The sequence below is a fragment of the Quercus suber genome, unplaced genomic scaffold (assembly GCF_002906115.3).
Source record: "Quercus suber isolate HL8 unplaced genomic scaffold, Cork oak 2.0 scaffold_933, whole genome shotgun sequence".
NCBI lineage: Eukaryota > Viridiplantae > Streptophyta > Magnoliopsida > Fagales > Fagaceae > Quercus > Quercus suber.
Window position 1 is genome coordinate 1 of NW_027070356.1, and position 71,875 is coordinate 71,875.

Genomic DNA, 71,875 nt, shown 5'->3' on the forward strand with positions numbered 1-71,875 from the left:
TAATTACCAAACTGCTGGCGTAAGGACATACGTTCGTTGAGATTTGACAACCTAAGGACATTGGTTGGTTAACAGCAAAAGTAAAACAATAAATTATTTTATTTGTCATACTAAATACTTGGAAATATTTTACATATAAAACTTTTAATATGTAAAATATTTTACTGAAGAACAATAGCAGCGTTAATAACTTAATTACAAAAGTCACTTAAAAGATTTGACCCTAATGCTACAAGTTCTCGTCATCATCATCTTTTATATAATAATAATAATAATAATCATCATCAGGAAATCAAAAACTCATAATCTCAATCACAACTATCTTTAGAGTTGTACACGTGACATTATTTTTATCATTACGTAACTTAGGGTCGATAAGTCTACAATCGAAATCCTATGTTTCTTAATCAGCAAAATAAAAAATAAATAAAAACTTATCCTTGAAGTTAACTTAAAATTCTAATATTTTGAAAATTACCAAAATATATGCACCACTCTATATTTACCAAAAGATTTTTTTTTTTTTTTACATTTTCCCTTTTATTGATGGAAATGTTGAAATTAGATAATTTAAATTTCTTTTATTTTAATTAGACGAGAGTAAGTCGCTTAAGCCTTTGGTCATGTGTAGAGAGAGCAACTAGTACATTGGTAAGAATTAAGAAAGAACTGAGTTTATCTAAGTTGGGGAAACAAAAAAGAGGTAGAGGAAGACCAATAATCATATTAGTAGAAGTAATAAAAGAAATAACATGCCAATTAAGGGAATAACAGAAAATATAACTTTAGATAGAGTAAAATAGAGCAAAATAGAGGTAAATAATATATATGGTTAGCCCTAACTAACATGTTGAGGATCCATAGCTGACTTCAAAATTTTGGGACTAAAACTTTGTATGTTGTTGTTGTTATAACTATTTTTGGGACTAAAATTTTGGGACTAAAAATTTATAATTTTTTTTTTCGTGTAGTAATTTGTTTTTTTTTTAATTGATTGCTTTTAGCATTCTTAAATAGTTTTAGTTCAACTCAATTTCTCTTGAATTCAAACTTAATTTGTGGAGATGTGAAAAATAATCACCTTAACTCAATCATATATCACTTTCTTTCTTTCTTTTTTTCCAAAAGAAGATAAGAAAAAAAAATATCTATCTAAAACAAAAAAAAAACAAAAAAACAAAAAAAAAACAAAAACAAAATCTATAAATATTGCTGCAATTTAAGATGTATTAGACCTCTTTAATTGCAAGTTGAAACCTTATACACTGTTTTTCTGGGAAACAAACATTTCAAAGTCCAATCCATAGGTGCAAGTGTTTGAATTACACTACGTTGCAACCTTAGACAAAAAGTCTAAAGTTAATCTAATTTTATTTCAATTCAAATACATAATCCTTAAATGAAACTGCCTGGAAGCATATTAAGCATAGTAAATGTAATTCAACTGTAATCAAATTAAGATTTGTATCACATGAAGCAACTTTATCTCCAACCTATTCAATTATATCTTTCCCAATTCTAAAATCTCTCACAACTTCACGTTAAAAAAAAAAAAAAAAAAAAAAAAGTAAAAAGTAAAAATTACATCAATTATAAAAGAAGTAGTTGATATGAAAACACAACTGCTACTTTATCCAAAAGAAAAAAAAAAAGAGAAAGTTGATAAGAATGAAATTGAAGATATATTTTATCAACTTAGAAATTATAGGAAAATAAAAATTATATATATTTTTTTAAAATCTAAATTTTTTTTGCAATATAGTAAAACTACTTAGCACAATCACGACGTCTAAGCCCAACTTTTATTATATAGTATATGATATATATATATATATAAGAATTGTTTATATGTTTTAAATCTAATATAATATGATGTAATTTCTAGATCTATGATTATTCTTTTGTTGAGATCTCCTATTTTCTATCTTCTTCTCTCTCTCTCTCTCTCTCTCTCTTTTGTTGTTGTTGTTGTTGTTGTTGAGAAGAATACTATTTTTTATCTATGAAAATGTTTTCCGTTACATTTGAAAATCCAGATCTACTATTTTCTATCATCTAATATGGTTTCTCTACAAGAATTTCCAGATTTGATATTCCGTTATCATTAAAATGTTTACTTTACATTAAAAAATCCGAATATAATATTTTTAGTGGTGGTTCTAGGAATTTTTTTCAGGGTAGTTACTAAGAAATTTAAATTATACAAAATATAATAAAGCGATAACTTGAATATTAGCTACAATTGTAGGTTGAGTCATTAAGGGGAGTAAAATGTTGTGACTACAAAGCTAGAAAGAATATAACTATCGTCAATCCATCAAGGAGAATTGACAACCACAATATTTTTCTTGGTACCATTTTTTAGGAAAAAATGAAATTAAAGATTATTTTTATTGAATAGGTTGAACAAGCTACAAATTTGAATGTTTAGCGATTTTTTTTTTAAATTTTTTGTTTTATAGTAGGCTTTTTGTTGAATAATTAGATCCCTTGTTGTGTTTTGGTATTATCTTGTTTTTGTTTGGTTTATGTTTGTTGTTTTTTGGGCTAATATTTATTGTTGTTATTTAAGTTTTTTTATTTTTTTAAAATTTATAAAAGGGATTAAGGATTATGTTTGGGGGCATAATTAATTTTGGGGTAGTAATGATACGTCCACTATATTTTTACAATAAATTTTATGAAAAAAGCTATTATTAGTGAGTAAAAAAATAATATTAGTATTGAGCTAAAATTAGAATCAGTAACAACTTACCACGTTGGATTTGTTGTAAAATTATTGTAAAAATGTTGTGAATGTAACATTATTCTTATTTTTGTTGAACCTAACTTTTTGTAATTCTCAAGTCAGAGTGTTCAATATTTTTATTAAGGTGGTCACAATAGGTTAGTTTAACATATAATTTTGTTTTGGCAAGTATATATATATGCAATTTTTTACAAGTCAGGGTGCTTCTGTGACCACCCAGACTTGCATCTAGAGCAGTCAGTGAATATTTTTATTATCAAAATATGCTTTCCTTTAAAATAAATTCCAGATCTGATATTCTATTAAAATGTTTTCTTTAAATTCTAAAATCCAGATATGATATTTTTATCATCAAATATGCTTTCCTTGGCATTAAAATCTAGTAGTCTGTCGGCAGGGAGTTATGGCCCATTTGTAGGTCCAATGTAGTGTGTTCAAAAGGATGTTAATAGGGATGGCGATGGGTGCTCAAGACAAAATTGCTAAATGTCCTATTTGGGAAAACTAAGTAGCATTTTGTAATATTTTTTAAACTAATTAGAAAAATGCTTTTCTTTTGAAACTCGATTTTCTCAAAATGAAGTTAAAAAAAAAAAAAAATTATGGAGCCCTATAGCGGCATTTTTAAGGACCTATAGTGACATTTTCAGGATCTATAGTGACATTTTGTAACTTGACATTCATTAAATCAAGTGATAGGCAATTTTTAAAATTTTTTTTGCTTATAACTCGATTTCATATAGGTCGAGTTACAAAAAGCCACTATAGGTCCTAAAAACGTCACTATAAGTCCTTAAAAACACCACTATAGGGCCTAACTCGATTTTTAGAAAATCGATTTTCAAAAGAGAGGCATTTCCCTAATTAGTTTCAAAAATAGGGCAAAATGCTGCTTAGTTTGCCCAAACAAGGCATTTAGCAATTTTGTCCTGGGTACTCAATTTTAGCAAAAGCAAACTCGAAACTATAATTTGTGGTACTAAATTATATATGCAACTGATAATGCAAGATGGAGTTCTAGAGAGAAATTGTTTTTGGGCAAGGAAAAAAAATGTTTTATTGATCATGCACTTCTAAAATACATTAGAATTTGGAGTTTAGGTTGAGGGGCCTAAAATCTTTATACATACACACATACATGCATATATATATATATGGAAAAAAAGTAATACATAGTACAAAAACTTAGGTTGAGAGATTGGGTACATGCCAAGGCCATTGGTGACTTTAATTCCATGACTATGACGATGGATACTATTGTTTTGTTTTGAAATAAATGGTAAGAATTGTGCCAATTGTTTTCATTTTTGTTTTACCTTCACTTTTTTAGCTACATGGTACAATTAAGAGGGATGTGCAAAATTAGGGATGATAATGGGGTAGGACCGAAGGATAAGGTATTCATCCCCGCCCTGCATGGTTTTATCTTGTCCTAACCTAGCTCCGCTTCGCATGATGGGAAAAATTTTCTTGCCTCATCCCCACCCCTCGGGACCCCACAAAGTCCTGTCCCATCACATAAAACTCTACTTCTTGTTAATTTGCCCCCTCAACTATTACAAATTTTTTTAATAAAACCTGTTTCATTAATAAAATTATACTTGAAATTACAACTAAATTTATCCCATCAAATAAAACTAATTTTTGACAAAAACTGAAAACATTATCCAAGTGTTTAACAAGATAATATCACAACAACAAGAAAAATCTCATACTATAACACTTACAAAATAAAAATTGCCTAGTTCTTCAAAAATAATTTCCACTTTCTTCCTTCATGATTCAAAACTATACAAATTTGTTTCTAATAAAGACAAAAGAAAACTTTAAAAAAAAAAAAAAAAAAATCAAAGATTAGTGATGCACAAGAGTCCAAAATTGGCACCTTATTTCTAACATTGCTAGAGAGAAAAAAAAGAGACAAAGAGCCTCGTTGGGTTGAATAAAATAAGCTAATATTGAAATGTTTGTTTAAATAGTAGCGTTTTAGGGTATACAAATTTACAATTATAATTTTTATCAACATAGGGCGGGGTGGGGTGAGTCTAAAAAGTCTAAAATCATCCCAATCCCGCCCTGTGGTGTAGGGTTAAATTCTCGCCCCATTCCCGTTTCACCACCTTTGCAGAGCAGGGAAAACCCGCGCGAGACGAAGCGTGAAGGGGCAAATTAAGCGGAGTGAGGTAAAATTGCCGTCCCTGTGCAGAATACTTATTTTTAACAAGAGTGTGAATCTTGTATGCCACTTCTATACGTTCTTGGACTCGTAGATGCCACACAGATTTCCTTTTTCCTCTTTCTATATGAGATTAATTTTATATAGATATGTATATTATATCACCCCCTTCTAAGTTTGAGGGTTAGACGCCACTATTGATTAGTGAGCCGTTTCCATAATAAACAACTTCATCTATATCATTCAAAAAAAAAAACTCCTTCTATATCTATATGTATATATATATATATATATGTAAAAGTTGAAATTTAACATTTATTGTTGTTATGCTTCTGTTGCACCACATTATTGGACATCATCAACCTATTTCCGACACTTTCTTTCACCTTACAATTATATTTTCTCCAACATATTCCCACCGCTTTTACTTTTTATCTTTCAACTCCTCCATACCTTGATTTTACAATTTATCTTTTCATCTTTTTTTTCTTTTTCTTTTTTTTGTTTTTGTTTTTGTTTTTACTCTTCTTGATCTCTCCATTTTATTTACTATAAAAATTTGTTATTTTCTTTTTCATTCAATATACATTTTGCCCACACAAAAAGGTAAATACTCTCTCTCTCTCTCTCTCTCTGGATTTTTAATTCTTTATTGCATATTTACTTTATAGGTAAATGATTTTTGTGTTGAACTCTATTTTAAAATGATGCAATATGTTTTAATTTGTTATCCTTTTTTTTTTCTTCTTATCTTTAATTTTTTTTTTTTGAGAATTTTCTTATCTTTAATTGATAGGTGTAATCCTATAACGTTATATAGTGTCTAATAATATAATGTTATTTAATTACGTATCATGACTTGAATAATTTGATGTTTATATTTATATATTTTTGAGTTAATTTTTAGATATTTTGGAAGTGGAAATTTAAGTTTATATCAAAATACAATTTACATGTCTATGTATTTATATGTGCCTTTCAATTATATTAGTACTATCAATTCTAAATTTGTGATTAAATCTTGATTATCATGATAATCTTCTTAAGAGAATGAGAAATTTGAACCATTAATTTTACACTTAAAAATTTTTAATTATACCAACAAAAAAAGAAAAAAAAAAGAAAAAAAAAAAAAGAAAGTAAAACATAACACACTATACCAAAAGTTTGAATAATATAGACCACTTTAAAAAAGAATAATATCAATCAAACACACTCTCAAAAAATTAGTTTCTTAAAAAAAAATCCAAAAAAATAGAATGATATATTTGTAGAGAGAAAAATGGAAAATACTTTTAGAAATAGTTCAATTTTTAAAGAGAATAAATTATCTTCAATCATTTTTAGAGAATAAATTATACATTATACCACATTACAAATAATAATAATTATATATTGTCATGCATTTTTTTTTTTAGAATACTAAGTATTTTTAACACACACACGGGAAGAGGAGAGAAGGTTTTTTTAAAGAAACTTATAGTGGTATATATCCAAAATGGTTTAACTCTTAGATACACAGCAGAGACTTTAAACCTCTTTTGGAAAATGAGTGTGAGTTAAAAAAGTTTAAAGCATGTACTGTGTATCCAAGAGTTTACCTCTTTTGGATATACACTACTATAAGTTTCTTAAAAAACTTCTCCCCTCTTTCCGTTTGTATGTGTTAAAAATACTTGGTATTTAAAAAAAAAAAAAAAAAAAACGTTAATCCCATGTTGGAAAAATATTGTCATGCATTAGTTTGTAATAAAAGATCAATATGCTTGCGCAAATTTAGTCATATAGTATTATGGTATGTGTCTACGTTGAGACATTTTAGGTTCTGATATTCACAAGATCAAACATGATAAGATGCCCAGTGGCACACAGCAAAAGACTTGTTGTGTTTATGCCCACCCCCCAGGAGAACGGACTTACTCTTTAAGCTGTCAAGAACTCAACGCAAACTCAAACACACTTCAATTGACAGAACCCCAGCAAAAGAATTGTGTTTATGCAGCTTTCCATGAAGAAAGTGGCGGAGTTTCAGAATCCTTCCAAGTTGGAACATCATTATGATATCTTTCACCCTTCACAACATCCTCAGAAGCAAATGATTCAAGTTCAGCCATTTCTTCTGGCGTCAGTTTCACAGATAAAGCTCCAATATTTTGGTTGAGGTTTTCAATCTTGGTGGTTCCAGGTATGGGACACACATCCTTCCCATGGTGATGAACCCAAGCCAGAGCTAGCTGCGATGGGGTGCAGCCCTTCCTTGCTGCCATTTCATTAACACGCTCAAATATGGTTTTGTTATGCTCCAGATTTTCAGGTTGGAACCTGGGTAGGAACTGCAAGCAGTGACTAAAAATATTAGCATCACGACCGAATTAGTAAACAAAAAAGGATAGTTTCATGAAATTAGGGCCCCTACTCGTTCATAAAGCCAATGATAAACATACATTATAAAATACTTATCAGCATCAAGACTTTATCAATAAAAATAATTTTTAAAAAGTATATAATTTATAAAGGCAATGATGAAAGTACAGTTTAACATAATTTGAAAAGACAGCTATTCAGGTCTGTAGGCATCCGCAAATGCTATTCCCTAGCTTAATTTTCATGATAATAAAAGATACCAGAAGACAGTACAGATTACATAAACTGAGGTAGGAAAATAACAATAGAAATCTAGATATGTCATGCTTTAATCAGTTCAGTTCGTAAGATGTGACATAGAAGTATTGGCTTATATTAAAATCAGCATCTTTCTAATGTTACAGCCTCCAAAAAGTGTATTACTTCTTTCATGGATGAGTTACATAGATTCTAAAAATGATTAATCTTCTTTGGAGCATTAACAAAACAGCTGCTAACAATTAGTCCTTAATCATTACATAAAAACAATTTTCTGAGTTGACGGGAAAATCAACACCTAACATTTTTTTTTCTATTTCAAGAAAACTAATCTAGAAAGAGGTTAAAAAAAACTATAATAGAGAGGAACCAAATATTCTGATTTGGCTATATGAGCAATGATGTAAGCTACACTAACAAATTTGCAATGAACACTTGACATTTGAACCATGAAGATATCAGCAAAATATTTAGGCATTGAAGATATTTGCTTAGATAAATTAGATTACCTGTATACTATAACCATTAAAGAAAATGTTGACCACAAGTCAACTTTTACATGTGTTAGTTCATCAAGAGAATAAGGGAAAGCACATAGGTCTCTGCAAGGTCAATCACCAAGCCAACTAAGGAGATAAAATCTTCAATATTGATTAATGCACTGATGATGCAACAAAACTGTGAATCTAAATGCATGTTTATCTCATTTCAAAGCTCAAAATTTGAGTGGTGGATCTGCTAACCTTTCGGAAGTCATTATTCCTAAACTTTTCAAGAACCTATTGATGAATGCACTGATGATGCAATAAAACAGTGAATCTAAATGCATGTTTATCTCATTTTGAAGCTCAACAATTAAGTGGTGGATCTACAAACCTTTCGGAAGTCATTTTCTGTAGAATTTTCAAGAACCTTACACCCAGACGAAAAGAACCCTCGTCCTAGAGGACTGTATGCCACAATCCCAATGCCTAGTTCCCTGAACAATTAGGAGAACAAAATTAAATTTTGTACCTCAATTATTCTATACCTTAAAATGCAACTGTAATTAACACCTCACCTGCAAGTAGGAATTATTTCTTCCTCCACATCTCTAGACCACAAAGACCACTCTAACTGCACAGCTGTTATGGGATGAACTGCATGTGCCCTTCTGATTGTTGAAGCAGAGGCCTCAGATAGACCAATGTACTTGATTTTACCCTCTTCAACTAATTTCTTGAGTTCTCCAATCTTATAATATAAAGGAGAAAAGAATAAGAGAATGCTCAACAGCAAGATTTCAAAAGATGCATAATGGGACACATGAAGAAACAATAGTGGCAGCAAATGTAACAACTACTCAAATGTAACAGCAAATGTAAGAAAAAGATAGCTTCAAGATAACCAAGCTGCAGCAACAGTATATTGATATGTAATTAGACTACTCAGAACACAAGAAATGCCAAATTACCATATTTGCTAATCATTATCTGACAGTCATGATAGAATAGGTTCCTGGTTACATTATCTTACGTAAATGGTAGTTTCCTTAATTCAATAATCTCATAAATAATGCTCATTTCTCCTTCGTAGGGGGCACAAGTAAAACAAGATGCCTTCGTCTCTCTCTCTCCCCCAAAGGAAAGTGAAGTTGCAAAATATATATTAAATTTAAAAATGAATTTGGAATATTGTTTTTTCGAATTTGCCAAGGATGCAGTTCAAAACCTTAGGCGTCACATTGATAAAAATGGGGGAATGGGGTGAAGTTGTTTGAAAGCTATTTTATAGAAAAGTGAAAATGAGTTCATCAAAACATCCAAGAGTTAGTTGATTCCCCGCATTAATTCGATCCTTTATTCGGTTCAATCAATTAAAACAAATAAAACTCATTAGTTTGATTCTCTCACTCAGTTGAATTGATTGAAGTATAATCAAGGAGAAATGAGGAGTTCATAACTTGGTTTGTATTGTTGTCATCCATATGACAACAAAGTTATTCCTAGAATTTCATCCAATAGTCTAAACTATCATGGAAGAGAAAGAATTTTCTATTTCTTCTGAAACGAAGTTAGCAAAGAGGCTTGTGAGAACAAACTTCTAATTTTTTGGCACAAGTTAGAATGGTGAAGGAAGTCCACACGATGTTCATGTTTAGAAATAAGAAAGTAAAAGGCTTACAGTAGTGTTCTTGAGAGAGTAGACTACAAAAAGGAGAATGTAACAAAGTGTGGCTAAATATCCCACTCTTTTCCTGAAAGATGTTCTTTACAACTTGTATCATTAGTCACATCTTTATATGGCATTTCAATGTAGCACGATATGACTCTAAAGGGGGTTTATTAAAATCAGAAGACAAAATCGACTCTGACTTTAAATGGAATTCAAACATATTCTTCTCACCATGTTCATTAATTATAGGATAATAAACAATATAAAAGATAATAGGCTAAGTTTCATATAAAAATGCATGATAAAAGGCAAATTATCTACATCCAAAAATTTTTGGTTCTATTCCTGAATTGAATGCGTAAACTCTATTTCAACCAACACTTGTCCATTAAAATCCATACAAACAAAATTCACATACCAAAAGAGCAAGTCCAAAAAAAAAAAAAAAAACCACACTCATAATTAATGAAATACATGCTAGTAAAGATCATGAGTTGAATCCAATAAGAGAAACATAAACAGTCTAAAATAAGGATACCGATGGAGACAAGTCATGATATTGCAACTAATAAGCCAAGCCTTATCTGCTGCCATAGACAATTGAATTGGCTCACCTTAGGCTTGAGTCGCTTGACCACATTAACTTATCTTGAAATGGAGTGACCCTCATAAGCTAGAAAGAACCTCAAAAGGAACAACGTACACAAGAATTTGGGAACAAAGATTGAACAATAATGCTTAAAAACAATTAGATAATTTGAACTAAATAGTCCCTCCCCTATTTATAGAAGTGGTTATACAAAATCAATAGCCTAGTCTCTTCTCAAGGTTTTGTGTGGAAGTCACAATACATTAAGATATACATAGTTGTGGGAGTCACTTGTACATTCATGTTATAGCCATCACATATCAGTGATGGGTGAGCCAATGGCAACGCTCCTTGGCATTTCATTTGATGTATGGAATGCGAAGCATTTTAAACATATATACACCATTCTTAATTTCAAGTCAAGAATGCCTAGCACAAGAGCAACTTCATTATAAATAAATAAAGAGCAAGTGATTCTATGCAACCTCAATCAAGTACCTTATAAAATTTATACTTAATAATCATTGGAAATCATCTTAATGGCTTAATCTGATATGATTATCAGTCTGATAACTAATACTTAATAGAAAAGGGGTTTAAGAAAAAAAATTAACTAACCGTGACTTCTATGGGAAGGCTGTTGTCGACACGGTGCTGGTAGTAGAGATCAATACAATCGATATCAAGGCGCTTCAAACTAGCCTCACAAGCTGCTCTCACATACGCTGGATCGCCATGGATTTCCATCTTCCCATCCGCAAAGCTAATACCAAACTTTGTTGCCAATTCCACCTTCTCTCTTACCCCTCCCTTCATAGCCTGCACCACTCAATAAATAAAGTAACGATATCTGACACTATAACAGCAGAGATAGAGAGATAGCCATTAGTCATGAGTCATGAGTCATGATCGAGTAGTACCTTTCCAATGAGGATTTCGTTGGTGAAAGGGCCGTAGACATCGGAAGTATCGAGAAAGGTGACACCACTGTCGATGGCATGATGGATGAGAGGGATCATGTCTTGTTCGGGCTTTGGAGGACCATACAAAGAGGACATGCCCATGCAGCCCAGACCTTGTGCCGAAACCTCCAGTCCCTGTGAACCCAGCTTTATCCTCTCCACTCTTTCACCCATTTTTTTGCTTTGCTTTTTCCTCAACGACTACTACTACTTGACCAGCAATCAAATACAAACTCTCTCAACAATTTCATAATATTTTTTAAAATTAGCATGCTAGCTAATTTAAGAATGTTAGTTGTGACAACAACATTAGTACATTACAATTTACAAATACCTGATCTTAGCCAAATTTAGGACGCTGACCACTGTGGTAATTATCGAGTAGGACGAACGTTAGTTGAAATTTTTAGAGCAAAAAAAAGAAAAAAGAAAAAGTAAAACAATAACTACCACAGTCAAAACTCAAATGGGCCATTCGAGAGTTGATGATTTTGGGTTAGACACACCACACTAGTAGCTAAGAAGTGAACCCAGATTCACTCACTAGTACTTGAATATGGACAGGGACTAAACAGAGGAGTCCAAATCCACAAAATAAATATGCTCCACCCCATCTCCATGCACCACTAAACGCGTCAATTATTTTCTTTCTCAAACAAACTAATAACGGGAAAAGCAAGCCTAACCTTAATCAAAGTTAATGCCTCAAGTCACTGTCACTGACAACTTTCCCTTTGCTCAATTTTTCTCCACAAAGGAGCACTATTCTGTTTAATTAATCAATCTTCACATCCCTAAATTTTTTTTTTTTTTTTTTTTAAGTTGTGGTGTGGGTAATTTCTTCTCGTTTGAGATTTTGGGTTTCGCTGTGGGCAATTTCCCCACAGCAAATATAAGATCTATTAACGGCAATCTGATGAGGCCAAGAAATGAGAGTGACTTTAACCTGTGGTTGCACTTCATCTTTGAAGAAAACGTTGATTTCGTAAACAAGTAGGGTATCTTATCAAATGGGTGGCCCTTTGGGAGTTTGTTGTTTGGTGCTGACTGCTGAGCAACGGTGTGGGATGGCGAGAAATTATTAGCTCCTCCGGGAGGACAGCTGAGCTGGTCCTCCCAAGTAATCACAACCAATAATAAAAGGTCATCTGTTAAAATAATGCTAACTCAGCTTCCTAATTGGCAAAGCAAAAAAAATTAACCTATTTTTAAACCCAAATTATACTGTTTGAAGTTTGAACACTCAAATTCATTTTATTTTTACCGCTCCATCCTTCTTCCCTCTTCTAAACCCATTTTTTTCAAAGACCCAATAACTCCTCTCTACCTTCTCACAATACAAATTCTTCTGAGCTGCATCTTATAGTTTTGATCGTTTTGAACTAAAGTTTCACAAATACAAATCATTCTCATCACAAATCATCTCATTACTTGCTTTGTCGACTGGTTGAGGTGGTTATCCAAACACTACCATTGCAACTAAGCATGACTCATCAAGGTATGATACAAAGGCTTTAAAATCTTTTTCTTCTTGTATTTTCTCTCTATCTAGTTATTCGTGTTAAGTATTTTCTACCATCTAGTTTATATGTTAGTGCCCTCTAGCTATTTGATAAAAGTCCATAATGAAAAATTAGTACAAGAAACTCTTAGATATATGTGTGTGTGTTTTTTTTTTCTCTCTTAATCTGATTTATATATATGGTGCCCTCTAGCTATTTGATAAAAACCCAAAATGTGAAAACAAAAGTAGAGAATGAAATTAACTCATAGATAGTTAGATACGGAGTTTTTGCCTTGCCCTTAGTGTTCTATGACTTCTGTCTAATGCATAGACTGAACCAACAAGAAATCCACCAGAAATAAGTGATCAATTTAAAAAAAAAAAAGAAAAAAAAAAAAAGAAATGACAACCGCGTTGTATTGACCGATCAAATTTACTCATAACCTGTTATGTAACTGAGCACCCAGCCAAAACAAAATTAGAAGAGATGATGGCCATATAAAATCTATACAGCAGAGCATTGCGATTGCCACATGGGTATGAGGTCTTTGACATGATAACTTCCAAGGGTAATATGCCATAAATGTTGAGATGGGAGGTGATGTTTGAAATTGTAAACTAGTTACGTTGTCATTGCCACTGTTGAATTATTAGGCCATCTAGTAGGTCATAAGTTCTAGCATGTCATTTATCTTTATTGTGTATCTCAAATCCCAAATTGCTATTTACTCTCAATTATTATTTTTTGTATGCCTTTCTTCATTATTTTTGTTTGTTTATTTGTATCAATGGTTATTACTTTGTCAATAATAATTGAAAATTTCTTTCTAATTGTGCAGGATTCTAATTCAAATGGTTTTGGACAATTAAATCCTACACAAAAGTGATTCGATATCTAAATTTTTTTGAAAAGTATTCAAGTTAGAAGATTACTCAAGCATGGATTGATGATTGCCTTGAAAGTTACAAGGAATATTATTGTATTTGAAGGCAATGAAATGGAAGATTAATCAAGTTTGGATTGATGATTGGAGGAGTGAAAGTCTTTTTGTATTTTGAAGGCAATGAAAATAGGTCTACTTAGAATTTTGTGAAAGGAAATGTTAGAATACATACATTTTTCCACCTTTTATTTTGTTATGTTTTCTCATACTCTAATAAGATATTGTATTCTTTGACATTTTTACTCTTTCAATTGTACAAAACCAATACTAATGAAAAGTATTTTCTCTTCAAATAATGCTTGCAAACAATTTTTTTGTGAACTTGTATTGTGGTGGTTAATTGGGTAGGGTAAATTAATTTCTTTCACGAGTATTTTAATTTGGATTATGCCCATTGTATAACAGGTTAGTGAAGTGAGTGTAATATTTGTAATGCCAAATCAATTCACTAGCCTTATTCTTTATGTATGACTTTAATGCTTTGGTATTTTCATTGCTATAACAATGTTTTTATTATAGTTTTTTTTTTTTAAGCTAAATTAGCACCTTATTCCATTGAATCCATCACAATAGGATAATTGGCAGGAGCTTATTCATTTACAACACAAACTAGCTTTAATCCCTAGAACCCCTATTCAATACAATCCATTTTGAATATGGCTAAGCATATAACCGGGCACAACAAATTACCCTGTTAAAAGCATTTTACAGGCAACACATACCATTGACAAACTTTTTCCTATTTATTTGGATAAAAGAGAAATTTTATTATTAAAAAAAAAAAAATTACAATGACATCCAAATTCCAAACACCAAAACAAAATCAACCCCTGAAACACAAATCATTTGCAAATACTAACCTACTAAGTACTAACTTCCACAAATACCACTAACCTTCTAATAAACCAAAAACATTACAATTCCAAATTAAAACAAATATTCCAAACCACAGAAATACATCACAATATCACATTAGAACCAATGTTCAAAGTTCACAACAAACCCACAACCGAATATAACAATTACAATCTTCGATTCAAAACTTTGACATCAATCTTTGCTATTAGATGATAGCTGATTCTACACGCACATCAGTTAGTAGCCATTCCTTCAAAACTGTTAATGTAAATAAATTCAAAAGAAAGTCAGCGGATAAATAATTATTTGAAAAAAAAAAAAACCTAAGGAATCAAATCTTGAAGAAGAGAGTACCCCACCTAGCCATTTCGCTCTCGAAGAGTTGTCATTGTATGCGCTTTGTTAAAGAATTTTGAAAATGCAGCCACGGAACTTGTAGTGTTTCTTGTTGGAAAGCCTTTTACTCACGGTGTTGCTTTTTAGACATCATCTCGTAGAACATTTGAGACTGAGAAAACTAATCTAGAGTTTTTGAGAGAGGACCTCTTTCTGTACAGACAAATTTGGTCACTAATGAGTGTGAACTTTTGGATTTCAAATTTATTTGTGTTGGCTGTTTAAAGTTTAAGCCTCAAATTTATTTCAAGTTTTGAATCTTGCCGGTTTAAATTTATTGTGTTTTTCTATATCTAAGAGTTAATTTCAAGTCAAATTTATCATCTCTTTTTTTTTTTTTTCCTAAATTGATCACTTATTTATGGTGGATTTCTTGATAAAGAGAGAAAGAAAAAAAAAAAAACACACGCACACACACATATATCTAAGAGTTTCTTGTACTAATTTTTCATTATGGACTTTTATCAAATAGCTAGAGGGCACTAACATATAAACTAGATGGAGAAAAAAACTTAACGCGAATAACTAGATAGAGAGAAAATACAAGAAGAAAAAAATTTTAAAGCCTTTGTAGCATACCTTGATGAGTCATGCTTAGTTGCAATGGTAGTGTTTGGATAACCACCTCAACCAGTCCGACAAAGCAAGTAATGAGATGATTTGTGATGAGAATGATTTGTATTTGTGAAACTTTAGTTCAAAACGATCAAAACTATAAGATGCAGCTCAGAAGAATTTGTATTGTGAGAAGGTAGAGAGGAGTTACGGGGTCTTTGAAAAAAATGGGTTTAGAAGAGGGAAGAAGGATGGAGGGATTTCTTATAAAATAACTATAAAATTCAAAAAATATTATTAGTTAAGCAACGTTTTAAACATATTTCTTTTCTAACAATTCGACTTCACAGTGGTCGTTTTTTTGGTTACAAAATCGACTGGATTGGACTCAATTTTCCTGTTTTAAACAGTAGATGAGTGGTTAGTGTAGATTAGAAAACGACCCCAGTGGAGTCGTTTTACGAGCGCAAAAAATGACTCCACCGAAGTCGTTTTTACAAGCACAGAAAACGACTTCACTGGAGTCGTTTTCTGTGCTTGTAAAAACGACTCCAGTGGAGTCGTTTTCTAAAGCAATAAACTTAACCCAGAACATGGGTCCCTCATCACGCCCTACAAGAAAAACTTCAAAAACAAAACAAGTTCAAAACACGCCTCTCACTCAGTCTCTCTCACACTCTCAGTCGATCACTCTCACTCTCTCAGTCGATCACTCTCACTCTCAGTCACCTCTCCCATTCAAAAAGAAAAAACTAAGTTTCAAAACACTCTCAGTCGCTCTCACTCTCAGTCGCTCTCACACTCTCTCACTCTCAGTCTCTCGCTCCGTCGCCGTCGATGTTGCTCAGTCCCTCTCTCTCCGTCTCCGTCTCCGTCGCCGTTGCTGCCTCTCGCTCCCGTCGTTCCGTCTCCACCTCGCTCCGTCGCTCCAATTACCTCACAAAAAAGTAAGGACTCTCTTTTTTCTGGGGTTATTGGTAATGCATGCATTGATTGTTCCTTGTCTATAAATTTTTTTTGGCTCTTTTTGTTAATATTCCAAGTTTCCAACTTCTGCATTTTTGATTGGGCCTCTCACAAAGTAGTTTGGCTCTGTGGACTTACTTAAATTAAGGAACCAATTGAGCAAATTTGACTGTTGCGTCCTCTATTGCCACAAAATAGTATCGGCTTTATTCAAAAACAATGATCCTCTTTAATTTTTTTTCTTATTAAATGTATTTATGTAATTGCTATATGGAGTTTGTGTCTTATGTTTCCTTCAATAACACCAGACCAGTTTGGATATGTTAAACCCTTGAAAAATCATTTGGATAAAACTATTAGGATTTATGAGTTTTGGCTAATTTCATGACAAATTTATTTGTATTTGTTTGTTTTATAATTGTAATGTAATTTGTGAAAATAACGGTTGAAGGTTGAAGTTTTCATACTGACATTTGCACAATGGTGTATTTAACTAGACTTCACGGTTAATAGAGTGGCCTGCATGTCCCACACTCATTGAAGAATCTGATTTACAGATTGTAGTAGTAGCAGCAATACCTATAAAAAAAAATTGTAATAATACTATAGTTACCATTTTGATTCCAAAAAATCTAAGTGATTAGTTTCCTATATCATTCAAAACACTTTCGATATTTAGTTTTCATATGGTTACTAAAGAAATTTACCTTTATTATTATATTATTATTTAATTTATGCATACTATATGTTCTATAGTTCCATTGTTCCAAGCAGTGATAAGACCCAGCGACTTAAGTCACAGTGGGACATATTCCATTTTAAAGAGTGTTGAATTTTTGAATTTTTGACACAAGTAATGAAAAAGCAATCAAATTACGTTGCACTTTTCAGAAGTTAGAAAATTGATATGTAAATCCAAATGCACCAAAGGGCCCACAAATTCACTTTGCACAAGTTAGAAAATTGATATGAATCGAAATGGACCTAAAATTATGGGCCATAAATGAAGGGTCCCATCCCATCATTTGTGCGGTAGAAATTTAAAGCATCAAAAAACCAACTAAGCTCAAACAAACAAACTCAAAGTCGTAGCAGGTAGTCAACACAACGCAATACAATAAAGACGGTCCATTTCCTATAAATTAGCATCTCATTATTAGCATTTCGTATTATATAACAAAATCATAAACAAGTTTTTACTTTTATAAAAGCATGATGATGATGAATTGTAATGTAATTTTTAGTTGTTTTTTTTTTATTAATGTTACTTATTATGCTTTTTGTGAATTTTTGTGGGTTTGGAAATATGGGTTATAATTGACTTTGATTTATTGTGTTTTAAGGGTGGTCATGATTTTTAGTTCCAATGTAAATTTTGTGTTTTTACGGTTTGGTTTATGAATACTCGATGAGTAGCAGGTTTGGGTTAGCTCAACTGGTAGAGTTTTTTGACGTGTTTGAATCGCGCCTAGACTAAAAAGAATCTAATTTGGCGTCTTTGTCAATGGTAAAGAACAATCAATCAGAGAACCCAACTCAGTTAAAATCATATGGTATATATAAATGCTTTTGAAAGGAGTGTATACGTTAAGAAAGGGTTTTATGTGTAAGCTAAAGATTTTGCTTGTACATTTTAATTCTTCCATTGCCTTAAATGCCTATCTTCTTACTGTAAAACAAGGAGAATTCAGCTCTTTAGCTGNGTATTAAAATTGATCTTCATATCTATTTCCAAGTTCGCTCTCAATTGTTACTAGTGTCCTTGAAAAGGGGTGTATAGCCTCCCAATGTGGTGCATTGATCATCTAGGACTGCAACTTGTAGAGATGTAGTTGTTTGTACAATTTCTTCCTCTACGCCGACTTCCGCATGCGGCTTCAAAGTGACGTGCAACTCAAAATCTGCTGTTTGTTCCCATTTCTGCATCTTACTAAACATGAATTTCACATGTTTGTCCTTGTTATCTCATATTTCTGTAATTAATGCATTGATTGAGGACTTCATATGGAGAACGGAAAGTAAGATGTATGTCATGCAAGCAGGATTCACTTGCAACTCTTCCATAATTTTTACTTTCAGCTCATTCAGGGTCTTTAGTTTACGGCGTATCATCATATAATAGCACTGCATACCCGGACTTTGAAATGAGGATCCGTCATAAGGGTGGTATTGGTAAAGGGTCCACCGTAATATATATTTATAAGGATCATTGTCAACCTATAGATCATCAAGTGCAATTGTGTTAGTTACAAATTCATAACGCTCAATCAACATTAATCACAAAACTTTGCGTATGAAATGCCAACAATACTAACCTCAACCAAATTTGCATATACTCACCTTTAGTAATCTTACAAAAATAGTCATTACCAAATTCATATTCTTTAAAAATTTCAAATTTCTAGGGGCATGACTTTCAAAACCCATTCAAATAAGTTATGATGAACAAAAAATTATATACAACCAGTTATCTATTGAAATCTTTGTTACAAATACTATCTTAGGTATCAACTCATAATCCATTTCATATCCATGATAAAGACCTAAAAGTACTAAATATACCTAACAATTGATCACAATATTTAGTACTAAATATTCCCAATACATCACAATAGTAATTTTTTAAAAAACTTAGCATATTATCACAATATTTATACTAACAACCAAAACAAATATTCCCATATGTTGTAATAACATAATTAATCACAATTTTTGTACTAAATATTCCCAATAATCACAATATTAAATTTTTTTAAGAAAAACTTAGCAAATAATTTAATCACAATATTTACACTAACAAAAACAAATTCCCAATATGTTGTAATATCACAATATTTAGTTCTAAATATTCCCATAATCATCATAATATAATGTGTGTATATAATGTATTCATGATCTTAAAGTATATAATGGTGTTTTTGTTAGTGTTAAATGTGTGTATATAATGTATTCATGATCTTAAAAGTATATAATGTGTTTTTGTTAGTGTAAATGTGTGTATATAATGTATTCATGATCTTAAGTATATAATGTATTCATGATCTTTTAGTATTCATGATCTTATAAATGTGTGTGTATATAATTGTCAAAAAAAACTAGCAAGTAACAAAAAAAAATTACAATATATTAACAATTTAATCACAATATTTACACTAACAAATAACAAAACAAAACTTTTCCTAATATGTTTTAAAAATTTTTCTTCAAAAAAAAAAAAAACTAGCAAAATAATCACATTACCTGAGATGATGAGTGTGTGTGAGTGCAAGTGAGAGAGAGCAGAAGAAGAGCTGATGAAGAGAGTGTTGTGTGTTTATGAAGAGGAGTATGAAGAGCTGATAATGTTCAAAAGGAGCTGAAGGTGTGACCGGGTAAGAAGGAAAAAGGTCCCAGTTGGGACCATGATGGCAACACGTGGAAGGGATGGGACAATGCTTAGAAGTCGAGTCCAGAGGAGACGATTCCAGCTGTGCACGTGACTCCTTGCCACCCTCTGCCATGGAAGAGACTGGGACAAGACGTCTGAAAGGGGCACAGAAATCGACTCCAGAGGAGACGATTTCTGTACATGGAAATCGTCCCTCTGAAAACAATTTCATGTACAGAAATCGTCTCCTCTGGAGTCGATTTGTGTACATACAAATCGTCTCCAGAGAAGACGATTTCCATACATAGGAGACGATTTCCATGTACAGAAATCGTCTCCTCTGGAGTCGATTTCTGTGCGTACAAAATCCTACTCCTCCGCCTCAGCTCCTGGCGAAACAGTAAATGCACAGGAAAATCGACTCCAGAGGACTCGAATTGTTAAAAATAAATTAGTTTCAAAGTTTGTCTAACTAATGATATTGTTTGGGATTAGTGGTTATTTTCTTAAAAATCCAATAAAAGAAGTCATTGTCAAACAAAAAGTGGTAGAATTATGAAAGAAAAAAAAAATAATTGCAGATTGCCAAAGGACAAAGGTATTCATTCGAAATAAGTTAAATAACAGTTTGTGATGCGCTAGACATGGGTCAACTATCTAGTACGTGAACATGGTCATGCATCACATATTGATTTAAAAATAATAATAAAAAGTGTAAAGTGGAAATAATTTGTGAAAATTCTATCCTAATGTAACTATAATAGCTTGTTTCTTGTTGAAAAATCAATCCCTTAAGGAACTTATGTGGTATGAGGGCTGCAACCTGCAAGTGTTTGTTCACGTGAATTGAGCCATAATCTAACTTCAATACCACTTGAGTTAAGACCATCACACCGTTGTTTCTTAAAGTTTGAATTCATTGTTTAATGATTCTAACCCGTAAGTCATTACCTGACACCAAAAACCTTAACCACAACAATGTCTTATTGATTATTAAACTTCACGTAAAAAAAAGGGCCCTATTTCATAACATTTTTTCTTCCAAAAAAAAATCAACACTTTTAAGAACTAATATAGTAACTAGTAAGAGGGCTAGTAAGAGGGTTGCAAGTGCTCCCTCACACGGAATGAGCCATAATCTAATCTCAATTTTACTTAAAAATCTAGTGATTTTAAGTAGTGCAAAAGTAATCAAAACTATGATTTGACACCAAAATCATTGTCATATTGATTATTTCATGACATTATTATTATTATTATTTTTTTTTTTCAAAAGAAGAATCTAACATCATGGGCAAAACAGTAAAATTTTCTCTACATCATTTAATATGGGTCTGACACTTATATACCTGAACTATGAATTTCCATTTTGGGCTTACCCAAACAATGCCGAAACCCAAAAAGCCCACTGGCCCAAAAAAAAGTTCATTCTTCCAAGTTCCAAGTCCCATTGCATTCTATTCCATTTCCATATGTAAAACCCTCAAAACCCTCCTTTCCCTTATTTCCCTCCATACCCATTTTTTTTTTCCTGGCGGGAAACTGATATACAACTCTCACAGAAAAGAAATGGCGGAACAACAACGAGAAGACGAGCCGAATCTGGGTCAATTGGAGGAAGAGTACACAGTGTGGAAGAAGAACTCGCCGTTCCTCTACGACTTGATCATATCCCACCCTATCGAATGGCCGTCTCTCACTGTCCAATGGGTCCCACAACCGCCCACCCACACCTCGGATTCATCTTTCGCCGTTCAAAAACTCGTCTTCGGGACCCACACTTCCTCGGGCGTCCCTAATTTTCTCATGGTCGCCGATGCTCACCTTCCTAGCAAAGCTTCTGAAGCCAACATCAATGGCGATGCCGAAAACCCCATCACACCTAAGGTCCGTGTTTTTTTTGTGTGTTTTTATGCTTGTTTGTGGAGAGTTATTTTGTGGGTGTTTAGTGTTTTTGTGAATTGTTTTGTGGGTCCTTTTGTATTTTGTTATATTTATGATTTTTGTGTGGCTACCAAGTGTTTGTTAAAATGTCTAGCTGAATGTATTTGTATGAACTGAGTCTTTGGTGGTTTCATGGGCAAAAAATGACTCAAGAGTATTCCTTTCAAGAATTGTTTTGTGGGTACTCAGTGTTGAGAGTTCAAGGTTTGATTGTTTTGTTTGGAATGTTTGTAGGTGGAGGTAATGCAGAAGATACGTGTTTGATGGAGAAGTGAATAGGGCACGGTGTATGCCACAGAACCCAGTAGTTGTGGGTGCAAAAACAAGTGGGTGTGATGTGTATGTATTTGATTGTAGCAAGCAATTGGAGAAGCAACAAGGGGGTGACTGTGAGCCTGATTTGAGGTTAAGGGGCCATGATATGGAAGGGTATGGGTTGTCTTGGAGTCCCTGTAAGGAGGGATACCTTTTGAGTGGCTCACATGACTGTAAGATATGTATGTGGGATGTGTCTGCTGCGGCTCAAGATAAGGTGCTTAATGCATTGCATGTTTATAAGGTAATTTTCCAAGTCAAATTTTACATAATGGTGGTTGATGTTGGTGTGTTAGTCATGCTGCTTTTGATACTTTGTTTATGGAACTTGCGAATGTATCTCACAGGCTCATGAAATGTTGGTGGAAGATGTATCCTGGCATTCAAAGAATGAAAATTTGTTTGGGTCTGTGGGGGACGATTGTCATTTGATGATTTGGGACTTGCGCACAAACCAACCCCAACAATCTGTGAAAGCTCACGAGAGAGAGGTGACAATCTTGAAAGCATATTCATTTTTGTGACAGTGACTCTCCAATTGTTTGTCTTAACTACCATGTGCTCTAAATTTTCTGTGAATTTTTTTTCTGAATTTCCATAATAATAAGTGTGCTGGATGCATTTTGTTTTGTTTTGTCCTCAAAAAAAAAAAAAAAAAAAAAACCTTTAATTATGTTTCATTGATGCAATTAATTATAAGGTCTTGGAAAGCCTGCTGGTTAGTTTATGTATAACATATATACCAGCAAGTTCTGTTTCATAGTGTCAACCAACCTTTGTTACTGATGTTGAATTGAGATGTTTGTTACCCTCTGTCTCTCTCTGCATCTCCATCTCCATCTCTTTGAAATGCAAACATTGTTGGCCTTTTGATTTTCTGCAGTTCTTGGTTCTAGCATGAATATTAAGAGATGATTCTTTTATGGTGATTCCAGGTGAACTATCTTTCTTTCAATCCTTACAATGAATGGATATTAGCTACAGCATCTTCAGATACCACCATTGGTCTCTTTGATACAAGGAAGCTAAGCGTGCCACTGCATGTTTTGAGCAGTCACACGTATGCTCTTCACCTATTGATTGATTTCATATATTGGTATCATGAGTGAATTATCTGTGAATGACCTGCCCTTTGTTTGCCCCAATCCCCACCCCCCCCCCCCCCTCTCTTCCCCCTCTTCCTCTTTTTCTCTTGCAAAGCCAATTCCTTTGCCAATTTTAATGACATTTATTCTCATATGTGTGCTTCTCTTAATGGCTATTGTAGTTGAAACTATCAACTATGCACTGTTTCCATCATGTCAGAATTCTTGCCAACTCCCCAAAATAGACAGACTAAAAAGTTCTTATAAATAATTTTTAATGAATAATGGGCTATGAAAATGAAGTGATGTTTGGCTTTTGGTGCAACTTTAGTCAGTATATTACTTTGAAATCAAATCTGTTGACAAAATTAAACTATTTTACATGTTCAAAGTATGCGTAGTATGTATATCAACAACTAAATTTTAATTGATTCTTGAAGCAGAGGTTCCATTTTTTGCATGGTAGTCAATAAGTTCTTGGTGCAACCCCTCATTTTCTTGTTCTCTTAAGAGCTAATAATGTTGAAATCCTTGATATGTCCTTGAATGCTGGGGGTCTATACTGTCAAGTTTAGACTTCCATGTGCCATTAGATTATAACATTTTTTGACTCATTTTTGTCTAGCAATGGAATAAGGGTTATAGATCATCATTATCTCAAACTTTGTTTCTTGGGAGGGTTCAGTGCAAACTGATACTTTTGCTGCTTGGTCAATTGATTGATTTACTCTTTAACAAACTAATATGGCACAAGAGAATCAATTATTCTTGCTTGACATCTTGGTTGATACTCAAATGTGCTTATATGATTCTCTATTTTATGTTCTTACTGTAGTTTGACATTTTATTCTTTTATGCCAAGAAATTTCTGTGGGTCTTGTCATATTGTTTTGAGATAAATTAGAGTATGAATTATGGAATGGCAATATCTCACCCTGGATTTGTTTCTTACAGGGAGGAAGTCTTCCAGGTAGAATGGGACCCTAATCATGAAACTGTGCTGGCATCATCTGCTGATGATAGAAGGTTGATGGTTTGGGATCTTAACAGGTACTGCACATCAGGACTAGCTGTTAGGAATATCCTCAGTTTTATTTCCTTCTTTAAAAAATAAAAAAATAAAAAAACATTTACAGCCATTATATATTTTTCTGACTTCTATTTATTACTTTATGCAACATTTGGTTGATTTGAGTACAGGACATTAACACCTGCCACTTCAGATATGTCTCATAATTGGACTGACTTGGGAATCGAATATAGTTGACTTACCCAACCATACAGTCACCACTGTTATACTTTGCTCTAGACAAAATGATGGAAGGCATATAATAGGAATACCAGATAAACCTATCAGTAATTATTCTCAGCACAACCTCTTGCTGAACATGTGGTCGATGCATGCATTAATCACAATTGTTTAAATACTTTGTCATGGAATTTACTCGCATATCATCTCTGTCTGGTTGATGTTTGACACTTCCCTTACCACAATTTATGAATCTTGATTAGTATACATTGAATCATGCATAATGATAATTAAGAAGCAATTTTGGCATTTAAATATTAGCTTTTTCTAGCTATTATTAATCTTTTATTTCAATATTGATGTGCTTTCCTCTTTTTACCAAATACAAACTGAATTGTCCTCCAAACTGGTTTGGCCCATTTTGTGGCTGTTCACAAGACCATCCTTATATACTATTGGTCTGTGACTTGTTTAGATTTATTTAATCTCATGTGATTTAATACATGTGGAAGGTCTTATGAATCGCTACATAATGGGTTGGAGGACTCCTCCAACTTGCTTTAGAGAAAACTTTGTCCATTTCCAAAACTTCATTGAAAGTTTGGGAAGCTATTTCTTGGTAGAAATTTTACAGGAAGGAATTAAAGTTATGGTGTCCTCTTATTTTTGAAGTATATTATACTGAGTTTAGATTCATATATTTGTTTGAGTTTTGCACACAATGAATCTTTTGCCTTGTCTAACTGTTATGTAATGCCTTCAGGATTGGAGATGAGCAATTAGAGGGAGATGCTGAAGATGGTCCTCCAGAGCTTCTATTTTCCCATGGGGGTCACAAGGCAAAGATATCAGATTTCTCGTGGAATAAGTATCAACCATGGGTCATTGCAAGTGTAGGTGATGACAACACTGTTCAGGTCTGGCAAATGGCTGAGAGTATATATCGAGAAGACGATGATGACATGCAAGATGCTGATGACTAATTATGAATGTGATCCGTTGCTCTAAAGTTAATCTTTCACTTAGAGGTTTAGGTGGAATAGGCAATCTTTTACTTTCAGTTTCAGTTGTAGTTGTGAGATTTAGGTGGAAACCATATTCAACTTTTTGCTTGAAATGATCACCAAACTTGAAAATTCTGTAGATTCTGGAGTCCTTAATATATTGCCGTGTGGTAACATTGTCATTTTGGAACCATCTTAGGTGTTCTGTCTTTTTGGTCAGGACATCTTGGGGTTCCATACTGCAGTGATAATTCTGTATGTTCTTTTGATTTACATCCTCTTGTTTTGGGTTTTTGCAGAGCCCTAGTGCTCCCACTGGGATCACTTATGGTTTGTTTTTTCTTTTTCCAGCCATTATCAGCATATCCTTGTTAGAAAGACAATAATTATTTCATGCATATTGTACATATATTGTCTCTTTTTCTTACCTGTGGGCTTCACACTTAACACAAGGTTTCTTAAGGTTCTAGTTTGTTATGAGCTTCCTCTCTAGGACACTTAACCATACCAAGGTTCATTTGAAATGGATCACATTAGCCATTACATTCTTTGTTAATGGTGTGCTTGGTTTATGGCATATGCTCCCATGCTTAGTATTATCTTACAGATCATTCTTCGTAATGTTCATGAGAAGTACGATTGCCAAGGGATCCTTCATATTCAATTGATCGATGGAAAACTGAAAACCTGTGTCAAGAAAATACATGATGTATTGGAAAGGACCCAATGATTTATCTTGGAACACAAACAAATACGAAAACATTTGAAAGAGATTTTGGATTTTATTATTTTTATCTCTATTTTAGGTACCTGTTTGATTGAGTTTTTTTTTTTTTAATCATTTTATTAGTGAATGATGATCATATTAACCTACGCTATCAATGGGTCGGTTCTCTAACCTTGTTATCTACTATTCTACTGTGCTATCGATGGATGGTGAATAAAAAAAAACGTACGCTATCTATGGGTTGGTCACTCGGTTCAGTATCTGAGTTTGATTTTGAATTAGATAAAACATTATCATAAAAAATAATATCTGATGATTTGAATTCCAATGCTCCTTCCTGCCTGCCCCATATTAGTTGTGCATCTTTGTAAACTCAAATTTTAAGGGTCATTATTTATTGGTTTGTCTAATTCACATAAAAGCATAATTTATCCAACACTTTTTTAAAAAAATTTCAAAAAGACATTGCTTTTTTAAGGTAAACATTACATTCTTTGTTAATGGTGTGCTTGGTTTATGGCATATGCTCCCATGCTTAGTATTATCTTACAGATCATTCTTCGTAATGTTCATGAGAAGTACGATTGCCAAGGGATCCTTCATATTCAATTGATCGATGGAAAACTGAAAACCTGTGTCAAGAAAATACATGATGTATTGGAAAGGACCCAATGATTTATCTTGGAACACAAACAAATACGAAAACATTTGAAAGAGATTTTGGATTTTATTATTTTTATCTCTATTTTAGGTACCTGTTTGATTGAGTTTTTTTTTTTTTAATCATTTTATTAGTGAATGATGATCATATTAACCTACGCTATCAATGGGTCGGTTCTCTAACCTTGTTATCTACTATTCTACTGTGCTATCGATGGATGGTGAATAAAAAAAAACGTACGCTATCTATGGGTTGGTCACTCGGTTCAGTATCTGAGTTTGATTTTGAATTAGATAAAACATTATCATAAAAAATAATATCTGATGATTTGAATTCCAATGCTCCTTCCTGCCTGCCCCATATTAGTTGTGCATCTTTGTAAACTCAAATTTTAAGGGTCATCATTTATTGGTTTGTCTAATTCACATAAAAGCATAATTTATCCAACACTTTTTTTAAAAAATTTCAAAAAGACATTGCTTTTTTAAGGTAATTTTGAAAAGTACAATTTTAGTTGCGTTTGTTTTGGTGGTAAATGATTTCAGGAAATCATTTACCACCTGACCCATGTGTTTGGCTGGTAAAGGAAAATCAATTTTCCGGAAAATATGCTTAAAGTTTGACCGAATTTTCACCCATGACCCGGAAATGGTTTTACGCTTTTATTTTACCTTCAAACCATTTCCGGGTCTCGCACGAGAATACAGAAAAGAAGAGAGCCTCTGAGAGAGAACGAGTGAGAACGAAAAACACACTCAGCAAGAGCCAAAAACAAAGAAAAAAAGAGAAACCAACGCAGTCCGATCAACCAAAAAAGGAGAGAAACCCAGAAAAACGGACCGATCCACCAAAAAAATAGAGAAACCCAGAACAAACGGATCGATCCACGATCGAACCCAAGCAACGAGCAACCCATCGACTCCAAGCAACGAGCTCCAGATCGACACCAGATCGCCTCCGAGCTCGATCGAACCCATCGCCTTCACCTCGCCTTCACCCAGACCCACGAGCCCATGCCGAGGAACACTGACTATTCAAGACTAAATTGGGGAAAGCCTCTTTTCCCAATCCACGCCGAGAACCTCCTCATCCTCGGCCTGACAAGGGTGATTTTCGGGAAAGACTAAGCCCAAAGTAAGCTGTCACCCTCGCATTTAATGCATTCACCTAACCCCCCTGGCCGCATTAATGGGGATATAACCCCTTAGCAGGACAATGTTGATCAGAGTGAACCACTCGAGTACTGATAAGGCCTCTGATGGGATGGATGGCCAGAAGAGAGGCAAATGAATGATCAACAGATGGAATAAGGAGATAGGAAGATGAAGACTATATAAGGAAAGCAAGTAAAGTAAAAAAGGGGGAGGGGGGAAAAAAAAGAGAAGCAAAAGGCCTCCTCGGCCCATGGCCGAGGAGAATCCTCCCAGTTGTAAAGAAACTCTAAGTATCTTTTTATAAATGAGAGTTCATGCTTGATGAACGACGGCCCGCGCCTAAACCTTTAACCCACTCTCTATAAATTTATTGTTTGGGCTTGTTCGGCTGAAAACCCGTTCATACTCAGGGTCAATCCAAACTGAGTCCCTACATATATCAATTTCACATGATTTTAGAAATAAATCATGGAATTTTATATGTTTACAAATAATAATCTTAACCCGTGAAAATTTAGCCTTTTTAATTAAAAAAATTAATTAAAAATAATTTCTATTATAGTATATTATTTGGTTTCCTATTTGATTTTATATTTTAATTCAGATCAAAACTCATTCACAACTTTGAAAGAGGTATAACCACTATTTGCGTGATAGTCACTCCACAAATATAGGTGTTTGTAGGGTGTGGAGAGTAAGAACCGAAATTCAATTATCTAGAAAAAAACTTCACACATATATACATTTTTTAAACTTTAAATCAGGTATATATTATTATTTATGGGTAAAATCATTCCTTAAAGCAGGTATATGTTATTATTTATGGGTAAAATGACTAAAATCATTCCGTATGGCCAAATCAATCTCAAGGCTTCCGTATGGATTTTCATTTATAGGATAATTACAAGCATTTGAAAAATAAAGAAATTACTACAACAAAAAGAGATAAACTCTAGTTATCTGCTGGGCGACTGTTATCTTCAATAGCTTCAACAAATGGTGTTTTACTAGGACTCATACTCTTAACACTTCTACCCAACAACAACAACAAATGGTGTTATACTAGGACTCGTATCCTATTGCAATGGGAAATAGGATAGCTTAACGTGGCTTTTTATCCATTATTGGTTAGAACTTCCCTGGCTGAAGTGCATGCACCGACCCCAAATTCCTATATATATATATATATATATCGGGAAAGGCCAGTCCTCAATCTATTTTTATCTCTCTAGCTCAGCTCTCTTAGATAAAATTTTCCATTGGAGCAGTTTCTGGAGATGGAGATGGAGAAGAAAGAAGGTGTTTGGGCAGATGAAGAAGAACGCTATAAGATCGCATTCTGTGGGTTTGTTGGCTTAGAATCTGCAGGCTTATCTTATGAGGAAGAGGAAGCAGGTCACCCCGTAGGATGGTTTGTCATCAACGTCCCAGATACAGACTGTCTTCCTCTCTATCCTTCTTCTTATCTGTCAAAGTTGAAGATGAGAGAAAAGGGAAACGAAGCAAAGGAAAAGAAGAAAGTTTTGAGCACGGACCAGCCTCTGAAACCAATTTCGGCAAGCATTAGTAACATCTACAACCACAATGCAGCAATAGGGTCACATTTGTATTCTCTTGGCGGCAGAGAAGATGTTTGTTCTAATTCTATAGAAGATATCATCGTGTCATGGAGACTAGACCTTAACTCTCCTAGTGATGGTTGGAACCGCGGTCCTAACATGAATCTTTCTAGATGGGATCCTCAAACACTGGTTTTGGATGGCAAGTTGTATGCTTTAGATTCTCTTCTTACTGATTCTCCGCCATCTGAATGCGGGTGGATGGAGGTTTTTGATCCCGACATAGCGACATGGGAATCCTTGCCTAATCCTCCATCTCCTCCACCATCTTGTCATCAAATTCGTCAGAATGATTTTACTTGCGCGGTTCTTGAATCCAAGAAGGAGATTCTTTTGGCTAAACACTTTGTTAACGATGATGATAACCTTTACTTTGCTACATTCTACGCTTTCGATGTCGTGACTCGATGTTGGACAACACTTAAGCCCCTAAAGCGCAAATTGCATGGTTGCTTTCCTCGTTCTGATGATAGAAGAGCTGTAGCTGTTGGTACTACTCTCTATTGGGGTGCTTTCTCTGAAGACTGGCACGAAGCAAATCTTTTCTATGTACAAGCTTATGATCTAGATAAGGATGTGTGGCTCCATGGACGTCTCAACACTCGCCCACTTTTTGGGAAGCATGAAGGTCCCCGATCTTTTGACCGTTCACCTCGTTTGCTCCATTTACGTGATCACATTTTCTGCCTTCTCTTGCACGCCTACTTCTCTTCTACTACTAGTTACCTTTATTGTCTCGTAGTTAACATTGAGCCAATATCATCACCAATATTATCCGATGATGATGACGACGATGACGAAGATGACGATGATCACCTCTACAAGTTGAGTATTTCCATTATCTCCGTCCAAAAGTATCCCCTGAATGAAGTTTCATCCCTCTGGGATAATGTGTTGCTGTCATAGTGTTAGCCGTTGATGGAAGTGGCTCCTTCTCTGCAGATGTGATGTTTACCTTAGGTGCTTACATGTTTTGGTTTTTTTTTCCTGATGTGATTTTGCTGTATTGTAAGCTTTAGATTTTCATTCTAGTATATGTCTTTCTTTGATGATTCAATTTTTCTCTTTATTGAAAATTGATATGATGTATGGGGGTTGAGCACTATATGTGGTTATTTTAATTGATTATGATTGTGAAATTTGACAACCTTTTTGATATTTTCCTTTAATTTTTTCTAGTTGCTGGGCTTGTCAGATTATAGAGGTATGGACTTTTTCTTTGCATGCTTTGGTGTTTGCAATTTCCTGACTGTTTACAGTTTAAAGCAGAGAGTGCAGCGATTACTAAATATTGCTTCTCCACTCCCTTCGAATCCAAAAATCCAAACCCCAATTACATAATATTATCCTTGGCTCACGAACCTCTCCCTCTGTCTCTGTCTCTGTGTGCCTGACTGATAAGTGTGTGTATGTGTGTGTATAATTCATGTGAAAGATTTTAAACCCATCGCTTATTCAGTGAGTGTGACACTTCTGAATTATGATTTAGCTTTGTACAAGGTATTTTGTCAATTATTTGGGTGATTAATATGCAAATGGAGTGGGTATTTGGTAGTGATTTATCTAAAATTAAAGATATTCATTCTCTCTCTTTCTCTTATTCTTTTAAGTAGACTTATTTACAGAATAATAATAATACCTGCAGGACTTAATCATCAAAATCCTTAAATATGCAAGTAAATAAATAGTTTTTATAAATTTAGAGGATTTTTGCAGCACAAAATCACAAAGTTGTGCAAATTGTCTATCTTAGCAGATGTTGATGCTGCTGACATTTCTAAGAACACTTACTGGCCAGCCATAGACAAAAAAAATCATTAATATTTGGTTGTTAATACTTAATATGACCTTTTGGTTTAGCAATGCAATTCAAAAATTCTTGCAGCTGTGTTTTTGTGGCAGAGTAATGAGAAAATTATTTGAGATGATTCAAAGTGGCATATGTGTATAAGTCTTTTCTTTTTAGTGCAGCCGCAGGGCTAAATAGAGTTTAATGGCAGAACCCCAACATTTGAAACCTGGTTTAAGCAGTTAAAGTTAAGGTCTTGTTTAATTAATTAGCATCTGTAACCATCTTGAAATGAATTGTTGGATTTGGGTGCCTGTTGGGTTCACTTAGGTTATCTGACCTTATCAACTTGAAACCAGTTGACTGTCATTATGATTATTTATCTGAGAAATGTCACTACATATGATGTATAAATATGTACATATGTATATGTACGTGTATATATATATACATGCAGGAATGTATGCCTGTACATATGTTACTTGCATTAGGGCCAAATGTGTTGAACCTACCTATTGTGAGATTAACCTCACCCACTCTGTGTTCTCATACCATTGTTTCTAAATTTTGTTTTGAACGAGGGAAGTAGTATCTTAACTCTTATTTTGAGTTCACTATATTATTTGCTTCAATATCTCTGAGTAAAAGATATTATTGATTTTTGTTTTCGAAAAATGAGCTAGGCTAATGAAATTAATCCTGGTGGTTTATATATTTCTTTGTATGTAGGAAATAAGAATGAGGATTTACCAATGCCCTTTTTGTTCTGCTCCTTTACCTTAATTGCACTCAAGATTTTTACAGCTGAGCAGGTTTGAATGTTTGATGTGTATCTTACTTTTTCTCCACAGGCTTTTCCCCATATAAATCTCTCTGATTCACGAACTTTGTTGCTACTAAAGAAGAGGAATCAGAAACATCCTCTTTAATTTAATTTTCTTTTCAGGTAGAAGTTCACAATTGTTCAAATATTTTGTCATGGAGTTTACTTGCATATCCTCTCTGTTTGTTTAATGCTCGACACATCCCTTACCACAATCTATGAATCATGATTAGAAACACTATCATGCATAATGATAATTTAGATGCAAGTTTGGCATTTCAATATTAGATTTTTCTAGTTATTATTAATATTTTCTTTAATATTCAGGTGTTTTCATATTAATACCAAAAGCGGACAGAATTGTCCTCCTAACCAGTTTAGCCCACCATGTGGCTATTCACAAGACCATCCACGTATACTATTAGCCTTGTGACTTGTTTAGATTTAATCAATAACTCATGATTTAATATACGTAGATAATCTTATAAATCTCTACATAATGGATTGGAGGACTTCTCCAACTTGCTTTGGAGAAAACTTTGTCCATTTCCAAAACTTAAATGAAACATTGTGAAGCTATTTCTTAATAGGTATTTTACAGAAAAGCATTAAAGTTATGGTGTCCTCTTATTTTTGAAGTATAAGTTTAGATTTATATATTTGTTAGATTTTTGCAAATAATGAGTGTTTTGCCTTGTCTAACTGTAATGTAACGCCTTTAGGATTGGAGATGAACAATTAGAGGGAGATGCTGATGATGGTCCTCCAGAGCTTCTATTTTCCTACGGGATCACAAGGCAAAAATATCAGATTTCTCGTGGAACAAATATCAGCCATGGGTCATCGCGAGTGTAGGTGCTGACAAGACTGTTCAGGTCTGGCAAATGGCTGAGAGTATATATTGAGAATACGATGATGACATGCAAGCTGCTGATGACTAACCGTGGATGTGATCCATTGCTCTAAAGTCAATCTTTCACCTTGAGGTTTAGGTGGAAACCATATTCAACTTTTTGCTTGAAATAATCACCAGACTTGAAAATCTTGTAGATTCTGGGGTCCTGATATATAAATCGTCATGTGGTAACATTGTTAGTTTGGAACCATCTTGGATGTTGTCTTTTTGGTCAGAACATCTTGAGTTTCCAAACTGTAATGACAACTCTATATGTTCTTTTGATTTACATCCTCTTGTTATGGGTTTTTGCAGTGCCCTAGTGCTTCCATTGGGATCGTTTAAGGCTTATTTTTTCTTTCTCCAGCGATTATCAGTAAATCCTTGTTAGAAAAACAATAATTATTTCATGCATACTGTACATTTATTATCTATGCCTTCAAACTTAATAGAAAGGTTTCTTATAGTTCCAGTTTGTTATGGCTTCAAACTGACCATTTAGCAGTAGTTAGAAGAAGGGCTTCCCTCATGACTCAATCCACATGAAATCCACACAACCAGATATTCATACCCAATGTATCAAAAATAGTTGTAACTTGGAGTTCTTATTATGAGTACGCAATAGTTAACCATAAAAAGGTACAAACTGGAAAGAACTCATCCTACCAACATATATGTTCTACTCTTTTGCCTCCTTAAGTATGACTATGGAAAAACCAAGCTGAAGTTTGCCAAATGAATTCAGAATCTGTTCAAAAAGTTTGCAACCTAAAAGATATTTCGGGCCTGTTTGGTTGCGTTGTTTAAACAACATTTTTTGTTGTTTAAATCACATAACACGTATTTTCACAACACTTTTTCACTCACACGAATTCCCACAACACTTAAACAACGTTACTAGAACAACATTACCAAATGGGCCCTTCATTTAAGGAGATGACCATCAAAAGGCGATGAGCCCGTAGATATCGTCCTTGCCATCTTCATTTCTCACCCTAATGATGTGAAAGAGAGTCCCATTGGTTGGTAGTTGCAGTGGCCAGTTGCATCAATTAAAGACAGCATACTGAGCAATTTACCCAATAGTTTGTCACAACTCATGGACGACATTAACACCTTTTCAAAACTTCAGTTAGAAGACAATGCTTCCTTCGATGGAAATCTGGCATTCTTTTGTCAGGGAAAAACTTCTTATGTTATAAAGTTGCAAAGTTAAAACCAGAATAACAAATACTGGAAACATTGCATGATGATTCTACCCTTCCACACAAATCATGAGTATGGATCACACAAAGTGAGATATGTTCTCTCACCTGTTCACAGCTCATAGTATTGAAAGATGAAAGGCATCCCATCTCCCTAATTTCTGTAATTCAGCAATCAAGAATTCAAAAGGTTTAGATATGAAGAAAATTGCTGTAAACATCCACCCAAAGGAAAAAAGACAATGAAAATCAAAAGAAAAGGCGCAACATGAAATGATGGCAGTTCATTTAACTGGTTTACGTGTAGCAGTATAGAATATGAAGGTTGAGACTAAAAGGCATTTCAACTTCATAGAAAACCATAAAGTTGGACTCTGCCATAAGTTCCACCAACTACACATCAACTAAGCTTCTCGCTTTACAAAACATTAAAATAGACTATATGTCATAAACTGACACACCAGCTAAGATAGCAGCAAGTACAGAAAAACTTGTGCTTGATATAGATAACCCATGGTAGCTCCACAAACCCAACAGTGGGTTAAGATAAAACAGATTTTTTTAAAAGAATTAAAATAACAAAAGATCAAAACGACCTGAGGAAGAGTTGGTGCTGCAGTTCAACAAAAATACTTATTGGAACACTATATGTACCCCTGAGCATAAAGACATTGCCAATTAATCAGCTCTTCAATTTGCCGTTGCTTTGCGAGCCCCTCCTAATAAATAAACACCATAATAATCAGGGTCATAAAAGGCTAAAAAGCAATAAGTTGTACAAATCCTAACATTGTGTTAAAGTGCATTAATTTGTTGATCAATACGGAAAAAAAGGATCATAAGCAATGCAAAAAACCTAGATTGTATGATTGAAAACACTGCAATCTCATACATATATTTATACACATGAACAGATACTATTATTAAGAGAAGCTGATCTCCAATATGTCTGCACTTTGTCAATCTCCACTGGAAACAATATTATGAAACCTGTTATAGCCTCCACACCTTTTTCTCATTTTCACATGAACATAAACAAATGGGCCTTCTCTTCCTACTTCCTAGGCTTAAACTAAGTATGTTCAACGGATTTTAACTCAAGTACAATACTGAAAAAAAAAATTAAGCAAACTATCTGCAATAAATCCAATTCCCCCAAATGTCAATGCCACAACTTGAGCATATTAAAGGTCATGTGGTTGCTTGAGTTTGGATGAGGCATCACATAGATACTTCTTTTTTTAAGTGCATGAAGCACAATGTTTTACTACATGGTAAGACATGCACGAAAGACAACTTCAAAATTTTAATAATTCATACAAAGAGGAAAAAAAAATTATGAAATATAATTAAAAAAAATTGAGAATGTGACTTTGTGCACAGAAATACTCTTTCAAGTTTGAATCTTGTAGAAGTTCAAAACCAACTACAAGAATCTCAAAGTAAACAAAACAACTTTTTTTTTTTTTTTATAAATAAAGTAAACAAAACAACATTGCAATTGACAAATCAATTAAGAATAAAAGTACATGTATATATCAAGTGAGGCTCATGTTATGACTTACTTTTTAACTGCTTCAACCAAGCCCAGTCCTACAATTTCCAATAAAAATAACATAGAGAATCTAACCCTAGAGATCGCTAAATGGCAGAAAGGGCTCATGTAGCTAACCTGGATAGTTCATCATTGCAGGGGCTGCATTTTGTGTGTATCACAATCTCACTCTCACAAAAAAAAAATCCTCAAACTCTCTTAGGAGAGACCCAATCTGCCTGGGGACAGGCTAGTCCCATCATGTATCATTTGCTAGTTTGTTGAGTAATTATCTTCGCACCTTAAACACACATGATTTTATTTTATTTTTGGTTGGGGCCCCGGGGGGAGTTGTGTTGGGAAGAGGAGCATTGCCTTTGGTTATGAATTCTTGTCATGCCAAACACTACCTCAGAACATATCCCCTAATGCAACCATAATACATTCCAACAAATGAAAGAAAACAATAAGATGAACTACTAAGTTGAAACAATATAAGACCAGTAGTACTTATTCACAGTCCCATATCAAAGCAACCGCTTAGAATACAACTTATTTTATGGCAAAGGCATAAATCCAATACAGCTATATAACTCAACCGCCAATCATTGCCACAATAATAAGCTCAATACTCCTAACAAGGAAAAAAAATACACGCCCCACATAAAACAGATATGCTATATTGCTATCAGAGTTGCTAATTTGCATCATGACAAACCTGCTAACAAGACAAGCAACAAGTTCCACATCACAAAAACTTCGCTAAAAAAATTAATCAATAAAAATATGACATAAAGTGCCAATTAATCACTATATTCAATTTCAAATAAACAAAAGGGGCCAGCACTCAAAATTCACCTTTCCTCTTATTTGTACCAGAAGAATTGACATCGGATGCCACATTTCCAACACCAGAATCAGGAAGCTCCTTGGATACCGGATTCTGATTCACTAAACACTGAAGATTCTCAAATTCACAACCACTATAGCCTTGCCCGTTGAATGATACACCTTCTCCACTATTGCCATCCACACCTGGATGAAGACAATAGACTTGTTCATCACATTGCACATTACAGGGGTTCATCACATATGCGTTGGGCATGTTTGAACTAGGCAAGTTTGGATTGACCGGTTTTTGATAAGGAAATGATCCAATCTCGCCTTCAATCCTTCCCCGAATGTCCACAAGCAAACACTTCAGCCTTGCAATCTCTGCTTCCAATGCAGCTTGACCCTGCAACCTCTTCATCAACTGCTGATTCAAAGCTCTCAATCTTACAACTTCATCCTCCAGCGACGCAGTTCGGGCCTTCTTCTTCTCACGGTACTTGCGAACTGCTTCCCGGTTTCCTAACGGACGTTTCTTCCCTTTCTTTTCAGTGGACTCTGCGGTATCATCTGAAGCAACCTTTTCCTCACTTTGAGAAGGCAAAATTTTAGTGTGCACATGAAAACAAGTATGCGTATGCTGAGAAAAATCAGGTCCTGGTGGATTGCAAGTGTGAGTGTGAGTGCAAGCATGAGTTTCCTTCAGTAAATCATCAAAGAAACTATCCATTGAGCAACTGCTTGGAAGCTCCCCCATGTCCAACACATCTTGATTGTTCGAGAAATCAAGCTCTCCGTCGTCCATTACCATATTGAAATTGTTAACAAACCACCACTTTAGAGATGCTAAACCTAGTCAAAAGGTTCCCAATTTATGATTTTTGAACTTGACCCAGATGAAATTTTGAGCCCAATTTTCCTTTTTGATGTCAATCAGCAAATACCCAGATGGCAAATTTCGGTTCTGAACAGATACAAATCAACACAATCAATCCACTAAGGAATACCCAAATGCCATTTTCCACAACTAAACGTCTAAACCAGATATCAATCAAACCCTACAAACCAAAAGAGACAACCACAATGAATTCCACCATTTCAGTCGAAACCCAGATGAGATTTCATAGCAACAAACACGAACAGTTACTTAATTCAAGGCAAAAAAAAAAAAAAAATACAGATTTTTCAACAAGAAAAGAAAAATGCTTACCGGTTACCAAGACAACCTTAAACCAAACGAACTATACCCATGATTCAAATCATGAGCCTAATCAAATAATTCGATGCGATTAAGGTTACGGGGATTGAAAAAACAGGATGAGAGTCGAAGAAAGATCCTAGCTTTGAATAAAAAATTGAAAAACCCAAGGAGTCTGAGGTGGGCTCAAAACTATGTAACCCTAGAGAGGAGCTGATAATAATGAAAGACAGTGATAGTCTTCTTATAATGTTTTTGACTTAGCCCACATTTTTTGATCGAGAAAAACCCATAAACGAATCAGAAAAAGTTACAAAGATAATAGACACTGGTACGATTGGCTGAGAGTCAGAGATTCCAAAGGCGGTTTCTCAAAGTGACAAAGTCAATAAAAGTCTTTTATCATTTCCAAATTCCAACTAATAATACTTTTATGTGTAATATGAGAGACTATGGCAATGGTACACATCTGTATATGTGGTTCCAATTCTTTACGTTTTATTAAAAAAAAAAAAAAACATAAATTATTTTATAATATTTTTATAAATTATTGATGTGACTTCAACATTTTTTAAATAGTTTTTTTTTTTGAGAAAATTTTCAAATAGTTATTGTAAGTAAAAAAATATGATGTTATTGATAGACTCATATTAGAACTAGTAAGAATTTGTTACATCAAGAGTTTGTAAAAATGTTGTAAAATAATTTGTGTCCATAACATTACTCTTATTTTCCAGTCAAAGTCATGATGATTTTCCTTTTCCTTTTTGAGTAATGCTACAGACACAAACTAATTTATAACATTTTTACAAACTGATGATGTGGTTTTAGTAATTTTCAAATAATTATTGATAAATATAAATGTGATGTTAGTGGTAGACCCATATTAGAACTAATAAAAATTTGTCATATCAATAGTTTGTAAAAATTTTGTAAAATAGTTTGTAACTGTGTTTGTGACTGTAGCATTACTCTTTCTTTTTTTTATGTAGGCAAATTCATGATTTCTTCCCCATCATAAAAAGATTTTACCACAAGAGAACCAATTTTGATTTTTTTTTTTTAAATCACAATAATTTTACATCATTCTTAAATTAGCTTTTCCTTTTATATGTGTATCCTTAAAAAAGAATTTAAATTGCAAATTTTGGTAGGTATATATACAAAATATTAAGCTAATTTAGGAATATATAAATTTATTGTGAATTTTTGTTGTATACTTATATTATTTTGATCCCGACCGTGTGTTCCGTATTAACTTGTACAAGTCAAGATTAGTCGGCAAAAAGTATCCTATGGAAGTATAGTTTGTTTGTGTGGCTAGTTACATGATATGATTGCCAACCGAGATTCTAATGTCAAAATCAAATGATATCCCATGTGAGACCTACTAACATAGAACTCTTTGTAACATCTATGGAGAATACTAGTCGTACATGTTAATGATTAATTTAATTCACCAAAAAGAAAAGATTCATTTTGGTGGATAGTATATAGACACAATTTTTGTTATAATTATTGTTATAACGTTATATGTAATGTTATGAATAATAGGGAAAAAATAAATAGATTCGTGTGAAAGTGATGACTTACCCATCACAATGATAATTTTCATCAAATTGTGGTAAAAATTTGAAAAAATGCGTAGCTTTAGAAGAAGGTATATATTGACATTGATTGATTGGCATTTAGGAAGTTTATGAGAAATTTCTTTCTGGAACATTGTATACCATTTGGAATATTTATTTAGGAAGTTTTAAGACCAATGAAAATGTATTTTTACCTATTTCTTTATATATTCCTTGTCACATGAACTCCAAAAGTTTCAAATCTCACGCACAAGAAGAATGGTAACTAGCCAGCCCACTTGTTAGTAAAATACACCTAAAAGTCTTGAGCATTAATTACTTGGATTGAGGAGAGCCTTTGTTACTTGAATTAAGGAGAGCCTTTCAAATTTTTGGGTTGGTTTGGCCTAGCCCAAAGCTGGATATTCCTTTTATTTTGGGTCAATTTTTAAAATGTTGAGTTAGTTTTTCTTTGTTTTGAGTTGATTAAGAGTAGTTCAACAAGTTTTTAGGTGTAAAAAGTCTTATTTTTTATATTTAAAGGATCAAATGGTCTAGTTCAAATAATATAATTTAATATAAAATAAAAACATATGCAGACATTACAAACAACTACAAATCTAAGCATGAGACATTAAGCAAGTTTCTTAAATTACTTGGGTATGTTTGGTAATTGTTTTTTCCCTTTATTTTCTGTTTTTAAAAAAAAAAATTCTATTTTTGAGACTAAAAAACTTGTTTGGCAACCCAAAATAGACAGAAAATAAAAGTTGTTCTCAAAACTCAATTTGTGAAGGAAACTGAAAACATGTAAAAGATTGTTTTTAGTTTATAATTTTCAAAAGTCAATGAAAACACACATTTAATTTAATGAATTTGTCTCATATAATAAGTTAGCATTAGAGTTCAAATCCTAATAACAACATATTTTAGTATTTTCTATTTTTTCTTCAAAAAACTATCTTTTTAATTTCAACTAACCAAACATGTTTTTGATTTCAAAAATACAAGAAAATTTTTTTTTTCTTTATATTCCCAAAAACAAGTTTTTGAAAATAGAAAACAAAAACTGTTACCAAACATAACCTTAATAATTCATTTAGTTGTTGTTTATGTAGTAATATATATCCTTATTTTTTATGAGAATATATATGTCTATAACTTCATATTCAAAAGGTCATCATCATATCATCATATTCTCATATCTTCTGCAAACCAAGATTGACCAAATCGGACCTTTGATTCTCTTTTCAATGAGCTTAAGCTGATACGTTAGCTTCTTCCATACCTGCTAAACCCTCCACTTAACAACACATCACAACCTTCAAGACTACTGCGATGATTAGATCCATCATGCAATTTACACTTGCCTAGGTAATACATTCATTAAATTAAGTGAACGTTTGGATAGAGCTGAAAAGCTGCATTGTGCATTTTTTAGTAGATCTCATTCACTGTTCATGGGACTCGCAAGTAAGCAAAAAAATTTTAAAACTAGGTCTCACAGTACTATTTACACATTAAAAAAATTATTTTGTTACAGTATTTTTAGTTTTCAGCAATAAACAGTATCCAAACAGACCTAAGAATGCCCCAAACATGGAACAAAACTCAACATGGGGGAAAATAAAATGGACAGATATTCATCTATAAACAATTCAATATGGCTTCATAAATAGTTTAAAAACGTAAATAGTACTTAGAAAAAAATTAAAACCCCTGCAAACATAAACTAACCACTAATAAAGATAGCTTCTAATTCAATTCATCGTAGCTTTACATCACTAGATGGTTCAATAAACTTTAAACATATTAAAAAAAGTAGAAGATTTCAATGTAGCCTTACATCAATTGATATCCACAATGATTTCAAATAAACCAAGTTTCAAGTACTTCATCAAGGACTATCTAATGAAAATTTCTAAGACTACATAAAATGGCACAGTTTGTGTCACAATTGTTCAAGTGGTAAACTGTAAACAGTGGAGAAAAAGTGGTGGGTCTATGTGAAAGTGAAAGGTAGTCCGTCACAATTTGACATGTAAGATAGTTGTGGTTAAAATTATGGTAATTTATTTGGTATTAGAACTACTTATAATTTTTTTTTTAAAGATAATTACAACATACTGCTAACCTCGCAAATCAAACCCTCTTTCTCCTAGACCCCCAAACACTTTGTGCATGAGAAGGTATCAATTTAGCTACAATGTCTTTGGCTAGAAATACTTATATCTAATTGCACATAAACGTAGCATTTGTCCCACATACGCGTAAAATATAATAATTACTTATGCTGTAATGTGCAACCTTTTTCAAAACAAGAACACTGGTCTCATCCCTGAAAAAAAAAAAATTAAAAAAAAATCCGTGAGTCAAATGCAAGAAAATGTCATCGAAAATAATCTTTTAGCATGCGTTTGGGAAGAAATTATAAATTAAAATTATTTCACTATTCAACTTATTTTTTCTACTATTCATAGATTCCACTGTACTATTTCAACTAATTTTTACCTTTATTTACAGTACTTTCAACAATAATTTTTCGGTTTTAGCAAATAAATAGTATCTAAAAACATCCTCAGTTAATCAACATGTCAATGGTGGGAATTAGTTCTTGATTACTATAAGAATCTCAAACTACAATCACTACAAGGTGTCAATTTGCATCTATATTACTGTATGATTAGTTTTAGTCTAACAAGAAATAAATATGATGGACAATACTTTATGATGATGCCAAAAATCGTCAGTAAGCCACACAGTCCTCATGTACTCTAGACAAAACCTTCGCAACAAAGAAGAGGAAGGCCTCGCGAAGAGTGCTAGTGTGGTACCCGCCAAATACTCTCTGAATGTTAAGTTAGAGAACTTTCACAACTCTAGAGTGCTAGAACTTGGGTAAATTATGCGTACTTTGACTTGTGAAAACTTTTGAGTTTTTATAGTATAGTAGAGATGACTTTCGTTTTCTTAGCAAGGAGGGTCTTTCCTTGTAGGGAAGATCCTCATTAATTTTACATATTTTGCGGGATCTTTTCCTTATAAGTGTTCCCTTGATTATGGCTAATTGTGGGGTGCAAGACATTTCCTTGTATAGATATCTGTGGAGGTCAAGCTAGGCCACACTGGACCCATCGGCTTCTCCATACCCGTTGGCCTCTTTCCTCATCTGAAGATCCCCCGTCAGCTTCATGGAGATGCTTGCCAGATATCATGGGCCCGTCTGCCATGTGGAACCGTTGCCTTGATCCCCGTCTGTTAATATGAAACCGTCGAGTCCTGAGAGGCTGTCAGCTTCTTTGCTACGCCAAAATATCCTTATCACTTTACACTATAAACTTTTTTACAAATGATAGAATTTTGAATAAGAAACCAGCATGAATCAATATATCATATCAAGTAAATATCCACATAAATGGAGCATATAAGCTCTGAAGCTATTAAAAAAAAAAAAAAATGCCTATTAGCACAGCGTCCATTTTGTTCATATTGCAACCCTTCTCTTTTCTTAAAAGTTTTAGAATAACTGATAAAGTATGGTAAGTCACTGATCTCTTAAGAATTGTCTTCAATTTGGTGACAACTTGTAGCTGATTTCTTCATACTTCACATTCTTTAAAAGTCACATTTTCTTTTTTGGTATATGCTGGAAACAGATGGCTGTTGTTGCTGCCTGGATTGGGCGGCATCACTGGATATGAGGGAATTTTCTTGAGGGTCTGTGAAATCACTTTGTCGATACTGAGAACACACAGGGAGACCTTGATGAGTGTTCTTGAAACTTTCATCTCATAAGTTCAGTGGGGCAGAAGTTCAGAATCCTCATGCACAGGTTTAGATCTTCCTTTGCAGGTCTCTCTCTCTCTCTCTTATTTTTATTTGAAAAGCATAATTGCTTTTGTTTCCCTTTGTAAAATGTTTTAGTATATAGTAGAAGATTATTAAAAAAGTCACGGATGGATTGGCTTCTGTTGAACTAATGAGTAATGACCCAAAGGTTGAAGCCCAAGGCCCAAAGCCCACCCCAAATCAAGTCGATAAATTTAGGCTAATAGAATAGCCCGTATGACCGAACTATACAATCCCAAAAAAAATCCCACGTAGAAAATTAGTATGAAAAGAACTCCCTCCGTCCCACTTTTTTTATTCGGTTTGAAAAATCAAATTTTTTAAGGAACATTATTTATTGTCTTGTCTACCTTTTAAAAATGTATAAGTTTCCAAAACTACTCTTAAAAAAATTTATCAAAAATTTGAATTAATAATTTAATAGGGGTATAATAGGAACATTAGTAAATTAATGACTTTTATTTTTAGAAACGAGAAATATTTTGGGACATCTCAAAATGGAATAGATGACAAAAAAAAGTGGGACAGAGGGAATATATATTTATTCATTCCACCGCCATGTAGACACATATATATATTCACTCGAGAGTCTGAGGGTATGTTTGTTACCATTGTTTAAACAACAATTTTTAGTATTTAAATAACATTACACGTATTTTCACACATTTTTTCACTCACGTGTATTTCTAAAAAATACAAACAGCGTTACTTGAACAACATTATCAAACGGGTCTCTGAATCTCTCACTCGCTTGCATTCCAAATCCCAATTCCAAACCCTTAGGGCCTGTTTGGTTGGAGATTTCTAATATTGTTATTTAAATGTATGTTTATTTGGAGGTGAAATAGGGTGGATGAAAAATTTCGAAGAAAAAATCGGAAGAAAAACTTTTTTGGAATGTGTTTGGTTGGGTAGGAAAGAAGAAAAATAAATGGTGGGACCTAAGTGTTGTCTATTTTTCTATTCTTTTTTTTTTCTTTTGATTTTCTAAGCCTAGGCGTGCCTTTTTTTTTTGGGTAGTAACATTGCCGTTTTTTTTTTTTCTATTCTTTTTTTTTTTTCTTTTGATTTTTTTTTTTTTTTTAGCTAGACATGATTTTTTTTTTTTTTGGGACTTGATTTTTATGTTTTTAATAAATTTGGGTGATTGTTCTTTTTTTGTGGTTATTTGTCACTTTTTTTTGTTTTAATTCGGCATTATTCTTTAACAAGGGTATATGAGTAAATTTATTCAAATTCAGTTTTTTTATCCCTCTACTTTTCCACTCCTAACCAAACAAAAAGGAAAGAAAATAAAATCTTTTCTATCCTCCCACTTTTCCGTCCCTCCAACCAAACAAACCCTAAGTGTTGTGAAAATACATATGAAATACGTTTTAGTACTTAAATACTGAAAATTGTTGTTTAAACAATTGTACCAAACACCCCCCTTAGCTAAGGTGGAGTCTTTTTTGTTTTGTCAATTGGAAGTCAAACCACCTATAGAGGTGGAGGTGGATGAGGATGTCCTGAAAAGTTGGGAGAAGTTACACGTTGTCGATGGTGGTATATTTGACATCACTTTATGCATAAAAAATGTTTACAAGGAGTTTTTGATTTATCGAATTCAAATACCAAAACCTTAATCCTTTAGCAGCAACAATGACAACTTAACCCCAAAGAAGCTCTTTCCGATTTCGAAAGTAGACAACAATGTGTCGGGGCCTTATCTTGCTCACTACTATTCAGTGTTAAACGACCATCTTTATTCTGTTGATGGCAAAACGTTTTCCCCCCCTTGCACTGACCTTTTAACTTTTGAAGGTATTGAAAATTATACTCTTGATGACACCCCTCCTCCTTTTGAAATCGAGTACTATATGTCCACCACAGAAGGTTGGAAACGTGTTCCACCTCCACCCGGACACTCTTATGATGTCAATTGCTCTATCCCCACTATAAAAGTCTAGACCCTCGATTTGAAATGTCCTAACCAGGGTTGGAAATTTGCTTCACCCATGAAATATTGGAGACTAAACCCTTAAACCATTGTTATTGATGGTAAGCTCTATGTAATTGGCGGTATAATTTTAGTGCCACCCTAAGATATTTGCTTTGGTTGGATGGAGGTTTACGACCCCGAATCGAAAACCTGGGATACCTTACCAAATGCCCCCATTTATACTGACCTCGTAGATGACTTCATTTACGCTCACCTAGTCTTGGAAGGCAAGAATTACATTTTGGTAAATAGGCCCTCCCTTGGAAGAGAATCAATGAAGGACCAATTGATTACCTATGATGTAACGAAGCGGTCTTGGAATCACCTGCTAGTTCACGAGTCTTTCTTTTTCCTAAGATAGATAGAATATTTTCCATCTAAAAGACACCAACAAGTTGGCGCAACCCTTTATTGTACTGACCAATTGCCTGAGAGCAATGATGAGATTGTCATTTATGGTTTTGATATATCTTTGGGTGTGTGGACTCGAAGAGCGCTCAAAATTCAATCCATTTTAACTCTTAAGAGAGAACATTTCATGCAAACTGGTTTGGTTTTGCTCCACTTACATGATCTAAAATTTTTCCTTCTGTTGGTCACTTGCCACGAATATGATCATTATCTACACTGTATCATCCTTGACCTCAATTGTGATGCTCGTCTATCCATTCTTTCCATTCAAAAGTACTTGTTGGAGCATACTAGTTTAGATTTATTGGACTGCATGTTTATGTAGATTTTCTGCTCTTTCTCTCTCTCTATATGTGTGTGTGTGTGTGTGTGTGTGTGTGTGTGTGTGTGTGTCTTTCATCTCTTATGCTATATATAGTTACTTTACGTTTCTTGCTTGATGATTGATTGATTTAGTGTTGTTTGTGAGTGAAGATAGTTCTAAGATAAATTGGTGAATTGTGATCATGTGACAATGTGTTCATATGAGGGGATAATACATATGGAATTCTATGAGGATTTTTTTTTGGAATCTTTATTAATGATTTTCATGGAAACTTAGAAAAGAATTTCAATTTGTTCTTCATGGAAAAAAAAAGGATTTACTTTCAAGATGCCTTCTTGTTGGTGAAATGGTAGACACACAAGATTCAAACTCATGAATAGTTGTATATTGAAAATCACCCTTGCATTTAAGAAGAAACTAGTTCATCAAAAAGAAGAAGAAGAAATTAGTTTAGGTATTTATTAGTTATCAATAATAAGGGTGCTCGAGTAAATAACTAATAAGTAATAACTATGTGCAAATTCAACAACCAACTTCATCAGCAATTTATCTACAAAAAATTTACTACTCAGACCAACTCACTTTTGCAATTTCTTTAAAATTTTATTACCATACTCTATCATCCTCGTTAATAGTATTCTCATTTATCAATTATCATAACGTGGTCCAAGTTTATTTCATTAATTTCGAATCAATTTATGTAGGATAAACTATTACATTTTGGGAAAAGAATCTAATCAAGTAATTTTCTTTTCCTTCTAAAAAAAAGTAATTTTCTTTTCACAATTGAGTTACATATAGAAAATGACAAAAATATATAACTTATAAAAATAGCTTGAAAGGACCGCGCGTGTTGTGGAGAAGATATGAATGAAGTTTAGAACAAGAGTGGTTTGTGGAGATTTGCTGGATTTTGAAGAAGGGAAAAAAAAAAAAGACAAAAGAGTTGGTAAAAACAGAGAAGAGAAAGCATTTAATTAAGGAAGAAACTAGCAACATTAATGGTTGTTGTGCTCAGAGAGTAAACAAGAACAAGAAGTGCAAAGAGAGTCTCATCAATTTATAAAAAGAAGTGCAAGAAATCAAAGGTGGTTTTGCTAAAGACATGAAAGTGAGGCCATGAGCAGTACATATGAATACAAAAATCCTTTTAGGTCAGAGGGTTTTCTAAGCCAAAATCTTTGATGATTTTCTTAAGCGCGCTCTTACCCCCTAGCGAATATTGATAGAGACGCATCTATGACTAATAGGGTACACTCAATTCACATTAGTGTGTTAGACCGTCTGCAACATGTGGTTAGAGTTGGAGTAATCACAAAACAGGGATTTAAGCACATTTAATTATAATATCAGAAGTTGGTGTCAAACCAACGAGCATAATAGGCTTCAAGGAGTGATAGTGCTGATATATTTTTCTTTCTTTATTATTTTTTCTTGTCCTGTATACGAGGCTAATTGAGTAGCACTGATATGTAGCAGAACCCTTTATTATCTGTGCACTTTTTGTCCATTTATTAATACAAATTCTACATTCTCAATAAATAAATAAATAAATAAAAAATAAAAACCCTAATAAAGCAAAGCTTTAATTGTTATTGTATAGTCACCACTTACCATCACTAGCATGGTAATTAACTAGGCCTAGAATAAAGCTTCTTTATCTTCTCTTAAAAAAATATAATAATAATAATAATCTAATTTTTGAGCATTTCATTTTATTTTCATTTTTCCTTAATGGGATATTGTTATCTTTTTGGTTTCACGTGAGTTTGAACCGAGTCGTAAATGCCCTTAATTAAAGCTAATAAATTTAAGAAGAGTATTAAGTCTTAACCATATATCCAACGAGGATAAAAATGTGGCACGGATGACGATAAAATGTGGCTGAACATGTGTCCTATTCCTATAAATGGTGGGTTGGATGATCTAGGTTGAAACCAGTTGCAAGGGTTCTAGTGAGAGATTGTTGATTTTTATTGTTGAGAAGGACCTTTCAATGGTTATGGGTAGGAATTACTACAAGGAATTGAAGAAAAGTGGAAGGGGTGGTTTTGTGGAGATAGTTGAGAATTTAGGTGAGAAACATTGCTTCCGTTTGTTTAATCTCAAATATGAGAAGGTTGTGGACTTTGATTAACAAGTTTGTTGCTTTTATTAAATATAAACAACCCACTTTTCTACTCTTGGAGGTAGTATCTAAGGATAAAGTTTCTCTAGAACCTAAATTGGAGGAACTCTCTCCATACTATGATGTGTCAACAACAAAGAGTGACACTTGTCCTGACCCAACTAAAGCTCAAATTCAAGAAATAAACCCTGTTAACCCAAACGTTAGACTACTTTTCCATATCTTTTTTATTTAAAAAAAATCTATTTTCCAACATTATCACCTAAATGCTTAGTCCATCTCTCTCTATCTATCTCTTTTGTTCAGCGCAAATCCCTTCTCCATCTCTCATTTGTTCCAGATCCTTTCTCTCTTTCTTCCATTGTTCTCAGCCCTCAACCAATGCTCCCTTTGCTGGTCCCCCTAATCTATCCCTTGAACTTTGAATCATTCCCTTAGTTCGCTCTAAATTATGCAGTTATTGTGAGTATGGGTGTATCGTTCCCACTTTAACATATGTCTATAATGACTTTTTGGGGTACTAATATATAGAACAAGTACCAATTATTATGGATTATTGTTTGATTTTTCAAAGGATATAAAGGAACTAATATTTAGAAGAAGAAAAATAAGTAACACACAAAAATCAAGGTAACAAGATAATAAAAAAGTCTCTCGATAAGCCTCTAACAAATTAAAGATTATTTTATATTTTAGATCAAAAGAAGTTTGAGGAAGGATACAAGAAGTTGTGAAGGAGGGTGGCAGATTCTTGGAGGAGGATTTGACGGTAGAGTTTGGGTTGCCAGCCAACCTTTGTACAGGATTTGGCAGGATTACGAATGGGGGGGACCGGTGAAGACAAGGGAGGGTTGGAAGGACCGGCAAAAAGACAAGGGAGGGGTTAAATGGAGGCTGGAATGAGATTGCCATGAGGGGTGAGTTTGGAGCTTTGGCTATTGGACTAGAGAGAATTTAGGGGAGAGAGAAAGGGGATGGTTCAGGTCTGACTGGTATGTAGAAGAGGAGAAAAAAATGCTCTAACATCTGGGGTTAACGACGTTATTTTTGAATTTGAGCATCAGTTAGGCCAAGACACATGTCACTCTCTAGTGTTGACATGTTGTAGTTTGGAGAGAGTTCCTCCAATTTAGGTTGTAGAGAAACTTTGTCTAGTATCTAATATATTTGCAACATCTCTCTCATGTTTGTGTAAATCATACATGTGGATGAAAATCACACAATATAAGAAAGGTATTACATGTAGTGGATGATATAAGATATTTTTCCTTCTACTTTGCATGAAAATTAAAAATATCGTGATCTATACATCTAAATAACAATTATAGCAGCTACAGTAATAACAAAGGCTAGAAAATATATAAATATAAAAGCTAGAATTATTTCAAATTAATTATACATTATATCCTAAAAACTATTCATGAATATATCCTTCACCAATACTGGTACTCATTTGGAAGAATAACAAAAGGAAATGGTTTCGATATTAGGTAATCCATAAATGTTCAATAACAATGATCATGATTCGGAGGCAGAAATTGTGGTTGAAACCAAATGATGTGATTGCCTCAGATATAAGAATCCACTACAGCCTCTGCTATACCAAGATATGTTTCGTGTAATAATGCATCCATTTCTTCATGAGTAGGTCGCTATAAAAAAAAAATTAAAAAAAAAAAAGTGTTAGCATTCACATCAAAGAAGACAAATATTTTAGCTTTTAACATCTCAAATCCCTACTTTATCTATTTTAACATATCACTTTGCAATACACCCAACATCAAAAAATTTATATTTTTACAAACTTCATTTAAATATTATTTATTTTTCTCTTCCTATCTGTATCTCTCTCTTCATCAAACCCCAAACAGTCCAAACCTAGCTACCTCTTCTCAATCTAGCAAACCCACACAGCCACCACCACCACCACTAGAATATTAAAAAAAAAAATCAGCCACCCCATCCAAAAACCCAAACTACCATTAGTCACCACACCTAAAACACCAAACCCACCTATTTCTTCTCAACCCAACAAACCCACACAACCACCACTGGAATATTAAAAAAAAAAAAAATCAGCCACTCCACCTAAAACCCAAACTACCATTAGCCACTACACCCAAAACCCAAACCCAAAATCATTTACCACCACCACAGCACCACCACTACATCCACCACCCCCACAGCTACTTAACCAGCCATCTCATGCCACCACTGATATATATATGTGTGTGTGTGTGTGTGTGTGTGTGTGTGTTTTGAGAGAGTTTGAGCTAGAGGAGAAGAAGAGAGAGAAAATAAAGAAAGAAGTGAAAAAGGAAGTGATAGATATGGAAATGAGTAGAGGAAAAGAAGAGAGAATACTGAGGAAGAAAGAGAAATAAATATTTTTTTTTTAAGAAAAGAAGAGAAAGAATATAAGATTATAGTTACAGTAAATATTAAATAAGGAAATTAATATTTTTTTTTAAATTGTAGTAAATTGTTATGTTTGACAGCTTCCTGTTTTAAGTTTAGCATATTTGATGTATCATGCTTTTGTTATTTGTGTTGCAAAACTATAACTTTTTAGCATTTTAACAGCTTTGCTACGAATGTTTTAACAAGAAATTAATAAATAAATAAATAAATAAAAATAAAAGAATGAAAGAATTGCAGGTAAAGAATAAGTATACCAGGATATTCTTAGTCCAACAGTGATATTGAAAATTCCGCATATAGATGGGTAAGGTAGAGGATATGTCATGTTTGTACGTTGAAGGGTTATGCCAATACATGCGGCAAAAAAGTACCTTCTTAATAGATCCTTGGTTACCAAGAAATCTCCGAGACCATGCATGAAATGGAAATTGCATATCACCAAGAAGATGGAATATAAGATTATAGTTACAGTAAATATTAAATAAGGAAATTAATATTTTTTAAAAATTGTAGTAAATTGTTATGTTTGACAGCTTCCTGTTTTAAGTTTAGCATATTTGATGTATCATGCTTTTGTTATTTGTGTTGCAAAACTATAACTTTTTAGCATTTTAACAGCTTTGCTACCAATTTTTTAACAAGAAATAAATAAATAAATAAATAAATAAAAATAAAAGAATGAAAGAATTGCAGGTAAAGAATAAGTATACCAGGATATTCTTAGTCCAACAGTGATATTGAAAATTCCGCATATAGATGGGTAAGGTAGAGGATATGTCATGTTTGTACGTTGAAGGGTTATGCCAATACAAGCGGCGAAAAAGTTCCTTCTTAATAGATCCTTGGTTACCAAGAAATCTCCGAGACCATGCATGAAATGGAAATTGCACATCACCAAGAAGATGGAGTGCATCGCCAGCTACACTATTTTCTTCCACATATTCTTTGTTGAGTTGAAAAAAAGCGCACCTTTGGTTTGCATCATAGAAAACTGGATGCATTAGCTGCAAATAGGCATACTTTTCTGGATGTCGTAGGAAAATCTCTGAGAAAAATAGTTTCACATAAAACGGGATTTCAACATCAAAATTAGGAATTGTGGAAATTATAACTTCAGCCACCATCTGCCTGAAATGAAGTTCTGTAAAAATGCCGTCAACGAAAGTGGTATCCCCGTCAGTTGACTTGTTTGGAAAAGGGAAGCTTACAAAAAGATCTTCGTAAATTCTTAAACGATTGATCAAATTCCCAGCACATTGACCATTGAGGTGAATCTCAGCAACAATGCTTGCAACTTTCATGAACATAACTTTGATTTCAAGGCTGAATTCGACTATATTATGATTTGCGTCCCGTATCCACACCGTATATCTATTTATGGATTGTATAAAATCTTGAAAAGTCTACTAAGAGAAAACATTCTTGTCAGACAAAGTATGAAATAAAAAAAATAAAATAAAATAAAAACATTCTTCTCATATACTTATCCACACTCTTTAGAAAGTTCACTGGTCAAGTGTCCTGGATAAGCCGATGGTTTCTTATATATAATATTCAGGTTAGGGTATAAATCCACACTGAGAAAATCACTCATTTTCTTCTTCTCCTTGATGCTTAGTGTTAGGGTTTCTATTTTTGTGTCAAAGTTTGTAATTGAAAGAGAGACAAAATTGGCAACGTTGTAGTATGGTTTGTTGCAGCGAAATTTTTGTTGCAACAATGAAGATAATGTTGTTTATAATGATTAACCATATTGTTGCAATAACCTATTGCAACAAAAATTTTGTTGCAACAAATTATAGCAATAATATTTTTTTTGATGCAATAAAGTATTTTTAATAATAATAGAAATATTTTATTGCAACAAAACTCTATTGCAATGAAATTTTTGTTGCAATAGTCTATTGCCACGGACTTTCTAACAACAGTGGGCAACAAAAGTTTTTCATTGCAATAGAGGTTTATTGCAACAATTTGAAGTTTATTGCAACAAAATATGCCATTGCAATAAGGCTTTTTTTTTTTTTTTTCCTTCTTCTTGTAGTGATTTGTAATTTAGTACTTTATTAGTAATTTCACTAATTTGTGTCAAAATCTATGATCGATCTTGTGTAGGATCTCAATCCTGATAACCTTGGCCATGACCATTCTTTAGGAAAACCGGCAATAAGCCGTCACGCACATACTTTTCCCCTTTAGGATTCTCATAGTGATAAACATGGCTAAGAATTGATTCACGATATTTCATTTTCAACTTTTTTCCATCACTTACCGTACCCATATATTTTAATATGATATCCAAATAAACTATAGAAATGGTCTTGATCATGTGTACGCATATCACAGAGTGAATTGCAAAGTTTAAATTTTCCCCAATCCCCATAGATAAGGATTAAATAGTTGGAACATAAAATAGCTACTGATTACCTAAGGATTAAGATAAATCTCAGAAAAAAGTGAGTTAAATTTTTTGAAAGATATTCTACTTTTGAAAACTCAAAACCATAGATTACATTAGGTATCTGAAGTGCTTTATATAAAATTTTCTCCTGGCATTGTTAGTGTCCCTAACTAAATCATAGGGTTGATAGATGGTTAGGTCGCACCTTATTCTAAAACGGTTTAGAACATCCTCCGAACACTCACCCTAATAGACATTTGTATAAAGAAATTTAACTATCTTAGGAAAAAAAAAGCCTCCTAAAACCTACCCCAAAATGTATGATATACTTGTCCTTGTCTCTCTCCCAATCCCTCCAAATAGAAGTGTTTGGAACCTCCACAATTATTTCGGAAAAATTCTAGAAAAAAAAAAAAACAAAAAAAAAAAAAAACAAAAACAAAAACAAAAACAAACAAAAAAAGAAAAAAAGAAAAAAAAGAATACAACAATATAACAAAGAAACAAGAGGAAACAAAAAACAAAAACAAAATATAAAAACAAAAGAGAATACAACAATATAACAAAGAACAAGTGGAATATTTACCATAGAGCTAACTTTGTCTAGATTTTTTATGAGATCTAGTAGCTCGGGTAAGGTTTCTAAAGTTTCATCCTTTCGAAATGAAGATATAGGGAGTGCCTCATCTATTGTAGGAAAGTAATTGATTTCACACAATCGACGATGAGGAGAAAGAAGAGGATGATGAGAAGCACAAGGACGATAAGGAAGACCATATGCACGACCAAGAAGACAGTAAGGACAACCAGGAGGACCAAAAGGATTTGGTCGATGTTCGGCCATATTAGCTCAGGGTTCTACTTCTCTTTCTTAGCAAAGGTTTAGAGTTTGGATTTGCTCTTGGCAGTAGCGGCTCTAGGATTTTTTTCAAGAGGGGTCAGTAAGAAGATACATCTTAGGTAAAATATGAATCTTATAATCTACATGGTTTCCTTATTACAAATTTGTCTATAGTACGTACTAATAATAGAATAAAAAAATAAACTATAGGTTCATTTGGCATGTTTTTTCTTAATATAATGATCATGTTAATTATTGTTGTTGTTAAGTGAGTTTTAATTATTACTGCTTAAAATACTTTTATTTATTAGTTTAGGACGATTATATGTTTACATTGTACTATCAATGTAAGATTTACATTATAAATTATTTTACTATACACATTTGCAAAAACTATACAATATTGTACACATTTGTTTAGAAACAATATAAATATTACAATGATAGTACAATGTAAACTATAAACTTTCCATTAGTTTATTTCAAATTTATTAAGATCTAAATGAGCTTTTTAAAAAGATTTTAAATGAAAAAAAAAAATTACTTTTGTTGTTGGGCTTAGTATTTCTCCCAGATTTTAGATAAAATTAGATTGTTGTTATGCATTTTTTTGTGTTTAAAAAGATGAAAATATTGTTAAGAGGGTCATAATTAAACTTATTTCAAGTGGGTTTAAAAAAAAATTTAGAATCAAGGTATTCAAATTTTTATTTAGACGAGTCAAATCAAAAAACAAAATATATTATGTGTGTCTATATATATATATATATATATAATTGCTAGCTTAGGGGTTCAATTGAACCCCCTGAACCATACATGGCGCCACCCATGGCTATGGGTGGTTAGGTTTTGCTTGATTTGGAAAAATATATTTCGGGTATGGTTATTGTAAATCTTTGGGTTTGGTTGTGCTCCTGTGTTTGGAATTGGGTTGTGGGGACTGGAATTCAGCGATGCCGGCACCAGTGGAAATTGGTGATGGTGGCGCCATTACATGGAGTAAGGAATGGGAACCGGTTGAGAGAGGTGGATTAGGGTTGAGGGCAGAGAGAGAAGGGTGTGAGAAGAAGAGTTTGTTTGGTTCTGAAATTTCATTTAATTGGTCACGTGCTTCTCACTTGACCAAAAACACGCCCAGCTTTCTCTCTGGCCGAAGATTTATGTTTTTTTTTTTTTTTCCTTCTTCTTATCTTATTGCATTTTCTGGGTCATTAACTCTGATGGGCCTGGGCATTCCCTTGATTGTGATAAGCTATCCATAATAGCCAATTATTTTGGGCCTTTAAACCCAATCAAGAGGGATGGGTCCCAAGGTCCAAGTCAGTCAAGGGAATTTAGTCTTGTGTTCCTAACGTACGTTTGGTTGAATATTTGGCTGCAACCATTTTTTTTTTTTTTTGAGAATGTTGAACACCTTTTCTGAGCCGGCTGCTTACCATGGTTGGGCGTATTGTGGGGCTGGGTGACCAACATGGTGAAAACATTCTTTTTGATTCTAATGAATTACTGCCTTATGTGGAATTATTAAATTGTTTGAAATAAAGATGGTGGCAAAATATTCTTATTGAACATACTTACCAACGAGTATTCTTATTTTTACCTGTTTGTGTTTTCTTGCACTTAAATATGTTAAATATTAACCCCATTTTAATGAAATTTTCATGGTCTACATTTATGAATGATTTAGTAAATTCTATTATTTCTGATGATGCATTATTTTCCCAACCTGGGTTTTCATACTGATGGACAGTCTTGTGGAGCCCACAGAACATGATTGATGGGTTGGGTTGCATCACTGGATATGAGAGAATTTTCTTGAGGCTTTGTGAAATCACTTTGTCAGGGAGACCTTGATGAGTGTTCTTGAAACTTTCATCTCATAAGTCCAGTGGGGTAGAAGTTCAGAATCCACATGCACAGGTTTAGATCTTCCTTTGCAGGTTTCTCTCTCTTATTTTTATTTGAAAAGCATAATTGCTTTTGCTTCCCTTAGTAAATGTTTTTAGTATATAGTAGAAGATTATTAAAGAAATCATGGATGGATTGGCTTTAGCTGAACTAATGAGTAATGACCCCAAGGTTGAAGCCCAAGGCCCGAAGCCCAACCCAAATGAGGTAGAGAAATTTAAGCTAATAGAATAGCCCGTATGACCAAACTTTACAATCCAAAAAAAAAAAAAGCCCATGTAGAAAATTAGTATAAAAAAAAAAAAAAAAAAAAGAAGAAAAGAAGAAGAGGATGTACTTTCAAGATACCTTGGTGGTGAAATGGTAAACACAAAAGATTCAAACTCGTGAAGGATCGAGTCCTCGTAAAGAATAATAATATTAAGGATACTTATTGAAACATCAATTTAATTAGAGATCTTGGATCAATTAAATATAAATTTATTTGATTGGATAATGGGTTTATAAGCATTCTAGCTAGTTATAGATGCAAGTAAAATCTACTAATGAAAATGTTGTTGTAGAGATAAACCTAGTCTTATTAAATCAGGGAATCTACAATCATAAAAGCTCTGCATCAGAATTTCCTCAAATGGTAGTTCAAATGTGATATTTTCTGATTTATTTTATTCTTTATTTACAGCAGTGTCATTGATATCAAAGTGATGCTATATGTGCCTTTTGTCTTACAAAAGGAGGTGGCAGGAAAGAATATAATAATAATATTGTGTGTGTAATTGCATGTATTCTTTATGGAATTCAATATTAGCAATAATTAATGAGACTAGAGCCTTGTGGTTCAATGACACTATTGGGTCATTACCATGGGAAAACTTGGGTTCGAATGTCCCCTCCCCACTTGTTGTAAGAAGAAAAAAGAAAAATAACTGATGAGAATCTATGTGACATTTATTGGAAATTTCATTGGTAAAACGTGAGTGAGCGGCTCTAACTAGATAAAACTTTAAGAGTAGCAACATATTGTAACAATTAAGAATAGAATTCTCAATTCTAAATATTACTATGAACTCGATGCTTTTTTGTTCATAACTAGAATAATGGTAGAAAGTTGTACAGTTGATTTTCTTGAATTTGAAGTAATAGTAATTAGCCCTAAATTAGGAGATTGTTATGCTTAAGGAGTTTTTGGAAACTATTTAGTTGATTGCAAAAATATCATTCAGAGGTGACAAGGGAGAAAACTGAATAATGAATATTGCTTAAGAGGGAATGCATGTTCAGAAAAGGAAGCATATGTTGGACATATGCAAAATTAGACTCTAATTGAAAATACAATTAAATTTTCTTTCAAACTTTGGCTTTATATATATATATATATATATTCTATTATGAATTTATGATTCTATTATATTATCCATTAAAATCAGTTTAGACCTTTACTTGGAAAATAAGATTTTTTAAGCCTTTAAATAAGTTTGCAATTTGTAAAGCCGAAATAAACATTTACATTCCAATAATTAAATTGATTTTTTTTTTCTTTAAAAAAATTCTAGAGTATTCTAGATTTTTTTCTTGTGGATTTAAGGAGCGACTTGTAGATATAAATTTTACGCTTAGCTTAACGAAATTAACAAATGAAATTCCAAGTCCCCGCTAATCCAAATCATTTAACAAGTGAAGTTTTGGGTTTGGGCCTCCTCAACTCTTTGACTTAAAGAGACTAGAGAGCAAACTTGTCCCAAACGGCAAGTACCACCATGAATTCAAGTTCAACCATTCATGCTTTTTTATTGCTTGGAAAGAATGCTAATCTACATGCTAAAGGAATAAGATCATAATGGCGGTTTGCTTCATGAATGGATCATTGTGTCACGTACGAAAGATGACTGATTTGTCAACAACTCAACCATATTATTAAAAAAAACTTGACATTTTTTTTTTCTTTTTAATTTGGGGAGAGAGGCATAAAAATTAGGATTCTCTAATTGGTTAATTAACCTTGTCATCACCATTAAATTGGACACATATAGTTTGGTTTATCTTCTTGCTTGGTTAATAGTTTGGCTGAGATACGTNAAAAAAAAAAAAAAAAAAAAAAAAAAAACATTCTTCTCATATACTTATCCACATTCTTCAGAAAGTTCACTGGTCAAGTGTCCTAGATGAGCCAATGGTTTCTTATATATAATATTCAGGTTAGGGTATAAATCCATGCTGAGAAAATCACTCATTTTCTTCTTCTCCTTGATGCTTAGTGTTAGGGTTTCTATTTTTGTGTCAAAGTTTGTAATTGAAAGAGAGACAAAATTGGCAACGTTGTAGTATGGTTTGTTGCAGCGAAATTTTTGTTGCAACAATGAAGATAATATTGTTTATAATGATTAACCGTACTATTGCAATAACCTATCGCAACAAAAATTTTGTTGCAACAAATTATAGCAATAATATTTTTTTGTTGCAATAAAGTATTTTTAATAATAATAGAAATATTTTATTGCAACAAAACTCTATTGCAATGAAATTTTTGTTGCAATAGTCTATTGCCACAGATTTTCTCGCAACAGTGGGCAACGAAAGTTTTTTATTACAATAGAGATTTATTGCAACAATTTGAAGTTTATTGCAACAAAATATGCCGTTGCAATAAGGCTTTTTTTTTTTTTTTTTCCTTGTAGTGATTTGTAATTTAATACTTTATTAGTAATTTCACTAATTTGTGTCAAAATCTATGATCGATCTTATGTAGGATCTCAATCCTGATAACCTTGGTCATGACCATTCTTTAGGAAAACTGGCAATAAGCCGTCATGCACATACTTTTCCCTTTTAGGATTCTCATAGTGATACACATGGCTAAGAATTGATTCACGATATTTCATTTTCAACTTTTTTCCATCACTTACCATACACATATATTTTAATATGATATCCGAATAAACTATAGTAATGGTCTTGATCATGTATACGCATATCACAGAGTGAATTGCAAAGTTTAAATTTTCCCCCATCCCCATAGATAAGGATTAAACAGTTGGAACATAAAATAGCTACTAATTACTTGAGGATTAAGATAAATCTTAGAAAAAGCGAGAGTTAAATTTTTTGAAAGATATTCTACTTTTGAAAACTCAAAACCATTGATTACATTAGGTATCTAAAGTGCTTTATATAAAATTTTCTCCCGGCATTGTCAATGTCCCTAACTAAATCATAGGGTTGATAGATGGTTAGGTCGCACCTTATTCTAAAATGGTTTAGAACATCCTCCGAACACTCTACCTAATAGAAATTTGTATAAAGAAATTTAGCTATCTCAGGAAAAAAAAAAGCCTCCTAAAACCTACCCCAAAATGTATGATATACTCGTCCTTGTCTCTCTCCCAATCCCTCCAAATAGGAGTGTTTGGAACCTCCGCAATTAGTTCGGAAAAATTCTAGAAAAAAACAAAAAAACAAAAAAAAAAAACAAAATATAAAAAAACAGAAAAGAATACAACAATATAACAAAGAAACGAAAACAAAAACAAAAACAAAAACAAAAACAAAATATAAAAAACATAAGAGAATACAACAATATAACAAAGAAACAAGTGGAATATTTACCATAGAGCTAACTATGTCTAGATTTTTTATGAGATCTAGTAGCTCGGGTAAAGTTTCTAAAGTTTCATCCTTTCGAAATGAAGATATAGGGAGTGCCTCATCTATTGTAGGGAAGTAATTGATTTCACACAATCGGCGATAAGGAGAAAGAAGAGGATGATGAGGAGCACAAGGACGATAAGGAAGACCATATGCATGACCAAGAGGACGATAAGGACAACCAGGAGGACCAAAAGGATTTGGTCGACGTCCGGCCATATTAGCTCAGGTTTCTACTTCTCTTTCTTAGCAAAGGTTTAGAGTTTGGATTTGCTCTTGGCAGTGGCGGCTCTAGGATTTTTTTCAAGAGGGGTCAATAAGAAGATACATCTTAGGTAAAATATGAATTTTACAGTCTACATGGTTTCCTTATTACAAATTTTTCTATAGTACATACTAATAATAGAATAAAAAATAAACTATAAGTTCATTTGACATATTTTTTCTTAATATAATGATCATGTTAATTATTGTTGTTAAGTGAGTTTTAATTATTACTGCTTAAAATACTTTTATTTATTAGTTTAGGACGATTATATGTTTACATTGTACTATCAATGTAAGATTTACATTATAAATTATTATACTATACACATTTGCAAAAACTATACAATATTGTACACATTTGTTTAGAAACAATATAAATATTACAATGATAGTACAATGTAAACTATAAACTTTCCATTAGTTTATTTCAAATTTATTAAGATCTAAATGAACTTTTTAAAAAGATTTTAAATGAAAAAAAAAAAAAAATACTTTTGTTGTTGGGCTTAGTATTCCTCCCAGATTTTAGATAAAATTAGATTGTTTTTATGCATTTTTTTTGTGTTTAAAAAGATCAAAATATTATTAAGAGGGTCATAATTAAACTTGTAGGGACTGGATCTGGGCGCCCCTTCTGCTGGATGAGTGGACTCAGACCCAACTAGCCCAATACAATGAATTTGTAGAGAGTGGGACAAAGAACTAGACTTTAGTATACGGACAACGGTCAATATGGTGGTCACCACCATCATACATAGGCAAATTGAGATTACCTAAGAGAGTTTGTCCTCGGCTTAGTCCGAGGAGCTTTTTGGCTATCCTCCTCCCCCCTTTTGATCTATTTTTCCCTATTATATAGTCCTCCTCAAACGATCTCTTTCTTCCACTTATTGAACATCCATGCCTCTCCCTGACTGCCTGTCTTATCAGCCACTTTACCAACCCTCCTATGAGTTGCAACAACCAAGGTAGCACTATTTAGATGTCGTTTCTCCATTAATGTAGTCAGAGAGTTAGGTGTGAGCATTTAACGTGGAGGTAACAGCTTTTCTTTGAACTGTTCCTCCACCACAATTCCCTGGTCGACATTTTGTACTTGCCCTTTCCCCTGGGATGCTCTAGGAGGCTACCTTCTATGGCCCACTACTTCCTCTTCCCACGGTCTTAATTGGCTGAGGACAGGATTGTCCTCAGCAACGTCCTTCGGCAATTTGCACTTTCTCACGTCGTCCTAGGCGTTTCTTCCTCCTCGGCGTGGGCCTTGGGCTTAGTACGAAGTGGGCCGAGGTTACCAGATTCTTTTGGGCCCCACAAAACTTATTTCAAGTGGGTTTAAAAAAAAATTTAGAATCAGGGTGTTCAAATTTTTATTTAGGAGGGTCAAATAAAAAAATATATATTATGTGTGTCTATATATATATATATATATAATTGCTAGCTTAGGGCCAAAGATTTAATTTTTTTTTTTCCTTATTCTTATCTTATTGCATTTTCTGGGTCATTAACTCTGATGGGCCTGGGCATTCCCCTTTATTGTAATAAGCTATCCATGATAGTAAATTATTTTGGGCCTTTAAAGCCCAATCAAGAGGGATGGGTCCGCAAGGTCCAAGCCAGTCAAGGGAATTTAGTCTTGTGTTCCTAACGTACGTTTGGTTGAATATTTGGCTGCAACATTTTTTTATTTATTTTTTATTTTTTATTTTTTTTGAGAATGTTGAACATCTTTTCTGAGCCGGCTGCTTACCATGGTTGGGCATATTGTGGGGCTGGGTGACCAACATGGTGAAAACATTCTTTTTTATTCTAATGAATTACTACCTTATGTGGAATTATTAAATTGTTTGAAATAAAGATAGTGGCAAAATATTCTTATTGAACATACTTACCAACGAGTATTCTTATTTTTACCTGTTTGTGTTTTCTTGCGCTTAAATATGTTAAATATTAACCCCATTTTAATGAAATTTTCATGGTCTACATTTATGAATGATTTAGTAAATTTCTATTATTTCTGATGATGCATTATTTTCCCAACCTGGGTTTTCATACCGATGGACAGTCTTGTGGAGCCTACAGAACATGATTGATGGGTTGGGTTGCATCACTGGATATGAGGGAATTTTCTTGAGGCTTTGTGAAATCACTTTGTCAGGGAGACCTTGATGAGTGTTCTTGAAACTTTCATCTCATAAGTCCGGTGGGGTAGAAGTTCAGAATCCACATGCACAGGTTTAGATCTTCCTTTGCAGGTTTCTCTCTCTTATTTTTATTTGAAAAGCATAATTGCTTTTGCTTCCCTTAGTAAAATGTTTTAGTATATATTAGAAGATTATTGAAGAAATCATGATGGATTGGCTTTAGCTGAACTAATGAGTAATGACCCCAAGGTTGAAGCCCAAGGCCCGAAGCCCAACCCAAATCAGGTAGAGAAATTTAAGCTAATAGAATAGCCCTTATGACCAAACTTTACAATCCAAAAAAAAAAAAGCCCATGTGGAAAATTAGTATATAAAAAAAAGGGATTTACTTTCAAGATACCTTGGTGGTGAAATGGTAGCCAGAAGATTCAAACTCGTGAAGGTTCAAGTCCTCGTAAGGCATAATAATATTAAGGATACTTATTGAAACATCAATTTAATTAGAGATCTTGGATCAATTAAATATAAATTTATTTGATTGGGTAATGGGTTTATAAGCATTCTAGCTAGTTATAGATGCAAGTAAAATGTACTAATGAAAATGTTGTTGTAGAGATAAACCTAGTCTTATTAAATAAGGGAATTTACAATCATAAAAGCTCTGCATCAGAATTTCCTCTAATGGTAGTTCAAATGTCATATTTTCTTATTTATTTTATTCTTTATTTACACAGCAGTGTCATTGATATCAAAGTGATGCTATATGTGGCTTTTGCCTTGTATGAGGAGGTGGCAGGAAAGAATATAATAATAATATTGTGTGTAATTGCATGTATTCGTTATGAAATTCAATATTAAAAATAATTAATGAGACTAGAGCCTTGTGGTTCAATGATACTATGGGGTCATTACCATGGGAAAACTTGGGTTTGAATGTCCCCTCCCCAATTGTTGTAAGCAGCAAAAAGAAAAATAACTGATGAGAATCTAGGTGACATTTATAGAAAATTTCACTCATAAAACGTGGATGAGCGGTCCTAATTAGACAAAACTTAAGAGTAGCAGCATATTGTAACAATTAAGAATAGAATTCTCAATTCTAAATATTACCGTGAACTCTATGCTTTTTTGTTCATAGCATGAATAATGGCAGAAATTTGTACTGTTGATTTTCTTGAATTTGAAGTAATAGTAACTAGCCCTAAACAGGAGACAGTTATGCTTAAGGAGTTTTTGGAAACTATTTAGTTGACTACAAAAATATCATTCAGAGGTGACAGGAGGAGAAAATTGAATAATGAATATTGTTTAAGAGGGAATGCATGTTCAAAAAAGAAAGCATATGTTAGACATATGCAAAATTAGGCTCTAATTGAAAATACAAAAAATTTTCTTTCAAACTTTGGCTTTATATATATATATATATATATATATTCTATTACGTATTTATGTTACTATTATATTATCCATTAAAATCAGTTTAGACCTTTACTTGGAAAATAAGTTTTTTTAAGCCTTTAAATAAGTTTGCAATTTGTAAAGCCGAAATAAACATTTACCTTCCAATAATTAAATTGATTTTTTTTCTTTAAAAAAATTCTATAGTATTCTAGATTTTTTTCTTGTGGATTTAAGGAGCGACTTTTAGATATAAATTTTACGCTTAGCTTAACGAAATTAACAAATGAAATTCCAAGTCCCCGCTAATCCAAATCATTTAACAAGTGAAGTTTTGGGTTTGGGCCTCTTCAACTCTTTGACTTAAAGAGACTAGAGAGCAAACTTGTCCCAAACGGCAAGTACCACCATGAATTCAAGTTCAACCATTCATGCTTTTTTATTGCTTGGAAAGAATGCTAATCTACATGCTAAAGGAATAAGATCATAATGGCGGTTTGCTTCATGAATGGATCATTGTGTCACGTACGAAAGATGACTGATTTGTCAGCAACTCAACCATATTATTAAAAAAAACTTGACATTTTTTTTTCTTTTTAATTTGGGGAGAGAGGCATAAAAATTAGGATTCTCTAATTGGTTAATTAACCTTGTCATCACCATTAAATTGGAAACATATAGTTTGGTTTGTCTTCGGTTAATAGTTTGGCTGAGATACGTGTTATAGTTAAATAGAGAAATATATGATTCTCAAAAATTTTTTTATTAAAAAAAAAAAATGTACCCTTTCCATCTGCATCTCTTAATTCGTGGTTCTTATCCATCTAAATTCTAAGCACATTCTTGTGCTAATGCAGATTACAAAATCTTTGGTGTTTATCCATTTTGAAAAGTCCAAATTCTGTTAAAGAAGCAACTCTACCTCAAACCAATGAACCTCTTCCAAAATGCTTGGGGAATCATACCAAACTTTCTTATAGAATAAACCAATTATTCCTCACATTTGTTCCATCTATTTTCTATATAAATAGCATGACCCCCAAGTAACATGCTATAGTTTCATATAGAAAAATAAAAATAAAAATTAATTCCTCTCATCTGTCCCATTTGTTTCCTATGCAAATAGCATGACCTCCAATTAATGTGGCACTTTCATGAAGGGGTCCATGAATGGGTCTTTTAAACAAAGCTCAATCCCAAAATTTAAATGTGATGTAGTCACAACTTCAATGTGATGAAAGTGAAATTAGGATAATATTTATAAAATATCTCTTCAAACATAAAAACAAACATATTTGTAGTGGTGAGGATTATAAACCGTTCATCATATAAAATTAAAGGTTAATATGTTCGTCACATATTTGGACAGTAAATATTTTTTTCACCTTTTAGCTATACATTAAGAAAATTAATTATTCATCTCATTCCTTGAAATTATTATTATTATTTTTTTGAGAAGATTCCTTCAAATTACTTGGTAATGCATAGACATTCTCCCTATTTATGAAAGAGTGTAGTGTCCAATAAAGTTGACCGATCACAATTTTTTTTTTTTTTGGTGTATAATGGTAAAGTTTTGTTGTAAATTAGACCATTCTCTCGTATATTATATATTTGAACAATATTTTGTCTAGAAAAGTAAATTTTTTTCCTCTTATAAGTCATATATAACATCATATCTATCATATGAAAAAATCATTCTAAATCAGTTTAAAAGTAATAAATTAAATCTTATAAAAATAACTAAATAAATTCTGAAGTTTCAAAAAGTAACAAATTAAATTTCAGCAAACCTAGGTGGATAATATCTAAGATTTAATATGTTGCTTTTGAAATTATATAATTTAATTTAATTTATCTTGAAAATTTTAGGATTTAATTTACTACACTCTATAGGGTTTAAAATGAATTTTTAGTGTAAATAAAAATATAAATCACTTAAATTTAGCTATTCAAACCAAATTTGAATGTCTATACACTCATGCTTTATATATATATATATATATATCCATTCATTTTGATTGGTGCATAATTAAAATAATATCCATGATATAACTGGTAAAATTGATGTTTTAATTATGATAGTGATGCTAAAAAAAAAAAAACCCATGAAAAAAGTTGTATTCCAAGCATTGATTGTTTTGAAATACAAAAAAAAAAAACATAAAATTTAAACAATTTATAAATAGGATAATTATCCGGAATATCTAATATTTTGAATTTTACAAGTGTGGAAAATATAAAAAGAAAAAATGTAACCCAAATTCTAGAATTTTCAAAATAATCATTAAATATAAAAATTTATTGAGTTGACATAATTTTTTTTTATTGAGTTTATATTTACATATATATATATAGGGGAGACAAATTTGTTAATATAGAGAAGAAGAGGACCAGAAAGTAAAAAATCCACAACGCGGGAACTACATTAACCAGAAAAGATTCAGGCAAATCCACCCTTCCAAACTGTCCCCCCCTCTCTCTCTCAGTCCCTTCAACCGTACCAAAACCTCCGGAACAATCAGAACTCTAGCTTTTATGGAGGTTCTTGGTTTATCTCTTCTGCCGTAGTTGAAAACAAAGGCAACTCAGAATTTGAAAACAAGAAAAGACAAAAACTTTGTGAACTTTCGAAACAATTAGTCACATCCAGAGGGGGGCAGAGAGAGAGAGAGAGAGACTTGGTTTTTGTTGTTGTTTCTGTTGGACACTTTTGGGTTGTGAACATAACAGTTTTTTGTTTTGTAGTCTTTGAAAGCTAAGAGTTTGAAGGGGGATTTGTTTTGTTCTTCCAAGTTTATGACCAATGTCTCGGTGCATACCCTTTCCTCCACCAGGGTATGTGTGGAACGGTGAGGGTGGCGAGGCTCTTATAGAACTGATTAAGGTTTGTTTGTTTGAGCAATTTATGTTCTGTTACTACTGCTATATTGTCACTTCACATCTTGAGTTAAATGGGGAGTTAATTATCTTTCATGGCATGTGTATATGGTGAAATAGTACCCTTTTTTTAATGAATAAGAGTGCATGAAGTAGAGGAGCTCATGAATAATAGTACTATTTTTTTTTTTTTGGTTCTTGCTTGATGTTTGATTTGGTGTTATTTGTGATTGAAGATAGTTCCTAAGTTATATTAATGAATTGTGATCATGTGACAATGCGTTAATATGGAGAAGGAAAGAGGATCACGTTTTGTTTAATAAATGGTTTGATGGAATTCTATGAGGGGATAATGCATATGGTTTTCTGTCTTGTGATTTGATTTTGGTTGTTTGGGCCCAAAAGTAACTGTGTGCTGCATTTCTTGGTAGTTGAGGGAGCAATTGCTGCGTTTTATCAAAGAGGGAATATATTTACTTAGGTTATGCCCTAATTAGATTCTGAATGATCTCAGAATGTGCTCCCCCCTTCACATGAAAATTTTGCCCTCTATAGGGTCATATTTCCTCTAAAACACCATGTAGTTTCTTGTAACCTTCAACTTGAGATAAATTACATCTCTGTTTTAGTTTAGTCAATGGGACTTCTCAGTTTTAAATATTACCATGATCTCTATACTTTTAAAGATTTTTCATTCATAGCATGAATAATGGCAAAAAGTTGTACAGTTGATCTTCTTGAATTTGAAGTAATAGTAACTAGTCCTAAATCAGGAGACTGTCATGCTTAAGGATTTTTTGGAAACTATTTAGTTGATTGCAGAAATATCGTTCAGAGGTGACAGGGAGAAAACCGAATAATAAATATTGTTTAAGAGGGAATGCATGTTCAGAAAATGAAGCATATGTTGTTGTTTATATTTATGAAACGATTGGCAATACATATCTTTGGAGTTGCTAAATTATGGGAATCAAAGAATTAGCTTGATACTGCTTTTTTTCTTGACTACCTGTTTAGTTTATCCCAAAATGATTATTTTTCTTTTCTACTCTGAAGCTCAACAGAGAAAGGGTAGAGGCTGAAAAGGAAAGGAAGAAGGAGAAGAGGAGGAGGAAGAAGGAGAAGAGGAGGAGGAAGAAAGAGGAGAAGAGAAGAAGGGAAGATGGTGAGGTTGGGCAGGAAATGCAGAATCAGCAAAATAGGAACAAAGATGGCAGTAAAAAGAGAAGTTGGGAAAAAGGTGACAATGAAAAGGGAAGGAAATATGAAGCACAAGGGTTGGAGGCCAGCAGTCTTACTGAAGAGCTTGAGCAGCCAACTATTTCTGACTGCATCTATGATTCCTCTGACAATAGCAATAACATTAAGAGGAAGAGGGTCAAATGTTCTCCCAATGCCAGCCATAACCACGGTATGTCTGTTTACATTAGTCCTTTCTTAGGAAATCAATTTGCTTCTTAGGTTTGTCACATTTTCTCAGATACTTATATTTGTCACCATGTTTTTACTTTTTACTACAGAAAGTCATTTTAACTTTCAACTGCAAAAGCATAAGGATCAAGCTGCACTGTCCAGCAAACCAGCTTGTTCTACCCCCACATGTATGGATACACTTGTCCAACAGGAGTTTGAAATGGATCCTAGACCCAGAAACGATAAATTTTGTTCTACATTTGGTTTACCTACGACTTCCCAGGAAATGGCTTCTGGAACTACCAGAGAGATGTGCCTTTCCCCTTTTCCAACTGAGGTTGTCTCTGATGAGAAGGCTGAAACAGCTCCAGCATTGAGCTTGTCTGAAAGTTGCTCACTGCAGATGGAATCACAATATAGAGTGTTAATTGTGAATTGGGTTCCCCCTCCTTTACAGAATGAGCACCCTAAGTTTGATGATCAAGAGTGGCTCTTTCAGAGAAGGCAGCCCAGAAGCGACACAATTCAAAAAACTAACCCTTGCAGTTATGACTTCTGTCATGGAAGTTGCATCCTATACCCTTATGCTCACTATTTTCCTGAGGTTGACATATATGCTTTGCCATATACAGTACTATTTTGAAAATGTAAATGGAAGCATTATATCGGACTATGAGTTATATGAAAATTTTGTCATCTGTGGTCGGGTTTGAAATCTCTCTATCAGTCTTTCCAGTGATCAAACTGAGAACAGGCTTACCTGCCTTTGTGTTCTCTAATGTGATTTTTCATAGTTGCATTTGTTTCAAGGCGACTACATAGTGCTCAAATTAACCTCTGGGTGCTGCTAGCTTAATTAGGGATGAAGTTGGGATGTTGATTTATGGTTACACTTGCAACATTGATGAGGACAGTATTCTAATGGCAGAATTATGGCCATTTAAGCTGGTTTATTATTGCCTTGCAACAGGAGTACAAGTAACATGATTGTGGAACTGGAAACAGATGCTGAAGCAGACTTTGATTTCATGGACATGGTATGGTAGAGCTCCCCATCACACTGTCAAGGATACAAATTCTTGTGTAGACTGGCTAACTTGAGCCATTGTTTATGTGACCTCAGGTAATTCACCAAGAACCTCCATAGAGACAGCTACCCTGTCGGTCAGCTAATTTTGCAGGAGTAACCTTTATTAAATCTTAGTCCATTCTTGTACTTGAATTCTTAAAACCAGAATAAATACAATGTGGTTCATTGTCCTGTAATCTCTTTAACTTTGGATTTGAATTTATTATTGCTGTTATTTGTCTTTTGCCATTGCAATTTATATCTTTGCAGTTTGCATCTGAGTTTAGTTACCGCAAATTAAGGATGAAATCTCAATCATCCTTTTGTTGGCTATGCCGACATATATCAATGGTGTAGCATCTTTGTACTGCCAATTCAGTTTACCGTTAAAACAAATACTCAAAGCCTTATTCACTTACAGATTTTGGTGCCATTTATAGTTACTATAGGTTTGTAACCATGGAATTGTTGCAAAAGAACAATTAAATGGGATTTTTACATTTTACTTCTACAAAACACCTCCCTGTAGGGTGCCAACATTCTTTTCCTCAACTGTACAATTACAAACTACACACCTGAAAAAGTGAAGTATGAAGCAAATTTGTGTTTGATAAAGGTGAAACTATTTGGGAGACTAAAGCTAGTCAAAGCTGGAAGATCTGCTGCATCGTCCTTTCAAGTATTCTTCCAAAGAACTATTGTTGCTGCGCTCAACACTACTATCTGATGTGTTATCATCTTCAACATCAAGCAATGCAAGACTCAAATGTAACTCTGGACTAGAATTTGGATAAACCTCATCATCATTGTTGTCCTGGTTTTCTGAATCCTTTAGATTACCATTTTGGGAGTTCAACCATTCTTCAACATATATATCCCCTTTTAGCAGCTTCAGTATCTGGAAAGTAAAGAAGTTTAAAGTTCAATTAGCTCTCACTCTAATATTAAAGAAAACTTGTCCTTAGAATATAGTATATACATGACATCTATGGTATGACATCTTCAGTATTGCAATATTATTACCTGGCTCATTTTAGGGCGAAGCCGAGCTGCCCTTGTGGTGCAGAGGGTTGATGCAAGAACCATTCTCCGAACCTGAGTCTCATCATATTTTCCATCCAATTTTGGATCCAAAATACCTTTTATATCTCCACACTCTATCTTTGGCTTTGTCTGAAATCATCATATTAAATGTTATTCATAAGTATAACACTCACAAAATTGGCACAAGCAAAATTCTATTTATGGAGTAGGCTCTTACCCAAATGACCAAGCTCTCTTGTCCTTTGGGATTTTCTAAGCCAATAGGTTCTCTTCCTGATAACAATTCAAGAAGCACTACACCAAAGGCATACACATCAATCTTGTCACTTACTTTCCCATACATGAAATATTCAGGAGCAATATAACCAAATGTTCCTACTACATCGCCTTGAGTCACAAATGATGAATTTGTTGGTCCCCACATCGAAAGCCCAAAATCAGATAACTGTCACACAGCAACAACAATTAATCATATCATTCTTTTGTGACAATTTATTATTTCTAATTACCACGTGTTAGTGCTGGTCTGGTATAAATTATTTTCATTGGTTTATTTGGCTTAAAAATTAACTGGGTAAAAGTACAGTGGTACCTAGAAAAGGTAAAGCTAGAGTAATACCTGTGGTTCAAATCTATTGGAGAGAAGAATATTTGAAGACTTGACATCTCTATGAATAACAGGCTGAGAACATTCATTATGTAGGTAATTTAGAGCTTCAGCAATCCCAACTGCTATATTAAATCTCACATCCCATGATAATACGGACTTATCTTTGTTTTTACCTATATCACATATTAACTCATATCAGTATGGTGACAATCCTTAGCAAGTGAAAGAAAAAAAAAATTTAGAAGGCATAAATGATAAAGTCTTATTGAGCATTACCATGTAGGTTTTCCTCTAAGCTTCCTTTAGACAAGAAATCATAAACTGAGATTAAAGCATTATCTTCGATGCAGACACCGATCAAGGGTGTGATGTGTTTGTGTTTCAGTGAGGAGATGATGTCCACTTCATAGGCAAAATCCTTCCATGCTTCTTTGGTTGATTTCACAATCTTTACTGCCACTGCCTTGCCCTCTGGAAGAATCCCCTTATATACACGGTTACATCCTCCTTTGCTGATCAAATTTTCTGTTACAAAAGCAAAAATTTAGTCAGAGAATAAGAATAAATATGATTTCATGAATAATCTCAGGATAAAAGTTACTCACCTGAGGAAAACTGAGAAGTTGACATTTTCAGAACCTCATGACTGAAACATTTGCAACCTTTCGGTAGCTTACCGAATGCAGACAAACAATTCTTAGGACTCACATCCAAACCTTCACTGATATCACTTTCAAATGGGGTTTCTTTAATAGTTGAACATTGAGGACTTAGCTGTGGGGAACGATCTGGTAAGGTCATTACCCATTGCACCACAGATATGTTCCTAGCAAGTGGTGCTTGTGGAATAGATGAACTAGCTCTACGAAGTAATGGCCAACCCGGCCTAGAATCCAAAGGGTCTCTTGCATATAGAGAATTTGATCTCAAAGAAAGTCTTTTGCTGTCACAGGCAAGGTTGAAAACTCCATCTCTGGAGTTTTGTACCACCTCAGAAATGGTTGATGCAGTTTCTGCCTCAGAGTCACCAAATTCAGATTTGTAATCTTCTAAAGTTGGAACTTTTATTAGACTAAAACTTGGCTTTGGATCCCCATTAAGTTTAAGACCTGACATAATTGAAAGCAAACTTTGTTATATGACTCTCTTATGTGTCTCAATAATCTAAAAGATGGAACTTTAACCAGGACACAAATACCAAACCTGGTAGTTGATTATTGGTGAACCTTCTGAACACAATTTTCCCATTGTGGATAGCCAAAACATCGGTTGTTGAAGGCAGCCTTCTGCTGCAATATTTGGCTGTGGAAGCCCGACCCCTGAAAATGATATCTGTTTAGAGTAATCAGAAAAGAATTACACAATCTAAAATCAATCCAAAAGTTATAGTTACATCTCTCCCTCTTACCCAAGAGCACTGTGCTTGCTTATCCCTACAACTACAGCCACAGCAGCACAGCTCTTCGCCTCTCTCACCAAAACCTTTCGGGCTGAACTTCCTGTCAAGATTTGACCACTGAGATCAACCTGAAACCAAATATCCCAAATGATAATCAATCATTAATATTCCAATGAATGAACAACGACAAGAACCAAAACTTAGTCACAGAATTTTAGGAGCAGCTATGAATCCTCTACAGGTTCGTCACGGTGAGCCACATGTATTCTCAATGAATGAACAGAAAGTGAAAATTGATAAAGCA

At 33.4% G+C, this 71,875-nt stretch overlaps 5 protein-coding genes and 2 long non-coding RNA genes across 12 annotated transcripts in view; 3 read left to right on the plus strand and 4 right to left on the minus strand.

Moving 5' to 3' along the window:
* Window positions 1-6,691: 6,691 nt before the first annotated feature.
* Window positions 6,692-11,578, minus strand: LOC112033820 (probable aldo-keto reductase 2). Its single transcript, XM_024066590.2, has 5 exons — window positions 11,211-11,578; window positions 10,909-11,109; window positions 8,608-8,780; window positions 8,424-8,526; window positions 6,692-7,258 (listed from the first exon to the last, which is right to left on the minus strand). The coding sequence occupies exons 1-5, from the start codon at window positions 11,424-11,426 to the stop codon at window positions 6,920-6,922; spliced, it is 1,032 nt and encodes a 343-aa protein (XP_023922358.1). The 5' UTR covers window positions 11,427-11,578; the 3' UTR covers window positions 6,692-6,919.
* A 313-nt stretch (window positions 11,579-11,891) lies between these two features.
* Window positions 11,892-13,996, plus strand: LOC136065348 (uncharacterized). Its single transcript, XR_010626984.1, has 2 exons — window positions 11,892-12,750; window positions 13,596-13,996. It is a non-coding gene; the product is annotated as an uncharacterized LOC136065348 (long non-coding RNA).
* Window positions 13,997-14,501: 505 nt separating this feature from the next.
* On the minus strand, window positions 14,502-15,760 carry LOC136065349 (uncharacterized). The gene is made up of 3 exons (XR_010626985.1): window positions 15,534-15,760; window positions 14,918-15,107; window positions 14,502-14,816 (listed from the first exon to the last, which is right to left on the minus strand). It is a non-coding gene; the product is annotated as an uncharacterized LOC136065349 (long non-coding RNA).
* A 5,541-nt stretch (window positions 15,761-21,301) lies between these two features.
* LOC112009753 (WD-40 repeat-containing protein MSI3) lies at window positions 21,302-25,712 on the plus strand. The gene is given in 7 exon segments (XM_065768428.1): window positions 21,302-21,729; window positions 22,021-22,047; window positions 22,049-22,345; window positions 22,449-22,592; window positions 23,037-23,161; window positions 24,141-24,236; window positions 25,199-25,712. Coding segments are annotated over 7 exon segments (1,227 nt in total). The 5' UTR covers window positions 21,302-21,411; the 3' UTR covers window positions 25,419-25,712.
* Window positions 25,713-33,684: 7,972 nt separating this feature from the next.
* LOC112015511 (basic leucine zipper 23) lies at window positions 33,685-38,223 on the minus strand. 4 transcript variants are annotated; one of them, XR_002883230.2, is made up of 5 exons: window positions 37,888-38,218; window positions 36,705-37,735; window positions 34,909-35,031; window positions 34,421-34,473; window positions 33,685-34,277 (listed from the first exon to the last, which is right to left on the minus strand). XR_002883230.2 is itself a non-coding variant. In XM_065768424.1 (3 exons), exons 2-3 carry the CDS (start codon window positions 37,486-37,488, stop codon window positions 35,003-35,005), a joined length of 813 nt encoding a protein of 270 aa, XP_065624496.1. In that variant the 5' UTR covers window positions 37,489-37,641; window positions 37,888-38,218; the 3' UTR covers window positions 34,577-35,002. The 4 variants fall into 4 exon arrangements, 3 of the variants coding, with proteins under 3 accessions (XP_065624496.1, XP_023903682.1, XP_065624497.1); XM_065768424.1 differs by lacking the exons at window positions 33,685-34,277; window positions 34,421-34,473 and having other exon boundaries at window positions 34,577-35,031; window positions 36,705-37,641; XM_024047914.2 differs by lacking the exons at window positions 33,685-34,277; window positions 34,421-34,473 and having other exon boundaries at window positions 34,577-35,031.
* A 27,321-nt stretch (window positions 38,224-65,544) lies between these two features.
* LOC112009732 (stress response protein NST1) lies at window positions 65,545-68,759 on the plus strand. 2 transcript variants are annotated; one of them, XM_065768427.1, is made up of 4 exons: window positions 65,545-66,043; window positions 67,093-67,447; window positions 67,557-68,053; window positions 68,420-68,759. In XM_065768427.1, exons 1-4 carry the CDS (start codon window positions 65,963-65,965, stop codon window positions 68,429-68,431), a joined length of 945 nt encoding a protein of 314 aa, XP_065624499.1. In that variant the 5' UTR covers window positions 65,545-65,962; the 3' UTR covers window positions 68,432-68,759. The 2 variants fall into 2 exon arrangements, with proteins under 2 accessions (XP_065624499.1, XP_023897822.2); XM_024042054.2 differs by having other exon boundaries at window positions 67,557-68,759.
* A 166-nt stretch (window positions 68,760-68,925) lies between these two features.
* Window positions 68,926-71,875, minus strand: part of LOC112009750 (protein kinase STUNTED) — a 4,686-nt gene continuing 1,736 nt past the window's right edge. For both annotated transcript variants that reach the window (XM_065768426.1, XM_024042082.2), the window contains 8 exons: window positions 71,581-71,699; window positions 71,376-71,491; window positions 70,778-71,281; window positions 70,449-70,697; window positions 70,182-70,345; window positions 69,780-70,007; window positions 69,542-69,691; window positions 68,926-69,416 (listed from right to left, as the gene is read on the minus strand). In XM_065768426.1, coding sequence (XP_065624498.1) covers window positions 69,159-69,416; window positions 69,542-69,691; window positions 69,780-70,007; window positions 70,182-70,345; window positions 70,449-70,697; window positions 70,778-71,281; window positions 71,376-71,491; window positions 71,581-71,699 — 1,788 coding nt within the window. In that variant the 3' untranslated portion in view covers window positions 68,926-69,158. The remainder of the gene's footprint in view (window positions 69,417-69,541; window positions 69,692-69,779; window positions 70,008-70,181; window positions 70,346-70,448; window positions 70,698-70,777; window positions 71,282-71,375; window positions 71,492-71,580; window positions 71,700-71,875) is intronic.

Coding starts and splice junctions, on each gene's coding strand:
- LOC112033820 (XM_024066590.2), bottom strand. CDS start 11,426: ATGGGTGAAAGAGTGGAGAGGATAAAGCTGGGTTCACAGGGACTGGAG. Junction 11,110..11,210: donor ACGAAATCCTCATTGGAAAG/GTACTACTCGAT, acceptor TGAGTGGTGCAG/GCTATGAAGGGAGGGGTAAG. Junction 8,527..8,607: donor GAAATAATTCCTACTTGCAG/GTGAGGTGTTAA, acceptor CTAATTGTTCAG/GGAACTAGGCATTGGGATTG.
- LOC112015511 (XM_065768424.1), bottom strand. CDS start 37,488: ATGGTAATGGACGACGGAGAGCTTGATTTCTCGAACAATCAAGATGTG. Junction 35,032..36,704: donor TGGTACAAATAAGAGGAAAG/GTGAATTTTGAG, acceptor TTTATTTATTAG/GAGGGGCTCGCAAAGCAACG.
- LOC112009732 (XM_024042054.2), top strand. CDS start 65,963: ATGTCTCGGTGCATACCCTTTCCTCCACCAGGGTATGTGTGGAACGGT. Junction 66,044..67,092: donor CTCTTATAGAACTGATTAAG/GTTTGTTTGTTT, acceptor TCTACTCTGAAG/CTCAACAGAGAAAGGGTAGA. Junction 67,448..67,556: donor CAATGCCAGCCATAACCACG/GTATGTCTGTTT, acceptor TTTTTACTACAG/AAAGTCATTTTAACTTTCAA.